Source organism: Falco punctatus (genome assembly GCF_963210335.1).
Source record: "Falco punctatus genome assembly, chromosome: 9".
NCBI lineage: Eukaryota > Metazoa > Chordata > Aves > Falconiformes > Falconidae > Falco > Falco punctatus.
Genome location: NC_137589.1, coordinates 5168682 through 5239140, shown reverse-complemented (window position 1 = coordinate 5239140; position 70459 = coordinate 5168682). Strand labels below are relative to the sequence as shown.

The 70459-nt window shown below is 46.1% G+C and overlaps 3 protein-coding genes across 5 annotated transcripts; all 3 read left to right on the top strand.

The window, feature by feature from the left end:
* Nucleotides 1-14104: 14104 nt before the first annotated feature.
* On the top strand, nucleotides 14105-17804 carry HMX3 (H6 family homeobox 3). 2 transcript variants are annotated; one of them, XR_013930559.1, is made up of 3 exons: nucleotides 14105-15543; nucleotides 15722-16386; nucleotides 16745-17804. XR_013930559.1 is itself a non-coding variant. In XM_080403136.1 (2 exons), the coding sequence occupies exons 1-2, from the start codon at nucleotides 15228-15230 to the stop codon at nucleotides 16327-16329; spliced, it is 924 nt and encodes a 307-aa protein (XP_080259262.1). In that variant the 5' UTR covers nucleotides 14105-15227; the 3' UTR covers nucleotides 16330-17804. The 2 variants fall into 2 exon arrangements, 1 of the variants encoding a protein (XP_080259262.1); XM_080403136.1 differs by having other exon boundaries at nucleotides 15722-17804.
* Nucleotides 17805-24858: 7054 nt separating this feature from the next.
* On the top strand, nucleotides 24859-26944 carry HMX2 (H6 family homeobox 2). Its single transcript, XM_080403166.1, has 2 exons — nucleotides 24859-25437; nucleotides 26131-26944. Exons 1-2 carry the CDS (start codon nucleotides 25161-25163, stop codon nucleotides 26676-26678), a joined length of 825 nt encoding a protein of 274 aa, XP_080259292.1. The 5' UTR covers nucleotides 24859-25160; the 3' UTR covers nucleotides 26679-26944.
* Nucleotides 26945-28169: 1225 nt separating this feature from the next.
* Nucleotides 28170-41686, top strand: BUB3 (BUB3 mitotic checkpoint protein; the record flags this gene model as incomplete). 2 transcript variants are annotated; one of them, XM_080403160.1, is made up of 9 exons in its annotated part: nucleotides 28170-28319; nucleotides 28682-28845; nucleotides 31034-31228; nucleotides 32391-32460; nucleotides 33823-33974; nucleotides 37026-37184; nucleotides 38590-38767; nucleotides 39122-39338; nucleotides 41343-41686. In XM_080403160.1, exons 2-9 carry the CDS (start codon nucleotides 28837-28839, stop codon nucleotides 41350-41352), a joined length of 990 nt encoding a protein of 329 aa, XP_080259286.1. In that variant the 5' UTR covers nucleotides 28170-28319; nucleotides 28682-28836. The 2 variants fall into 2 exon arrangements, with proteins under 2 accessions (XP_080259286.1, XP_080259287.1); XM_080403161.1 differs by lacking the exon at nucleotides 41343-41686 and having other exon boundaries at nucleotides 39122-39342.
* Between the last annotated feature and the right edge of the window lie 28773 nt (nucleotides 41687-70459).

Genomic DNA, 70459 nt, shown 5'->3' with positions numbered 1-70459 from the left:
GATTTACAGGCATGCACCCAAACGGTTGTTTTGGGCTGAGCCGTTGGGCTTGCATCCGGCCCCCTGCATCTGCCAGGGAGCATGGCCACTTGCACGAATCCGGCACTGCAGCTGTTCTGGGGCCAGGAACCTTCCCTGCAGCTGGCGGTGGGAGAGCACCTTCCACCCTGCTCCTGCTTTCTGGGTGTGATTTCACAGCATTCATTTTTGTCACAGGATACATAAGAAGAAAATAGAGTGATGCTTCTGCCACTGTGAAATTAAGTGCAGATCATCACCAGGCTTGCCAAAGGTTTCCCACCAGCATGCCCCAGCACAGCCCAGTTTATCTCCCTTAGGAGGAAGCATGAACTCCCCAGTGCTCTTGGCTCAGCCTCCCACTAATGAGCACCCTGAGTTTTACCTGGGAAATATGAAAAATTACAAAGGAAGGTCAGAGATTAGGTAAAAGAGTTGAGTTAAGGCAGCGTGAAACCACAGGCAGTAGCGAAAGATTTATTTTGCTGGATTTATATCAGCTCTTTAGGCCAGATTCCAGGTCTTGCAGCTACAATTCACGGTGGCAAACACTGCAGCTGGGCTCTTCATTTGAGCCGGCATGGGAGCTTTATCACCCTTGTCCAGTCGGATGCTGCTCCTTATTTGCCAGTCAAGCCAATAGTGATTAAATGGCATTTCTCAGCGTGCAGGTTGGAGCATTATTAGCTCTTATCTCTAATTGCCGTCATTTTGAAAGTGTTTCGAACAGATGGCTCTAAGAGAATAAGAGTGAAAAGAGAGCCTTTCATACCTGTGACAAAAAAAAAAGCTTGCTGAGCTTCCAGCTGTAGCTTGTGGGGTTAAATGTGGGGAAAATAGGCCAAATCCTGCTCTGGTTCCTTCAGAAAAGGGAACCAGGGACACCAGGACTGCCCTGGGACAGGTTCCTACTCACTCATGTCTATTTGCTTTTCCAGGGTGACCCAGTCCCTGCACTACTCTGCCCTGCCTGGTGGGAACACGCTGTCAGTGGCTCGCAGGGGAAATGAGCATTTCCCTGTGCTTTGGCCCAGGACTGGGCCAGGACGTGCAGCTCTGCAGGGTCAGTGGGGCTCCTCCAGGTGCCTGGCACCATGTGGGATGCTTTGGTGGGGTGTGTAATGCAATACACCCACACACACCCTGCCTGCCTGCCTGCCTGCCTGCATCCCACCACCACCATGTATGTACCAGCACTGCAGAGGAAGGATTCAATCCACTCCAGTGTGCTCCGGGTGCTCAATAGTTACCTGTATTAAATCATCGCCTTTAAAATAATCAAGTAGATTATGTGCTACAAGGTCTGGGTGCATAAACCCTTAGCACAAAAAATTCTCTTATTTTGCTAACTGCTTAAACGTAAAACTGCAACAGAAAGAAATTGTTCCCGTGACTCGTATTTTTCATCATTTGGTCATTAAATAGTGATGGATATAAACCTATAAAGTACCTAAACTGAACCTTTTAACAATCCATGAGCAATACTATCATTTCTTTAATAGAACTCGCTGACCGTGCCTTTCTCAGATGCCATTTGTCATTTTCAGCGTGCAATAATCAATAACTTGGCTTTGAAATAAATAATATAACAGTCACAATATATTATCTTTCAGGCTGGCCTTATACTAACCGTAAAACAAGACTTGGAAAGATGAAAACTTTAGGTAAATGCCAAAAATGAAATAACGGAGAATAGGAGCTAAATGAACAAGAGGCTTTACATAGTTTCCCTTCCAAATTAATTCATACTTCACTTCCTTTTAGGAATCTATATCTACTTCCAAAATGAAAACAAGAATTTGGGGTCATCTGATTTCAGGTTTGGGACAAATGCTGTCCCCTTGATTCTCCTGCTGTGGGGCTGATGCAGCATTGCTTTCCCACGCGCTGGGTCAGCAAGGCATGTAAGCACCCGCATCAGTCTGCTTAACGCTATACACCAGAGCAATTAAACACATGCTATGTTTTAAACATATAATTGTTACATTAAAATCAATAGGGCCCAAGAGCGCGCCTAAATTAAACATGTTTCTAAACCCAGCTGGAGTTTAGAAAAGCAGCTCCATGATGAGATGGCTAAATCCCGCTGAAGTGTTGGGGACCTTCCTCAGGCTGTGTGAGAGCAGGAGGTGGCGCAGGTCCTGCGAACAGAGCCACACATGGGCATGCTGGCTGTGCAGAGCACGGTGGCACGTGCCAGCTGTCCCTGCAAGTACCTGAGCCATCACCCAGGGAAAGCCCTGCGCCATGCAGCCTGCCGGTGCGGCGTGCTGGACTCCATCTCGTGGATGACTTGGACGGAGTCTGTTGCAAATTCTAGACATATCTGTAGACACCAACATAAATGCTGTCTGCTTCCTCTACCACCTTATAGGTCCATTCATGTAAGTAGGAAGGACAGGCTACAGGGTACATGTGGGATGCAAGAGCAAGCTTAACTCTGCATTTCCTCCTTTGACTGAGTCTTGTGCAAATCCTTAACTGTCCCACGTATTTATTTTCCTCGGCTGAATCTGATCCACAGCCAAAAAGCCTGCCAAAACCCCTGCTGAGCCTGGGCTGGTGGTTGATCACTCCTACAAAAGCAAGCCTGCAGTTTCAGTGTGAGAGGGGGAGAAGCCATACCTTTTTCAGGCTTAGGAGAACAGTCCTGAGAGCAGAAGACCCCCTAAGAGATCTGCTTTTTCTAGCTGTCTCTTCTTAGAACTGAAAGCTCAGGAAAGAGTTTTGCATCAGAGTGAAACTGAAACCCCCAGGTCCAAACCTTTGGCACAGCTGAAATACGCCGGCACTAGCACTGCTCCGAGTCCCTTGCCCACGTCCTTCACTCAAGAAGGGAGCTCTGTACATAGGAGCTGACAGAGAGGGACATACATGCGGCTGTGGGGGCTGGGCTGGGCAGCGGGGGCCACCACAAGCCCCATCTCTCTCCTTGGGGCTGGGTATTTTCTGATTAAGGAGAGAGGCACAGGCTCTTGCCTGGCAAACTCGCTTCTAAGTGTTGTTTCAGGACTCCCCACTGATCTTTTTAAAGGTTTGCCGAGTCTGAAAGAGTAAAGGAAAAAGGGAGGACTTTGTGTAAATGAATCCTGGCAGTTCGGCTCTGAGGCAACGTATTCTCAGCCGTCAGTGTAGCGGCTTCAGCTGTTCTTTCCAACCCACACCCCTTTTCGGGGCCATGGCAGTGCCCTACAGTAGGGCCATGTCCAGCCCTGGAGGAAGGCGCTCGCTGGCAGAGGGGCAGCCATCCAGGAGCTTCCCAGTGGATCGTCCCCTGTCGTCCCCAGCTGCTATTTAATTGCTGAGATTTAGATATAAACAGAAATTCCTGTCCTCAGGTCTGAGCAGCCCTTGTCACTCTTATGCTTTGAAATAATGGTAACAATTAAAACCACACAAGCTCCACGTTAAACCGCTTACATCCCCTGCCGCAGGTGTAATCGATACGGCCCCAGCACACGCCATCCAGACGAGCCACTTCGTCTTTACCACCTTTTGGAAGTCACTTAATCACCTTTCCTTTCCCTGCCCCATCCAGACTGCCAGGTCTCCAGGGCAGAAACGACCGGAGTAACAGTGGTTTAGTGCTTCAGACGATGAAGTCCCAGCCTCGGCTCGACTCCCCAGCTGCTCTTGTAAACACAAATAATTAATTTTACATTGTGTTTGTAAGAACAGGAGAGAAGGAGTTTGAAGGAAGTGATTTGATTTGACTTGCTCTTTTACTTTTGAGCAGAATTGAAGACTACAATTAGGGTGATGAACTGGGAGAGGACAGACAAGAGGGGAACTTTAAGACCTCTGAGGAAAGACAACTGGAGTCTGTAGAGCATTTATTATAAGTAACACCAGCACGTGAATCTAAAAATAGTGTCTCTGATGCTGTGTGTATATGACTGATATTAAAAATGACTGATTTAAAAGAAAGTGCTTCACCTCTGTTGCCAACCAGGAAGGTAGGTCTCTAGTATTCTCAGACTTAAATGCTGCCAGTATTTCACGTTAGGATAGTCATAAAGTTAAAGGTTAATAGGCTGTACAAATGACAGAGTTTAAAGGGAAAAATGAAGATGGGAAGATTTCTAGCACTTAGGGAACATTTTAAAAATGAAGCTCCTCTGCCTAATGTAATTTTTCCTATATTCTTTCTCATGCTGTTGATCATTATTGAAAATATTTCTATTTGCATAAGTGATTTCTCCTTCACTGCCCACCTCCGTTTGCTTTTTGGATCATCATTACTTCCCACAGTACATGATGAGTCATAATCCTGCCTCCTGCCATAACAGTCTGCTGCTGTGAGAATGTGATAGGGCAAAGTTAAAGCCGTAGCCTCGGAGGGAGGATGGGCAGGGAGACCCGGAGCACGAGGAAGGCCTTTATTTAATTGCGAGTCATTAGAATTGGCAGGTTGAGGAGAAAGGTGAGCATGTGCATTGCTGGAAATGGGATTTGGTTCTGGTGTTTCAGATTATCTCAACAGATGCGAGTGGCAAAAGCATATTGCTGTGTCAGCCTTGCTACCACGGATGGCACGCACTTTGTTCTCCAACAAATCAGAGTCTAATGGTGAGATTAACATGACTAAGATAAATACTTTTACACGGAGGCTGCTAGTTATCACATTTGCTTTTGCACTGATGAAGAAAAATTCTCCCTTGATCTCTGTTGAGGCCTTCCAGAGCAACTGGAAAAGGCCGTGCTCCGAGCATCACTTCTTGCAGCACTTCTGGGACTGAAATTGCAGTGAAACATGGCTCTGTAAAATGTACTATTTCTTGGGTGGCCCAAACGCTCTTCCCTCTGACTGATCCACTCCTGCTGATCACTGGAAGACACCAGGTGGAGGACATCTGCTCCAGCCCCTGAAACCAATGTGGTCTTCTTCATCTGGTCCCAAGTACAACTACTACATGCATTGTAAGGCTAAACTGCAATAAGCACTGGGAAATGAGTGAAAGCACCTTCCAGCCAACGTTTATTCTTTCTGCTTTCTCCATGCATGCGAGTGACTGTCTGTCTGCACTAGGTACCTCTGAAGTCTGGGTGTGCAGAGACTCTCCCTGGCTGTGCTGCCTGGGAGGCAAATAAAAAATCTGGGCTCTGCTTGGCTTTGATGTATCATGCCAGTGCCCCTGCTACAGCTTTTCTTCCTCTCTGTTCTTCAGCTGGTTTCTGCTTTTCTGCAGCCCGTCCTTAAAAAACACCTGGGCTTGAGAGGTGCTGAAGCAGTCAGATACTCCTGATTTACTGTAATCCGAGCAACAAATAGGTATGGAATAGATACAGCTGCTGAGCAAAAGCCTCCTCCACTCTGGAGCTAAAATGAAATAGAGAAAGGACCATGCCTTGGTGTTCCCTCTGGTAATTAATTTTATGCCTTTACCACAGGACCAGACCTTTGTATCTGCACAGAACATTCCTGAAGTTGTAGAAGATGATCCATGTAGAGCTGCTTTGAAAACCAGGGTGTCAGGCTTCACATTCCTTGTGCATAGGTCAAGGTAAAACCCAGGGAGCACCTATGGCAAGTGCTTTAAGGATTACTGTTGCTCTCAGTGTTGTGCAGCAGTGACTCAAGACTGCAGTGGAGCCGTTTCATGCTATGAAAAAATATGCATAGCATATTTTCACAAATTTCTATGAAATTTCCAGGAATATTGAGTGGTAAGATTTCATTTTCTTTCTTCTTTCTTCACTTGAGTTTCTATAGTCCAGTCCTCAGTTTTTGCTACACTATATATCTTCCTAGCACTATAACATTAATTCAGCAGAACACGATGGCATTGAAACTCTTGTTTAAAAGATGTGCAGGTATTGTATTTCTTTTGCATGTGACATCGCGTAAAACATGATAAAAAAACTTTTAAAAATGAAAGCAGAGCTAAACCCACCATAACCTACCTCCTTGTTCCTTCCTGCAGGAACTACAATGCTGAATAAAAGAAATAAAAGGACTGCAAGGAGTAAAATGCTTGCAATGCAAACTAATTTCTCAAGAATTTCTTTTACCATTGCTTGGATGAAAAACTTTTGCAAGATCTCCAGTAATTAATTTGCAGAGAAAAATTTGGATAATTTCCTTGATCTGAAACTATCACACGCGCTGCCTTTGGGAGAGGTTGCAGCTCCTCTTTCTGCACTCAGGACCCCTTGCTCTGCAACCAGCTTCTTGGCTCCAGGTAAGACCACTGCAGGAAGGAGGTGTTTTTCATGTTGAGCTGGGTTGGCTGGTGGAGCCCTTCATCCCTCTGCATCAGCAGTTACTTGCAGACCTAGGTCTATGGAGCTGGTGGAATTGCTTGTGTGAAGTAGTGCTCACCTAAAAGAAAAGGGTCCTTTCTATTTAGTCCTTTGCAGTTTCTGGTTCTTCATACATTTTTACAGACAGATAGAATGGTTATAATGTTCAAAAAATTTTATTTTCTTTTGAAAAAGAGGCCATGCCTAAAAGTTGAGTGTGGAAAATGCTGCCCATAGCTTTTTATTAGCTTCATTCCCTCTAACATATCTGCCTTATATGCCAAGAAAAGTATAAACAAATGGCAGGGTATTGGTTTTTCAATAACAAGGTTTAAACCAAGGATATAAAAAGCATATCCTATCTGATGCTATTTATGAAACAATTAATATTGTCAATGTCTTTTCCATCTCCTCCAAGTTACACATACTACATAAAGTTTGATATATCTCTAAGAAGTACAAAAAAAAACAATGGGAGAATAAACAGGGCAATGTGCCAACACTGTTGGAAAGGGAAACAATTTCCATGTCTTCTTATAAAATGCTTGGATATTAAAACAAACCAAGATGTAATTCTCTTGAATTTGCCTGTAACAAAAGGTTTTCTGATTTTAGCTGGAAACCTCAGGATTTATACACAGCTAATTATTCTGTTGTTTTGGAGCTTTTCCAGTTTTTTGCCCCTTGGATCACAGCAGTTCAGTGCCCTCTTCCGCACCCACAGGAGCACACAGGAGCTCTGGCCCTGCAGCCTGCTCACGGCACTGTCGGCCAGGGCTGCTCAGAGCACTGGGGGTGCAGAATGGGACCCACCACCCCTAGGCCCGCGGGAAGACGCTCCACACTCCGCTGTGTCCACGTGTCACCGTGTCCACGCACTGCACTGCGCACCCCCACGTCCACACACCGCCCCACGCACCTCCCTGCGCACCACCCCGCGCAGCCCCTGGCACCGCCCCGTGCACCTCTGTGTCCATGCACCGCCCCACGCACCTCCCTGTGCACCGCCCCATGCACCTCCGTGTCCGCGCACCGCCCCGCGCACCTCCGTGTCCGCGCACCGCACCGCGCACCGCCCCACGCACCTCCCCGCGCACCGCCGTGTCTGCGCACCGCCCCACGCACCGCCCCGCGCACCGCACCGCGCACCGCCGTGTCCGCGCACCGCCCCGCGCCTGCCGTCGCTGGCCGCGGTGCTGAACGGGCCGCGCCTCGGGCCGAGGGCGAGCGGCACCCGTGGGCCGGCACACGGCGGTGCAGCTACTCGTTGTATCGGTATTGCATCAGTACTATCAGTATAATAATAGTAGCAATAATTCTCCACAAACTAGGTGGAAATCTCTTCCCAGACAAAAACGCAAACACTTCCATAAGCACATCGCATGCAGCCCAAGTTTCCCAGGCAAAGGTTATCAGGGCAGCTTTGCGTTCCTGTTGTCATCGCCTCCCCTGCCCCGGCACCTGGAGATTTCAGAGCTGCTTATCAATAATCCTCTGCGTGCCATACTGCTGGGAAGCATTCTGATCGATACATTATCATTTCAGAGCTTGATTATGAAGGTGAAGGGCATTATCAAGGACATCTGGAAATTCTGACCAGTGTTCTGCAATCTCTGATCAGCTTCAGTGCTTTACAGGTACAGTCTCTGGAGCAGAATAAGATCAGAATCTCTAACTAGAGAGACAGTGCCTTATCTTCCCTCTCCTTCATACCAACACTCGCTGCCGATAAACCAACACACAAACCGAAAGCGGAGGCATCATCGGCACGTTTGCCCTCGAGCCTTTTAGCGTATCCTTTATTCTTCACTCCATTGCAGTTCTCAAGCACAGCCAATACTTAAGAAATTTCTCATGGCACCATGATGTGTACTGTATACTGTTCTCCCAACAGGAATATTTGAGGCAACAGTGCTCTAGAGAAAATGGAAATATATTAAAAGTTGTTTTTACTTTTTTATTATTTTTTTTTAATGACAGCATTACACAAGTAACTTAGATGTCATACTCTGGGAGTGACAGCACATGGTAAGAACACACATCAGGCTGCTGAGCAGTGTTTGCTTAATATGTTAGGATTATTATTTTGTGAATTCTATTGCTCTGTAGGTACTCAACAGTACTTTAATGTATTACATTTCATGTATATGCCAAGCTGAAATTGTTCTGCTTTTGTCATACATAATATTATTATTATTTGCCCTATCTACCACCTTGAACAAGGTGTTCAGTCATACACAGTCCCCTTTCCTTGTTTTTTTCTGATATTATTCATGGATCCATAACGACAAGCCAAAAATCTACTTAATGTAAAGTAAAGTGAAAAAGTCATCATTGGTTCCTTGTTAGTGCTTCATGGTTACTTCTCATATCTGTACATGAGGAATGAGTTCCAAGCCACTATTCCAGACTGCAAGAATTGAACTGGTCGGGTCCCTGTGGCTTAATGCCCAAGATAATCTCCTGTTATGCAGAAGACAGCAGTGTAGCTGTGATGGCAATGATGTTGATGAAGCTGAGTGTTGGAAGTTTTGCAGAACAGTGCATGTAGTCCTTCTACTACTTTCCACCAGCATTGCTTTAATTAAGTTTAGTAACAATGAATTTCTGATGCATATTGCTAATGGTTAACTAAAATACATTAAAAATATTTTCTGCATAATGCTTGCCTTTCTAATACATTCCAAATTTTTCAACCATATAAAAAAGAATCAATGCGTGCTACATAAATATAAAGCTGTGACTCAAAGAAGGATGATTTGGAATTTGGCTTTGGAGAAAGGAACTCTTACCCCAGTGCAGTCATTTCTTGGCCTCTGATGGTTTATCATTCTAATGTGGGGTTGAGCACTTATAGTAATATATATAGAGAGAGGAAATATGAAGCTTTGTTGTCTAGAGTAAGGTTTTCCCTGGGATGTACAGAAACTTTATGTGGAAAGAAGTTCAGGAACCTTTTTTCCTCTGTTCTGTTTTGCAGAGCTGGCAGAACAGCATCTGTGCACTGTGGGGGTGATGTGAGTACCTGAGCTGCCTGCATACCTGAAGACAAGGTAGTTGATGCCCCAGCCAAAAGAGGTAGAAGGAGCTTCCTGTGGTGTGCACATCACTTGGGCTTCTTGGGATTCCTGCAGCACTGAGCTCGCCTGAGGACTGGCCTTCCCTGGGGACTGGCAGGCGAGACAGAGTCATTAATAAGTGCACAGCACACTTAGGTCTTGACAAAGAAGCTCTTGTGGAAGCACAAAATGGCCCCATCATTCATTTATTTTGCAAAACCGCAAGCTATTTTGGGGATCTGCTGACTCAGAACAAGCTGGTTCGGACTGTCATGCCATTTATAACAAAAGTTCTTAGGGAAATTAGGGTGAGCTCAGGATCTTTAAATAAAATTCAAAATACAGCTCGTGTTTAGTATGTATGTTCGGCATGACTCTTGTACAATTGCCAAGGATCTCTGATATGAACACGAGTCTTTATAAGCAGCTGGTTTTTGAGTCAATGGGCTGTAACACTTTTGAAATCAATGATTATTTAAGAACTCCTAAACCTGCACATCGTCTAGCTGCTGTGCACAGAAACATTGGATCTACTGTGCTCTCTGTTGGCTCACTGCAAATGGGTAATTTGGATCTGAGGTCTGAAGGCTGACTGTGGATTACAACACCGCTTTTTCTAGCCAGGCCAGTAAAACATTCACCATACAGATTTTCAGGAATTTTTTATTTCATTAGGAGCTGAAAATATCCAGCACTTTTCAGGTGTGATTCCAGGACACTCGTGGATTTTCATAAATAAGCTATTTGTGGCCACAAAGAGATCTGCTTATTTAGGATTTCACCAGTGCTGATGTTTACACAGCTTATTTTGATATTATTATTTTTTTACATTCTACGTGATACCTCAGGGTTTACAACTTGGTATATAAGCACCAGCCATCAGATTTAGAAGCTGCGAAGCAACCATCTATTCATCATTCTTTGGGCATTTCTGTCCTGTCATATTTTGAACCAGGTAAGATGGGTTACAGTAAAGCTTACATTTGGATGAGATGTTAAAGAACAGAACATGTTCTGCCTTGAAATCCTCCAGTGATACTTTTCATAAGAGACTTCCTCCAGTATATTTAGCTGACCTCTGTTCTGTGAGCTCACTTATGAAAGTGATGAATTGTGCACACATGACTCATATCAACACAAAGGTGATTGTACTTTCTAGAAATTAGGCTGGTGGGCAGGTCACAATGACAAAAGGGAAGGATATGTTGTATGAGTTTGTGATGACTTCAGAGCATCATATCATGTTATATAGAGCACGTGTGTAGTGCTGTGTGAGATGAAGACTGTACTTAGATCACATCATTTGCCCATCAATTCTGTCCCCGTGGATTTATTCCAAATACATGGAATTCGCAACAGCACTTGTTTCACAAAAACATCACAGCCTAGAAATTTTTCCTTTTTCCTGTAAAAATGGTATTTTAGTAAGTCAGATGCAGGACTCTGATGAGCCTCAGAAATAAAAGTCTCATAAATTAAACAACCTGCTTTCTCACAGTGCTGTGAGGTTCTGATATTTGTCAGGAACGACTCTCAGCTTGCCAGGAACACACCAGAAAACAGAGACTTAACAAAGCCTTCCATTTAAAGGCACAAAAAAAAGGGAACAACTTCAACTGTTCCAAAATACCTCTGAACCCACACACATCACATACATCCCAGCACACTCAGCCAAGTGAAACATGAGATTGGCTACGAAGCATAACTCGCTTGTAGTTTTTCTAGCCTTGAATAAAACATCCTTGTCAAATACATCCTGCAAGAGGCATTCCTTTTGATGAGAAAGTAGCATCCCCTTTTCTGGGTAACCTCTGTTTGTTTCCAATCATGTGTTTCAGAAGAAGCAATTGAAATAATGACAGAGAAATGCAATGTTTCTGAATAACTCAGATTTTACAAAGGCCTGATAGTATTTAATGGTTTGCGGTAGGAAGGGGAGAGCCATTGACAGTGGCTCAAACTCTGCAGTAGTTAATCTTTGACATTCACAAAATTGTTTTTAGCTGCCTGGACATCGTAACAGCAGCTCTAAAATCTGGTGGTGGAAGAGCTCATTTCAATTGCCTGGGAAAGGAGTGTTTCTGTGTGGGACAAGCTGTTAAGTGTGTTCTCATCCCTTCTTTCCTCCTCCCTCTGAACATCTAAACCCTGACACAAGGAGGTACTTCAGCACTTCCCTGTGGAAGAAACTGTTTAAAGTTAGCCATGAAATCAAGTAGTGTTTTAATGGGTTACTTTTTCCCTGCGATTGCTGTAAGGCCAAATGCTGCAAACAGCTACAGGAGAGGAGGGGGCTGGTCTAGGGGGGGACTCCTGGCTGGCCAGTGCCACCTTCTGCAAAGTCATGGCAGGCTGTGCAGGAGCAGGTCCTGCCACTGTCCAAAACATCCCATCAGAGCAGGAGCAGATGCAAACCCCGCTGCTTCTGCTCTGCAGGTCCTGGTTGCAGTCCCCCCACCGCTGGGCTGCCAGACGTGCTCCCAGTTGGACCAACAAAGGAGCAAGGAAACTAAGCGCTGCACTTTCCTCAAGCCCCTCAGGATGGAAAAGAGGAAAGAGACCTCAAAGTGGCAGGTGTTTGTCACCTGTGGTTACAGTGGGGGATGCTCAGGGCGGACAGCTCTAAAGATGGCACAAGAATCTGTGTGAAATAGGGTGATGTGGGCTGCAGGGGGTGACTCCTGCCCGGTGAGCAGGGCTGCCAGCACGGTGTGCCGGGAGCTGGTACCATCAGCAGGCTGTGGGGCAGGGAGGGCATTCTGGAGCTGATCTAAGTGGGGCACCGCCGAATCACACAGTACAGGCTCACGCTTCAGCTTAGCAAGAGTGTAGCTCTTTAGAAAAATAATGAAAAAGAAGAGGCAGTGCTGAGACAGGATAAATAAGGAGATAAATCACTTTGCAATACAATGCAAGCCAAAACCTGAAAATAAACAATTACTTTAAATCATATCAAGCACCTATCACAAACATCACATTTATACAATTGATCCGTGTGTAAATTAGCCAATTAATTCTGAATTGGAACACTAATGAAATAATAATTATCTATTTACAATGGAATGGTACGAGCATGGGTCTAGAAACAGAAATAAAGAAAGACTGCAGCAAAATCCACCCAGCTCCATCACCACTGGGCATGGGGGATGGTCAATACCAGTCTTTAATGTCCAGATATTGCTGGGGGGGGGGCATAAATAAAATACATAAATATGTGAGAAACCTATGGGCCACAAATGATGGAGATGTAGAAACGCTCTTTTAGAACGTTGCTTGTTTGTTTGGGCTTTGGTGGTTTGTACAATTTTTGGTGAGTTGTTTTTTTTTTTTTTTTTTTTCAATAAAGAGTTGCAAAGTGGAAGTCTCTTTTAGCATCTTCAGAGGCTGGCTTGTTTTTTTGTCCCCTGCTTGGCTTTCTGCCATGAGTGATTGTTTACCCTGACAGACTCCAGAGGGATTAGGACCTCATAGTTACCAAAGCAGTGAAAGATGGATGGAAAAGGGTGGGAGTTTCAATACAGAATTTTTTGGTGACTCATATCTAAATGAAAATCTTCACTGAGATGGAGAAATGCGCTGGGGTCTTCTATAACAACCCTGGCTTTTCATATAAGAGCTGCAAATAAAATAGACCTTTAGCCCAGGTCTTCATATGATAGGCAAGAGCCCTACTTCAGCAACTGTCAGCTGTTTTCTGCATACAAGCTGTTTTCTGTCGTTCGTCTTTTCTGTACACTTTACCCCAGAGTTGAGGAGTATTTCAACCGAAATAGCATTTCTTAGAAAAATTCCTGATGAGCTTTACTTTGCCTGACGCCTTTAAGTGAAACAGTTATTAACAAAAGCGGAACATTGCTGTAAACTCCGATAAACTGCTGAGACCCCATTCCCAAGATGTGTTTTGCAGATTTTTCAGTTCTCCACCTCCCTGTTTATCTAAACTGCTCCTCACGATGACATAACAGTTTAGAAACGGTCACATAAGAGATGGTGCTCTGAAAAGTGTTATGTACACCAAAGGTATGTGAACTATCGTGCCAGTTGCAGCCAAAAATACTGTATGATTAGGTCTGTATAAATTTTCGCTAGATTTATAACCCCAGATGTTTTGGGGGAACCAGAACTCCTGGGAGTGTCTTGCAAACACTGAGAAGTTTCATTCAGATCAAAGACATTGTATGTCAAATTGCCAGGTGGGTGTTTTTAAAAGGGAATAGCAAGAGAAATCAGGGCATTCGAATGTTTCAGTGTAGAGCCTGTTGCCCCCTGTGCACCTGCACCTAGTTCCGAGCCTGTAGCTCCGCACACGCCAGAAGCAATGTGCGCAGGGCGAGCTCACACGTATTCCAAATGTGTAAAAGCACGGCAGAGCTGAGAGGCTGGTATACGCTATTCTCTCTCCCCTTCCCTCCCTCTTTTCCTTCTTTCTTCCTTTCTTTCCTTCTTTTCTCTTTTCCTTTCCCCTTCCTTTCTTCTCCTTTCCTCTACCCTTTCTCCTTTCTTTCCCTTTCCCATTCCCTTTCCCTTCCCCTTCCCCTTTCTCTTCCCTATTCCCTTTCCCTTACCTATTCCTTTCCCCTTCCCTATTCCCTTTTTCCCTTTCCTTTCCTTTTACCTTTCCTTTTACCTTTCCTTTTACCTTCCCCTTTCGGACGCTGCTCACGCTCCAGGCGCCCCCCACCCCCGGCCCAGCCGGGTGCCCGAGGGTAGCCAGGGACCACCGGAGGCGGCACAGCGGTACCGGCGAGGCGGGCACCCCCGGAGGTCGGGCCGGCCCCGCCGCCGCTTCCCGGGGCCCCGGGCCTCACCGCGCGGGGGGCCCTGCCCGGCCCGGGACGCTCGGCGAGGGGCGCTCCCGCGGGGGCGGCGCGGCCCGGCAGGGGGCGCCCTGTGCCGGGCGGCGCGGCCCGACCCCGGAGCGGCGGCGGGCCGGGCCCCGGGGAGACCCGCCGCAGCCGGGAGGTGGCTGCCCCCGCCCCGCCGCCCCTCCGCCGCAGGCTCGACGTGTCCCGCCGCTCGTCCGCGGCCCGAGGGGGAGGGGGACCGGCGGCGGGGGGCGGCGGGGCTCCGTGGGGAGGCCCGCGGCTGGGAGATAGCCCTCCCGCCGCCCCGCAGCCTCCCGCAAGGCCGCTTCTGCCCCGCGGCGGTGGCGAGGTGCCGCCGGCTCCCGGGCCCGCTAGCACGGCTCGGCGCGGCTCAGCGCGCCGCGTCCCCGACGCCGGCGGCTTTTGTTACCGGCGGCGCGGGGCGGGGGGGCAGGGGGGGCGGCGCGGCGGGGCGAGGGGAGGTTTTGTGGCAGGAGCGGCGCCGTCCGTGCCATTCGCCCGCCGCCGCTCCCGTGGTGCCTCAGCCGCGCCGGGATCCCTTTGTGCTAATAGCCCCGTCCTCATTTGCTGCCTAATTGGACTATATAAAGCCAATAACAGGCGGGCGCTCGTAGCCTCCAGCCGCGGCAGCGCGTCGCGGGGGGGCCGGGGCCGCGGGGCTGCGGGCAGGGGCTGCGCGGAGCCTTCTCCTCCCGGCCGCCGCCCCGCCCGATCCCATTTGCCACCGTGCGTGCCCAATCGCCGCGTGCTCCCCGCGTTTAACTTGGATGACATTTTGATTTCATCATTAGCATCCGGCGCCAGGTTGACGCAGCAGCAGCGGCGGCGGGAGGCGGCGGCGGCAGCGACGACCCCGGCTCTCCGCCTGCCCGCAGCAGCCCCCCGGTGCCGCGGGCTGCGCGGGTCCCCTCGGCCCCCCGCCCTGCCGCCCCCCCATGCGAGGGGCCCCCGGCCGGCCCCGCCGCCGCGCTCCCACGCCGCCCCGCCGCGCCTCTCCCCCGCGCCGCCGGGAGCCGCCACCTGCGCGCCGGGCGCGGGCTGCGGGGCCAGCGGCGGGCAGGAGCCGGGCGGGCACCGGAGGATGCCGGAGACCGGGCAGGAGCCACCCAGCGCCCCGCCGGCGCCCCCCAAGGAGTCCTTCTACATCAAGAACCTGCTCAACGGCGGCCCCCCCAAGGCCGCCCCCAAGCAGCCCCGGGCGCTGTTCGCCCCCTCGGGCAAGGCGGCGGTGGACGGCGCCGGTTTCGCCCTCTCGCAGGTGGGCGACCTCGCCTTCCCCCGCTTCGAGATCCCGGCGCCGCGCTTCGCCCTGAGCGCCCACTGCCTGGAGCGCGCCCAGACCTGGTGGTACCCGTACGCCCTGGCGCCGGCCGGAGCCCACCTGCCCCGCACGGAAGGTACCGGCGGGGACCGGGGGTGGGGGGTGGGGGGAGGCTGGCGGCGGGGCGGCGCGGGGGTCCGGCCGGCTCGTCCCGCTTTTCCCCCGGCGGGACGCGGGGGCCGGGCGGTGAAGGTGTCTCTTTGTGTCCCTTTCCCCTCCTCCCTCCACCCCACTCCCTCGTCCTTCCCCTCCAGCCGCGGAGAAATCCCTGCTGAGGGACTCGTCCCCCGCGTCGGGCACCGACCGCGACTCCCCGGAGCCGCTGCTGAAGGCGGAGGGGGAGCAGAAGGAGCTGGACTCCAAGAGCCCCGACGAGATCGTCCTGGAGGAGAGCGACTCGGAGGAGGCCAAGAAGGAGGGAGGCGCGGAGGACTGGAAGAAGCGGGAGGAGAGCCCGGAGAAGAAGCCTTGCCGCAAGAAGAAGACGCGCACGGTGTTCAGCCGCAGCCAGGTCTTCCAGCTGGAGTCCACCTTCGACATGAAGCGCTACCTGAGCAGCTCGGAGCGGGCCGGGCTGGCCGCCTCGCTGCACCTGACAGAGACCCAGGTGAAGATCTGGTTCCAGAACCGCCGCAACAAGTGGAAGCGGCAGCTGGCGGCCGAGCTGGAGGCGGCCAACCTCAGCCACGCCGCCGCGCAGCGCATCGTCCGCGTCCCCATCCTCTACCACGAGAACTCGGGCGCGGAGGGGGGCGCGGGGGGCGGCGGAGCCCCCGGCACCCAGCCCCTGCTCACCTTCCCGCACCCCGTCTACTACTCCCACCCCGTGGTCACCTCCGTGCCGCTCCTGCGGCCCGTCTGAGCCCGCCCGCCGCTGCGCGGAGGGGCGCGGAGAGGCGCGCAAGTCACCGGCCCGCCTGTAAGTACTCCAGCCACTCGTGCGATTCACCCGGCCGGCGTCTGCGGAGCGGGGCGGGGGGGGCGAGAGAGAGGGGTGCGGGGGGAGGGGGGGGGACCCCTCGGCGGGTGGTGCTAGGAGGAAAGTCACAAAAAATTAGGAAAAGAAAAAAAATGGGGGGAGGGAAAGGAAAATAAGGAAAATGAAAGCGGGAACTTGTAGAGAACCCTGGAGCTGTCACACCTTTTGTAAACGTGGACAAAAATCGCGATGGTCTCTGTGGCTTTAGTTTTATTTTTGTAAAAAAAAAAAAAAAAAAGGAAAAGAAAAAAAAAAGAAAAAAAAAAAAGGATAATAGTAAAAAAATGAATGATCCCAGGCTACTCCTCGAGATTTGCCAAATGCTAACGGGAAGCTGAATTTCTGTTCCCTCCGGACCTCTCCTGCCTCCAAATTGTTCAGGCTCCTGATCCTGTCGTGACTCAAACTTCATCGACCGCGGCTTTTCCTTTAAGCACGCCCCGGTACCAGTTTGCCTCTTTGCTTTCCCACGTTTTGTACCTTTCGGTTTCTCGTCAAGGGACTTTATAACGAGCAAGAAATACAGCCTCAAAGCGAACGGTTAATCACACCCGCACGCTCTGAGTGACCCTTATTTATTATCGTTTAGTTAGATATTTTTAATTCTTGTTTATAATTCTTGTTTTCCTAGCTGTTGGGTTGGTTTTGTTTTGTTGGTCTTTTTTTTTTTCCCTTGTAAAGTTTTCTCGGTATTCTTTTGGGGAAAAAAATCTGTACCTTTTTGCTTTCTTTTTGTAATTCTAATTATTCTAATAATTATTATTATTGTACTTTTGAACTGTGCAATATTGTACGACGATTCTTAAAGCACTGCTTTTATTTGAATGGTGAGGAAAGGGTTTTTAGCATTGTATAATTGCGTTCGTTCATGTTGTACAAAATAAAATAAAATAGAAAAAGAATTAAAAGCGAAGGAAAGTGAGAAGAGAGGAGCAGGGCATGGGAATAAACATCAGCCCGGCTTATGCGAATAAATAAGGGAGATTCGGTGAGCTGGGCGCTTTAAGTGAAGGACAATCAACTTTAGGGTAATTTTAATTTATTTGATATGATGTACAGTTTTCTTCTAAAGTCCATTGAGTATGTGGATTTTAATAGGCAGAAATCAAGGGAGGAGTGGGCACCTCTAGTCTCTCTCTGTCTTAGTGTCTGCTCACCTGTTGTCTGACAATTGTTTGCTGTCTTCCCATGGGTTTGGGTTGGTTTCTTTATTTTATTTAAAAAAAAAATCCCCTTTCGGTTGTATTCTCTGCCCTCTCGCTTTCTGTTAGGGATCGGTCATATTTTTAAAACAGCCTATATTGTTATAAACTTAATGTTGTGGTGGAAAAAAAATCAATAAAACCCGTTCCTTATCATTTTTTTAAGTGTGGCTTCGGAGAAAAAAGACACAAACAAACAGACAAACAACCCCCCAAACGAATAAACAAAACAAAAGCCGATGAGGCCAGCGCCGTGCGGGAGCGCTGCGGCCGCGCTCGGCCGGGGCCGCTGGCCGGGGCGGGGGGCGCGGGGCTCCCCCGGGAGCGGGTGGCCGCAGGCCCCCTCCGATGGGGAGCGGCTCGACGGGGCGGGGGGCGCTCTCCCAGCTCCGCCGCAGCCAGGGGTATCGCGGTCGGGCAACCCCAAGCGAGGGGTCCCAGGCCCGCAAGGACCCCCGGGCGCGGGGGCGGGCGGGGGGGTCTCTTCCTACGCGGGGCCGCCTCCCCGGGGAGCTTCCCCTGAACTTCTGGCCTTCCCTTCCTCCACCCCCCCTCCCCTCGCCCGACCCTTCCCCTTCTCCCCCGTCTCCGGGGGGCTGCCGCAGGGGGGCTTGTCCAAAGGCACCCGCGGGTGTCCCGTCCCCCTCCCGGGGCTGCGCCCTCTGCCCACGCCGGAGCCGCCACTCGTGGCAGTGCACCGGGCAGGGCCGCTCCGAGATAGGATCGCTCTCCGCTTCCCGCAGATCGGCCCGAACCGACGTGTTTATAGCGCCCAGGGCAGGACTTCGGGCCAAAAAATCAAAATAAAACTCAGCGTTGCGAAAAGATAATCCTGCGTTTTCTTTTCGTTTGGGATAAAAACCCTGGCAATGGGTCGTAAATGAAAAATAAACAGACTTTCGGAGTCAAAATACGCCGCTCGCTGTGTCGCCTACAAACAGAGTGATGCCTTTTCTGTTTGCAGTACTAACTTTGGGACAAGTCGCTTGCAGCTCATTAAAAATATTGTTGTAATAGCAAATACGTCTTTCCATTTTACAGCGCGGTAGCACGATGTTATCAAACGGCAAAGAAAAAATACTCATTTATTTGTGGTGGGTGCCCAGAAAACGATCCCGGCCGGCCCCGGCCCTTCCCCAACGAGGAGGGTGCAGCTGGGCAGCAGCGCGGCTGCCCCCCGTCTGCGCGACCCCTGCCCGCCGCCCGCCCCCCAGCGCGGCCCTTTCGCGGGTGCGGGCACCCTGGGCCCGGCGCGGGCAGCGGGTACCGGCCCGTCCTGCTCGTCCCGGCGCCGTCAGGGGCATTTCTCAGGGGAAGGTTGATTTTGGTGGGGTTGATGGGGCTCGGGTAGCAGCTGCTTTTTTTTTTTTTTTTTTTTTTTAATTAAGGTAAAAAAAAAAAAAAAAAAGAAGAAGAAGAAGAACAATCAAACCCAGAGTCCAGCTTTTCTGCTTCTCGCTGCTCTGGCACGCCGCGGACTCGACAGCAGACAACGGGCTGTGAAACCGCTCAAGAAAGTTGGGCGGTGGGCTGAGGAGTGGGAGCCCGATCCCCCGCGCCCCGGCCCTCCCCAGCCCGCAGGGAGCCCCCGGCGCTGGATGCTCCTTTCTGTCCGCACCCGCAGCCAGCTCAGCTTGGCGCTCAGGGTTTTTTTTTTCAAGCCCCCCAAAAGTCTCCCCAAATTCCATGCTATCCCTCAATGCTCCGGCGAAACGGGAAGCCAGGCGTGTAGTCTCTCCCTTCTCGGGAGCGGACGGCACTCTGCAGCGGATGCCCACCGAGCCTGGGCTCTGCAGCAGATCCAGCTTTCCCAGCCGCGCTGAGCCGCAAGGCAAAGGCAAAGTCAAGGCAACCCCCGCCCGCCCCAGACCCCTTCCCGCACCCCCAGCCCTGCCTAAAGTTTCTGGAGAGCCCGCATGAACTGCTGCGCTCGGATGGAGCGAAAGCAACCGCTTTGAGCCATGGGGGGGCGGAGGGGAAATCTCTGCAGAGAAAAAAAACCCAAACACTTTGGAAGGGAGGTTGGTGCGATTCAAAGAAAGTTGTTGCGTTCTTCTAAGCTGTTAGCAACTCCACGGCCACTTCTGTTTACTGCTGCGAGCCCGCTCGGCAAATCTCTGCCTTTGTTTGCAATTCAAGTGATAACACGGTTCTTCTCGGCCACTGTTTTGAGCTTGTCTGAACAGAACTAGCTGGCCTGTTTGTGGTCGAAACATACATGTATTTTTTTTATTTGGTAGTAAATAGAGGCTTGCTGTGTATAGCAAACAGCGGGGGCGAAGATATAAACTTCCCGGCCACCAGATTTGGGGATTCAGAAGAGTTTTGCCTCCCGGAGGGCTGCAGGAGGGACCGGGGTGCCGGAGGTTCGGCCGCTCCAGCGGCCGCAGGCTCCCGGTGAGCCATTTTGGGAGGTTGGTAAATTTTTGTTCTTTTTTTCTTTTTTTTTTTCATCCGAAGACTTGCAAATTTTCCGGTACAGGTTGGTGGGAAATGTTTGATTCTGCCGGTGGTGGCTGCGACGTGCAGGACGGGCGGCAGCGGTGGGGACCCACGGAGCCGCTCCCCGCTCCGAGGGCATAATCTTGCTTTAGAACAGTGGTGGAAATACATGGGGTTTTTTTTTGGTTGGTTTTGGCTTGTTTTTGGTTGTTTTTTTTTTTTTTTCAAATATGCTGCAAGTGTCTCTGTAATAATCACTTTACTCTATCGACTTGGTATAGTGTGCTAACGGAATGAGAAGACCATTAAGAGCATTAACAGATTGGTACAGCATAATGCTTCAGTTCATATTGATCGCGAAACGTCTGTAAAATATTGTTTCAAATGAATCTATTGTTCCTGCGCTCTTTCGGCGGTGTTGATGACCTTGATTTGTTCTCGCACATTCAAATTATCCCCCTCGTCGCTCCCGTAGGATTGGGATTGGGGCGGTGGGACCCGCCGCCGCCGTCCCGGCCGCTCCGGGCCTCCCCCGCGAACCGGCGCCCACCCGAAAGGGTAGTCCGAGGGGTCGGAACCACCTCAAAAATGAAAGGGGAGGGGGACACACACACACAAAGGGAAGGGCCCCGGTGTGCGTGTGCCCCTGCGTGCGGGGAGCGGCTCGGCCAAGCCTCCCGCCGCTCCGCGCCGTGAGCGGCGGCCGAGCTCCCGCCGCCCCGGGATCGCATCCCCGGGCGGAGCCCGTCAAGCGGCCCGACGGAGAGGTCTAAACCTGTCTAACATCAATACCGAGTCGAACGGGGGGGGGGAGCGGGGGGCAGATCCTACAGCCTTTCCCCAGTCAGCCCCCCACCCCGCGTCCCCCGAGGCCGGCCCGGGGAGAGGTGCCCGTGCCCGGGCCCTTCGGGACTCTCCCGAGCTGGTCGTGCCTATTTTCCAGCACAAATGAGCCAATCCCTCCCGATCGGCGCCGTGCCTCCGATCTGAAACTCCCTCGCCCCACTCCCTGCCACGCGGGAAGGGGCCGTGGGGCGCCCGTCCCCCCGCGGGGACACGCGTGTCGCCCGGCCAGCCTGCGGAGCGTCCCCGCGGCGCTCCCCGGGCGTGGAAAGCAGCAGCTCGACGCGAATAAAACCTTCGCTTCCCTCAGGTTTGGTCACCTGGTCTTGGCTCTCCTGAGCTCCGATATTTTAAATAAATATAAAGAATCTCTTGCTCTCCTCAGCTCTATTCGCCTTCATGATGGAGTGGAACCATCAGATTTTCATCAAAGTTCTATTAAGTGAAACATAGGTTGCAGGGCACCCTCTGATTGAAACAGTTTAAATTTTAATTGTGTTTTTAATTTGACATATAGTTGCAGAAAGGAATGACACTACAACGCCAAGGGGCGGTCGATTTTCTTAATTTCTCCCAGAGGAATTGATGAGTCTATCAGGCCACTAGATTGGAAACACATTAAAGCTCTCTGGTTAGGTTGTTAATTGGAACTTGATGGATAGGGGGCCTTGGATAGGCTATGCTGATCCAATCTTCATGACTTTCTGTTTTCCAATAAATTACACGATTCATTTTCCAGCCACAGATTACATAAATTGTACACCTCTAGGGCTCTCTTTTTCAAATAAGGAGCCCTTTTCCCCAAAAGCCTATTGCGAGATGTCATTTGCACCAAAAAACGAGCAGCAGAGGCTCTTGAATGAAAATCGAAACATAATCAACGTTTATACTTAGAAAATTTATTGAGATCATTTTCTCTGGTATTTCCTTATTTTAAAGTTTGGACGCGCCATATATCATAATCCACACGTGTAAAGGGGACTGTGTTTAATATTTATCGAAGCTTGATTCCAAGATCAAACTTGTTTATGACTTCATCTGTCATTTCAGAGGGAACCTTCTCCCAATATTACGGCCGCTCAACAAGCCTATTTTCCGAGTGCTGCAAAAGCCGCGGAGATCAATTTTTATTAGGCTCCCTTTGAAAGCTTGCTCAGGGCCACTTTAATATCGAGCATTGTAATAATCTGGAGATCTAAACTTTAAGCGTTCGCTCTGTCTTTCAAAGTTTATCTTTGCCGCGGCGTTTGATCATCTGTGCCCCGACGGGACGGGCTGCGGGGAGGCGGGGGGGGTGGGTGTGTGCAGCAGCCAGGCGCGGGTTGCCCCCACGCAAAACCCTTAACGTGGCCGCCAGCCCCTGCCCTGATGAATATTTGATCGGATGGTAATGAGAGCGTGGCTGGGCCGCTCCGGCCCGCCGGTTCTCCCCTCCCGCCGGCTCGCTCCCGGGCGAACATCCCGCAGAAGCCGCCTCGGTTTCCCTCCCTCCCGAGCGGAGCGACCGTTTTCCAAGTTTCGCCCGAAATATTAATTTCAGGGAAATTCGGTCGTTTTCTCTCCGTGGCCGGGCAGAGCTCATGTTTGCCCGCAGCGCTTGCGCATCCCGCCCCGGTCCGCATCCAGCTCCCCTCCCCGGGAGCGTCCCCTCGGCCCGGCCGCGGCCACCGGCGCGGCTCTCAGGGGCAGGACCCCCTCCGTGGGGGTGGGGAGCCGCCCCGGGGGCACACCGTTCTGCCGGTGGGCTTCGAGGGGAAGGAGCGCCGGCCCGGGCGGCAGCTGGAGGCCAGCAGTGCCACCGCGGGGTCACGTCGCGGGGCTGCCGGGGGAGCGGGGCTGCTCCCCGGTCGCTGTCCTTCCCTGCTCCGGGCCCGTCCCCGCCAAGGAGCCGACGGCTGGCAGCCCCCAGGGGCTCTCCTCAGCCCTGGCTGGTCCCCTCGACGGCTCTTCCCCGGAGCCCCCTTGCCCCACCGCCTGCCCGCGGGAGCGGTGCTGGGGCCTGGGTGCGGGGCCAGCCGGGCGGCAGAGCACGATGAAGGACGATTTCTTAAATTGTATTTCAGTGCGGGGTCTTTCCGGGTTAATGAGCTGACATCATGATTAAAGCTGACCATTTGTAATGTGTCGCGACCCTGTTGAAAAGCACTGAAAAGGTTAATGTGGTAAAACAGGACAGCACCTGCCCCTCACAGGGAGAGGAGGAGCTGGAACACTTTTCCTAATCAATTAGTCCATTAATGAGTCTATCAAGTAGTTAAGTAGTTAAAGATTATGCCGCTGGTCTGGGTAACAGTCGTCATCTCGCTATACCTAATTATATTATAAGTACTTTATTCAATATACCAGACATAATATGGTGACTCGGAGTTAATGAAAATGTCATTTTAAAACGTCTTGACATTTGTCTCTATTGATTTGTATATTTCCATCTCATTCTTTGCTTTTCCCGATTTTTTTTTTGGGGTGTGTGTGTGTGTACTTGTATTTCTGGAGAGGGGGAACGACCGCACCGGGTAGGGGGGGAATCAACAGCTGGAGCCGGGCGGCGGGCGCCGGTGGGACCCCTGCCCCACGCCGCGCGGGCAACCCGGGGTTAAACACCCGGTGCCAGACCCCTGGCAAGGCCAAGGGTACTGCACCTGGATACGAATGCGATGAAAAACATCGGGATTTCCGAGCTTGCCACTCGCTCCCCTCCGCGGGCTGCCTCTCCAGGCGTACCCAAGGGCTGCAGCCGCCCCCAGGTGCTGTTTTCCCGGAGCTGTTGTCCCCTGGCCCGTGGGCTGCGGGGCTACTGGCCCAACCAGCCGCACAACTCGCCCCGTCTTTACCCATCAACGATATTTCCAGGCGTGGCCGGGGCGCAGCCGCCGGCGCCCGGCGGGGGCTGGCAGCGGGCTGGGGGACAGCCCACGGGCACGGGCACGGGTGGCCCCACCGGGAGGAGGGCCGGGGTGGGGGTACATCCCCTTGGAGCCGCGGCAGCGGTGGGTGGGGGCAGGGGGAGCGGGGGGCACCCAGGGCAGCGGTGAGCGGGTGATGCCTCCCACACCGGCCCCGTTACCGGGGCTCCCTTCTGCGGCTTCCCGGGGAAGCGGGCGCCGGGAGAGGGCGGCCCCAGTCAACCGCCCCAAGCAGCCGTCGGGGCTCGGCCTCCGCCTCGCCTCTCCGGGGCAGGCCCAGGTGAAGGGGGCTCCAGGCCCCGGCCAAGGCGGGGCTGGGGTGTCCCTCGGGCCCAGCCGTGGCTCCGTGCGCTCCCGGCAAGGTGGAGGACCCCGGTGGGGTTCCTGCCCTTGGCCCCTTGCCCCCCAGGTCCCTTGGGGGCGGGTGTGACCCAGCGGCTGCTGCCGCAGCCCGGCCACCGGCTGCCGCCCGCGGGTCTCCCCTCCCAAGGGGGGGTGGCGGGGGAAGAGCCGCGATCGCTGAGATTTATTCCCCCCGAGGGGAAGAACCCCGACTCCCGACAAAGTTTATCGGGAAATGCGGCAGCACGTCCCGTCCGTGCCCGCTCCCCCGCGCCTTGCAGGCGCTGAAGGAAGCGCAGGAGGCGTTTCGCGAGACATTTGTTACCGGCTGCAGCGCAGCGCAAAGCCCCGTTTCTCGCAGGTTTTCCCAGTGAAACACCTAACAGTTGTTTTTCCCTCCTCTGATGAGCAGAGGGGGAAAGATCCCCGGATATGCACGAGCTGTTTATCCCAACACCCCCCACTACCCGGTCAGCATAAGGAATTCAGCTCACGTCCCTCTTCCCCCCGCCCCCCCCCCCCCCCCCCCCCCCCGTCGAGGCGGAGGGCGAGGCGGCACGGCGGCCGCTCAGCATCCCTCCCCCGGGGCCGCGGGGTCAGAGGAGCCCCTGGAACCGCGGGGAGCACCCTGTGGGGGTTCCTCCCGGCCCCGGTACCTGCCGGCCGCTGCGGCCCCCCCCCCCGTCCCCGGGACCCCCGCGGGTTTCCAAACTTTCCGTGGCCGCCGCCGCCGTGATTGGCGCGGCGGAGGCCACCTCCATGCAAATGAAGCCCCGCCGCCCGCCGCCCGCAGATCAATAGGGACGCGGGGGAAGGAGCATGCAGTCCGCCTGGGCAGGCGCGGGGAGAGCCGGCAGCGGCACGCCGAAAACACCCCCCAAAACAAACCCCCCGACGGCTCCCGGCCCCCCCCCGCACACCCCGGTCCCCCGAGCCCCTCTAAAGCGAGAGCTTCCCTCCTCTGCTTTCTTATGAACCCAGGATGAGCAGCAAAGAAGACCCGAGCAAGTGCTGTCCGGCGGCTGCTCCCATCTCCAGTTTCACCATCCAGTCCATCCTGGGCAGCGGCAGCGCCGAGCCCCCCCGGGAGGCCGGCGGCAGGGCGACCGCCTGGCCCGCCCGCGGCCGGACCCTCTCCCTCTCCTCGGAGGACGAGGAGCCGGAGGAGAGCTGGAAACACCGCGGCTGCTTCTGCCCCGAGGCGCAGGGCCCCGCCGAGACGTGCCACAAGCACCAGCCCCTCAGCTTCACCTGTCTCGGTGAGTACCGGCACCGGGCGGGATGGGATGGGGCGGACGGGGCCCGCCGGGAAGGGCCGCGAAGGGCTCGGCCCCGGCCCTGCCCCCACCGGGGGGGGGGGGGGCATGTCGCACCCTCCCTGCTGTTAGGGCAGCGCGTATTTGCGCCGTCCGTGGCTGAATCGGGGAGGAAGGAAATAGGGTGGCTGGCTTTTTTGTTTGTTTGTTTGTTTTTGTCCTCCCCACCCCACGAGGGGCTGATTCTCTCGAAGGGGCGCGATGCGATGGGAAACGCTCGTTTTCTTAGATACCGCTTATTTACAGCGCTCGGGCAAGGGGAAGGAAGATGTTTATTTTTTAGCATTAATTCTAACTAAACGGTCTGTGAAATGAAATGCTATAAAGTAAAATACTGCCGGCTCGTGTCGGATAGGAAGGCAGCCCCGGCCTGGTACTCGGGTGCCTTCACCGAGGCGTGCACACCCACCTGTCCGTCCGTCCGTCCGTCCATCCACCCGATGGAGGGACAGGGATAGCTCAGAAGCGGATGGCCTCCCCCGGCGTCGGTGATGTCTTCCACCGGGAACGGAGGCGAAGGGGGCCTGCCCGGGGGGCCTCGCCTCGGTGCTTCGCACAGCCGGGGCGGGGGGGCTCGGCCGTCGGGGGTGCCGGTGCCGGCCGCCGTGCGATCCCCGCGCTGTCGCTCTGTTGCAGGCAGCGCCAAGGGGAGCGGAGCGGCGGCGGCGGGCAGCGGGGAGCGGGGGCCCTTCCTCTCGCCCCCCCAGCAGGACTGTAAGGAGGAGAAGGAGAAGCCGCTGGGACCCGCTTCGCCCTCCTGCGGGGACCGCCAGCGCGACGGCGGGGACCGGCAGGCCGGCGCCGCCAAGAAGAAGACGCGCACGGTGTTCAGCCGCAGCCAGGTCTATCAGCTGGAGTCCACCTTCGACATGAAGCGCTACCTGAGCAGCTCGGAGCGGGCCTGCCTGGCCTCCAGCCTGCAGCTCACCGAGACCCAGGTGAAGACCTGGTTCCAGAACCGCAGGAACAAGTGGAAACGGCAGCTCTCGGCCGAGCTGGAGGCGGCCAACATGGCCCACGCCTCGGCGCAGACTCTGGTGGGGATGCCGCTGGTGTTCAGAGACAATTCCCTCCTCCGAGTGCCGGTGCCCCGGTCCATTGCCTTCCCCGCCCCTCTCTACTACCCCGGCAGCAACCTCTCGGCCTTACCGCTCTACAACCTCTACAACAAGATCGACTACTGAGCTGCCGCACTCCCCTCCCCGCGGCCGCCCCGTCGGGGCCGGGGCCGGCTCGGGGGCTCGGTGCGGGGGCTCGGCCCGCCTCCGCCGCGGGGAAGGAGGAACGAAACTGATGGGAGGGACGGGCAAACGGAGAGCCCGGGGCGCCGGGGGCACCCCCCACCCCCTCCTGCTATCCTGCCACTTGAAAAAAAAATAATTAAAAAAGCATTATTTCAGATCTGTAAATATTTTTAAAGAAAGAAAGAAAAAAAAATAAAACGTTTTAAGCCTCGTTTGTAAATTTGCCAGCTCGATCGCGTGTTCCCACCGGGATGCTCTGCCCTGCCCTGCCCTGCCCGGGGGGTACCCCGGGCCCGGGGGGTACCCGGCAGCCGGGCTGGGCCTGTCGGGGAGCCGGAGGGCCCGCGGCGCCCGGGATCGATGCAGGAGAGAGCGAAAACGACGTGTAACACCGAGGGTTCGCTTCGTTCTGCCTCCTGCTCCTTCTTTCGTTCCCTGCCGGGAATCCCGGGCGGGCCTGCCTGTAGCCCTGCCGGTGGCCCCGCGGGGCCGGCGTGAGCTCCGTCCCCCGCGCTCGGCTGGAGGATGAAGGGCCGTTCTCAAACGCTCAGAAGCGGTTTCGGAAACGGGGACGGTTTTTCTGATTTACGGAGTATTTTGCTAAAAGGCAGTGGGCTCGCAGCTCCCGGTGACCGGCCCCGGCGCCCAGCGGCTCCTCTCCTCGCCCCAGGGCGCCCACGGCTGCCTCCCCACGGAGGACGGAGTCAATCCTTCACAGGCACACACACACAAAATAATATTATTTTTTTTTTTACGGGCCGCTACCGCCCGTACCGAGCGCCGGGGGTGCTCCCAGCAGCAATAACGAGAGAGCGTTCACGTAGCAGTGAAAACGAAAATAAACCAAAGAGAAATAAAAGATCCGAAGGGACAAATAAGGTGATCCGCCACGCGTGGGAAGGGACAGCCCTCCCGGTGCCAACCGTGTGCCGCACGCCGCGCAGCCCCTTTGCAGCCGCGGCTGCCCTGGCCCAGCGGTAGCGCCAGGCCGGGGTGAGCCCAGCCCCGCTGCCCCGGGGAGCACCGGCCCCCGGCCGCCCGTGCCGCCGCTCCGCCTTCCGGGCTCCGCTTCAGCGGGAATAACCGGTGTTTCGGGTTTGCCCATGAACGTTATCGCAGCGCAGGGGTAGCTGGCCCTACCCCCGCGGCACGGGCCTGGAGCTACGGCCTGGCGGGGACCCGCCGGGGCCCGGGCCCACTGCCACCGCCCCCTGTGAGGGGCGAGTCGGACGGCGCCCCCACCGCGGCCCCGGGCAGCCTGGGGCGGGCGGGAGGCCCTCCCGCGGGACGCCGTGTGGCCCGCCGCCCAGGAACCGCCGTTAGCAGCCGCTGATGATAACGGGTGCGACGGTAAGAGGCGGCTGCCCGAGCCCCTCCCGCCGCGCCGGGACCGGCGGACTACACGTCCCGGCATGCCCCGCGGTGGGGCGCCGGGAGCGGCGGGCGCGCGGGGCACGCCGGGACGCACAGTTCCGCCTTTTCGAACCGGCCAATAGCGGGGCGAGCGGGAGGGCGCGTGCGCGAGGGCGGCGGCGGCGGGTGTCGGGCAGGCCGGAGGCGCGGGCAGGGCGGAGCGCTGAGGTGAGGCCGGGCTCCCCGCCGGACCGGGACGGGGACCGGGACCGGGACCGGGGTCAGGGCCCAGGGCCTTGTACGTGGGGCGGCGCGGCGCGGCGGCTTGTGTGGTGCGGCTGGGGCTGCGTCGCGGGGCAGCGCTGAGGCGAAGCGGGCTCCGCGGCCTGGGGACGGCCTCCTCTGGCCTGGGCTTGTGGCTGGTGCTTCACCTCCGCGCCCCGGACGCCGCGGCCTCTGCCGCCGCCCCGCCCTCCTCCGGGGCGCCCCGGCTTGGTGTCCGTGCCCCGGTGGGGCTGCGGGTGCCGGAGCCTCTCCGCCCTCCTTCGGCGTTCGGGCCCTTGTCTCACTCTCTTCCCTTCCTGCCGCAGCCAGCAGCATCTCCCGCATCCCGACGGGATTCTCCAGGACTGGGCTGCGAGAGCGACCGTGCCGCTGACGCCGCCGTGCCTCAGTAATCCGCTGCTGCTGCAGTAAGAAAGCTCTTCCTTGGCGTTGTGTGGGGCAGCAGAGGAACTCGTCCAATATGAAGACGGTACTTTTAATGTATTCTTACATTCTACATCTGACGCTTTCAGCAAAGCGGCTTGCTTTGTTTGGGTAACGCTTACTATATAGCTGAATGATAGAGCGTGCTGTGTTAAGAGGAACTATAAAAGCACTTATTTCTTATCTGCTCAGTAAAAAAGAGCTTTTGGGAATGATGGAATTATGGAAGTGTACCCTTTTAGTTAAGTCAGCATTGCAGTATCAGCACCGTGTGTCTCCCCTATAATGTCTTACTTATGAGTTAATCCCTTGTGCTGCTTGAACATTTTAATAGGATTTTGTTGTCTGTGGTGGGCACAACAATCGCTGTTGTTTGGCAATCCTGGTTGCATTTGTGAAAATGTGTAGAGAGAGCTCTTTGTGAGTTGTGTTTTTTTTTTTGTAACATATGTAAAAGGTAGGATATATTTGAATTCTGATACTTTATACATTTTTCTCCACAAAAAATACCTTTGGGAGATCCTTCAATATTTTTGATGTAACTAACTTTGTTGGAGTGCTGCTAGATGATTGCTTTTGGGCTGGTTAGTAAGTGTTGTACCACGTGCCTCAAATCCTTATTTTTGTTGTTTGAGGTTTTCTGCTGGAGGTAGACAAGGCAATTAAGATGTCCAGTGTAATTGTTGTAGTTGTTTGGAATTCTTTTAGATTTTGTATCTTTATATGTCCATCTGAAATACTTGCTGGGATACATGTCACTGTTTAAATTGTGATAAAGGTGTTGCTGAATTCTCTATAGTATTCATGTAGAAATATACATGGCAAATACTCAATCCTGCTTGTCTTTTGCCTGAGTATTCCCAGAGCAGAGCTGAAAGAAGGGGTTAAAAAAGAAGCTTTTATTTCCTATTCGGACAATTTTTTTCTCACTTCATGTTTAAAAGGCAGAAATAGCACTTTGTGTTTACAGTGTTTTTTTTATTTAAAACAACATCTTGCAGAACAGCTACCAAAGCTCCCACTTAAGAAATTTTTCTAGTGTAAGAATGTGTGGCACTCACATTGTACAGTTTGATGATTTAGTAACTGATAAGTGCTGAACTAGAATAATTGTGCACTAAGTTTGAACTTTGTCCTAGTTCATCTGCTCATTCTTTCTAGATTTATTCTCAGAGGTCTAAGCTTAACCTGTGGCGTTGTACATACAGATCTAGGAGTGGTAGTTTTACAGAAAATCTGAGCTAATTTACTTCTCTGTCTTTTTAGTGTAAAGGAAATGTGCTGTTAAACCTTCCTGAAGCCTTAAAGTTTTGGTGGTCTTGTTGGTGTACGTATAGTGAACAGTTTCTTCTTTCAGAGCAGAAAACAGGTCTGCACTGTTTTCTCAGTGGAAATTTGATGTTCATGCCCTCAGCTCTCCTTTGAATTCTTGTATATATATAGGTAACTAGTTCTGTGAAATGAGTACTGCTGTTACAGAGTCATTGATCTGTCGTTGAATCGTTTATATTTGTTTTTTCTAATCACATCACATTTACATGTTTGCTCTATGTCCCGATATCCCACAGGGCATAACTTTCTTTTTTCATCTGACCTTCTTTAGACTCTTAAGAGGGGGAGAAAAAAAATCTTAAAGCTGTTTCATTGGAAATGTTTTATAGCACTTACAGAAGCCTAAGGATAGGAAAGCTGCAGAGAGCCCAGAACTGCTTAAAAGATTTTCCAACGGCAATTCTTGGAAGTATGACAGTCATACCAAATCAGGAAGAAATCAACACTTTTTTTTTTTGAGTTTTCAAATTGGATTTCTTTCTGCCTGCATGTGTTTTTTAATTAACTTCTTGATGCTCATAGTAACTACAAATATTTAGATTCAAAAAATACATCCACACATTAGAGTTGGGGAAAATATATCTGTAAGTAATAATATCTATGTTTATAGATGACAATAAAACTTTTTGTACTGTGTATTCCATGTTATATTTGATACTTAAATTTAAAAGCTCTCTGTAGGGGGAGGAATTTGAGGTTTTGGCCAGGGATTACTATCTTGAAATCTAGAGAGTGTGTCAGAAATCTGGGTGTTCTGAACATCATCTGTGTCAAAGTTAGTAAACTTTTCAGGTTTGCTCTTAAGTTACTTTTAAGATGGATCAGTTAACTTAGCCAATTTGCTAGGCTTATGTTGTTGTTGTTACTAAAATTATACCTATGTGTTGCTGTCTTTTCTTCAGATGACGGGATCAAATGAATTCAAACTAAATCAAACTCCAGATGATGGTATTTCATCGGTAAAGTTTAGTCCAAATACATCTCAGTTTCTGCTTGTTTCATCTTGGGACACAACTGTCCGGCTCTATGATGTTCCTGCTAACACAATGAGACTCAAATATCAACATTCAGGAGCTGTCCTTGACTGTGCTTTTTATGTAAGTGTGAGGTGTTTTCTGTTTTTTTTATTATGTTATATAAGTATAGTGGCCAAGGTCCATGAGAAGTTGTCAGCCCCTGAATTAAAGGGATAGTGAAATGCTACTTGAAATCCAGGTTAAAAAAAAAAAAGCTTGCTTCTGCCAGTTCTTCTTCCGTTAATGACTGTTGTTCTAGTCCTAAATACAGGTATTTCCTGCAAAGGGTGCAGGCACACAAGTAATTTATTTCTACCAGAAATGGTAGGTAAAAGGAATTTGAGCTGGCTTGTGCTGTTTCTGCAATGGTATGGTAAATAGTGTGTGTGTTTGTTACAAATAGTTGTACTGGTAGTATATGGTTAGATATCATATTCACAATAAATGCCCATAGCCAATTAATCTTCTCATGTTGGGTTGTTTTGGAAATATGGCATTGTTCCAAGTGAGCCATTTACCAGATACTTGATTTCTGTGTTTTTAGTGCATTAGATTTGAAAAATGCTTCTGAATGGTTTAAGTTTATTGGTTGGTTGGTTTATTTAATTATTTATTAAGTTTGGGGTTTTTTTGTTTTGTTTTTTTTTTGCTATAAATCTATGAAGTAGAGGGTTTCATTTAGCATCATTTTCTTTTTTTTGTTTTCATTGTATTCTCACATGTCCTCCAGTGACTTGATGTGTTACTGAATGCTTTAAGGAAGCATTTAAATTTTGTGCTGCTTTTTTTTGTCACTGAACATTTTGGCACATAGCTAGTATCATACTGTGGATAAACACACAGGTTCTCAAATGGTATCTAGCTTCTACAGTAGTTTTAGAAGGATTACACTTCAGTTAGATGGAACTGGCTTAGGTTGGCAGTCATTTGAAAAACAGTATTATGTCCTTTGTTAGGGAAATGGGAATGATTTGGTATAGCCTCTAACTGCTTTTTAAAAAATATTTTTTTAGTTTTACTTCTAAATTAAAAAAAATCCTACAGCTCAAAGTGCTTTACTTAATGTGTTGAAGCTTCTGCCAATTGCCTGTTTAATCTGGGCCAGATCTTAACTCCTGTCTCTTAATTCTCATCTTCCCAAAACTCTTGAAAGCAAGTCTGTTGTTGTGAGCCTAGGAGATTAAATGTATAGCAGCCAGGGAAACTTAATGCATGTCATAAGGTGAAATTTTTTGCTTTATAGGATCCTACCCATGCCTGGAGTGGGGGATTAGATCAGCAATTGAAAATGCATGATTTAAACACAGACCAAGGTAAGCAGATTGAATTGTGTAAGTGGACTCAACAACTGGCCTAAGCTTCAGATTTCTATACTTACATGAACAGAGTAGGTTTTAAGTTTTTTAGGTGGGGGATATTTACTTGAAGTAGTAGCTGTTTGTAGATGCTAATTATAAACCTCTATTGATTTAAGTTGTCAGTGTTGGTGTTCAGCAGTCTCCTTTGCTGTGAAGCCCTTTCTGATCACTGAGATGCAGAACGAGGCAGTATACCTTGCTGTGTAACTGAAGATTGTGCTGTAACGCCATTAACAGAAGGGCTGAATCTATTCCTGCCAATCTGAGGATTTAAATGTTTTCTGTGATGAGTAGTCATTGACGTATTTTAATTGTGTATTTCTTTTTTATTTACTTATTTTGACATGAAAATGGAAGGAAAGGAAATGGCTATATATTCACACACTGACTGAGGTTCACATCATATGTGCTTTATCTAGCAGAATAACTGGTGGCCCTAGTAAGTGCCACCTAAAAGCATGGAAATGTTTGGCAGTTTGTCAGAAAGTTTGGTGGGTGCTTGTTGTAGGATGCCTTGATTTGGATTTCTGATAATACTGCCCTGCCATAGGTTACTGTGTCTCAGGTAGGGGGAATTAGCTAAGCTGAACTAAAACTGAGCTTGCTGTTTTTCAAAGATTTGTGGTTTAGACATATTTAAAATGATCCTTCACACATATGGCAGAATGTATATAAAACTTCTAGTTTGTCAGTCATCATGGCCACATTGGTGCAAAATATGGATCTAGCTTGTCTTAACTTTTTTTTGTGTGTTTGTTAAAGAGAAAAGCAGATCTCAGCCTGAGATAAATGTGGTCCCCAGAACCAGTCAATAGCCAGGACTTGACAAACTTGTGTGCGCAGTAATAGTATGAAAAAGGTCAAATAATTCTGTTGTAGATGACTTTCTAGAAGTGTTTATATGAGTATTTTTAAGAACATGTAATACAAATTCCTTTCTTCTGTGGTAATGTTAATACAGACAAGCCTAAGTGGCTTTCTGTATTAGTGTCTGCAGCAAAGGTGGTGATACCACTGGATACTGAACACTTTCTGTACCTCTGAAGATATCTCTATGGCTGCCTGAAATTCTTAACTTCCTTTCATAATCTCAGGAGGCATAAGTTTAAATTTAACAATTCTGATTTTAGAAAAAGTTACGCTTCTGAAGACTGAACTGTCCTTAATGGGACTCCAAGCATATCAATACACATGTGGGAATGTCAGAAAATAGTGTGTTCATACTGCAGTAGTGTGTCCTTCTTTTTATTCTTTATTCTACACATCCTGACTGTTTGTAGAGCCAGTAAAGTTACAATATATTGTACTTTCTTACAGAAAACCTTGTTGGTGCCCATGATGCTCCTATCAGGTGTGTTGAGTATTGCCCAGAAGTGAATGTCATGGTGACTGGAAGTTGGGATCAAACAGTTAAACTGTGGGATCCCAGAACTCCTTGTAATGCAGGAACCTTCTCTCAACCTGAAAAGGTATGTATTGGATGCTGTAATCCAGGTGATGTGTTAAATAATACATCCAGTGACTGGTTAAACATGACCATATAGGACACTGTCTTAAACTGAATTGAATTTAGAAAGTTATGTTTAATAGTTTTTAAGCTGTGAAAATGTTGTTTTAATATATTGGTACTCAAATACATTGTGATTTTTAGGTTAAGGCTTCAAGCTTTCATCCATAGGAGAACATAATTTAATTCTTAGTGCTTGTGGTGGACCAAAATCTTATAATTTAAAACAAACTGGAGGAAGGAAAACCTAACAAAACCAGCATGTGAAATTGATGAAGTTGCTAAAAATAATTGGTTTAAGGAAATTGATAGTGCATATTACAATTAAGTTTCTTAGAGGTATCGGATCCTGGCAGGTTTTTTTTTCAAATCAACAAAGGTCTGGTTGTCTTGAAATGTGTGTGGAGATACAGTAGGAGGGCATTTGTGTTGCCTGAAATAGTATTTTTTCACTTGTATGAAAAGATTGAACAGAATTGCTTGTGTTGTAATTCACCTGTTGTTGCACTAATGGCTAGTAAACTCGAACATTCTCCTAATACTAAAATCCTTTGTGCTAAGGAGAAACCAAGAGAAATAAAGATGTTATGTCTTAAGCTTTTTCTAATGGTTATATGGTGTGTTAATCTTTATACTGCTTACAGTGGTGTCACTGAAAGAATTACAGAACTGTAACTTCTGTTTTTTTTCATAGACTCCTAAACCCAGGCTGGGTTGCTGGATAATTTTGCATATGAATATTTTTTTGCCTATACCTTTTTCTAAATTTAGTTTTATCTCTGTCACATCATATTGTAAAGTCTTAATTATGAGCCATTATTACATTTCCTATTACATCTAAATAGCTACCATTTTTGTTCCAACATAGCTGAATGTACTTCTGGTAAGCCCTTTGTTCAGAATAAAGTAATTGCGTTATTTCTAGTTTTGATTTATAGGTGTACGTAGCATGTAAAGAACTGTGATAAATTGCTGACAAAATATCATATAATGGACAGCCACAGTGAATCAAGCTGCTTATTGGTTCAGCAAGGTTCATTATGTCATTTTTTAATACTGCCTTTGATAAACGTGTACATCTACTCAACTGCATGACAATGGTTTCATTTGATTTATGATTGTATGGTGTAGAAAGAATACTTACTTCACAGGTGTGACATCAGTTTGTAAAGAAGATTTAAGATACTTAATGTTTCTTTTGCCTTTGTTTCCATACATGTACACAAACACATTTTATATAATGTTAATATTTTTGGATAGTTTGTTACATCTGTAACAAAGGGAGATTTTAAAAAATGTCTTGCTAAAATGTGTAACTGCTGTTGGATTAAAGTTTTCTTGTTATACGTAAGTGGAATTTGGCAATTGGGGTCATCAGGAATTTTGGGTAACTCCTGTGTGAACATTTAAGAGGTTTCCCATCTGAAGAGGGAAGTTAATAATCACGTTTTAGCGCAAGAATGTATGCTGAGTGAATTTGGATTGGTTAAAGGCAGGTTTTTTTCTATATGTACACATATACCCAGACACATACACACCTGTTCGCTTAGATTTTTTTATTAGAAGTAAACTTTTTTAAAACATAATTTCTTCAGAAACGTTTATAGCAAATAAAGAGAAAGTTTTGTCTGCTATTTCAGTGCAGTCTTAGCAGAACCAAAGAGCTTTACTGCACTTTATCAGAGAACCAGAAAGTGAAACTAGGTGCTCGAGTGAAATTGTACAAGCATGTGCCAAAAGTAAATTGAATTCTTCTGGCAAGATACCAGACCTCTTACACTTCTGATTCTTGATCTGAGGTGTATTCAGTCAATATGTTTCCTATGTATTTAGTTGCATTAGATCACTTTTTGAAAGCTCACTCTTATAGTCTGTTGTTGTTTGCAGCTCAGTGACAGCACAGCTATAGGTAGCTGGATTCCATCTTGCTTGTGTATCATCAACTCTTAATTAATTTGCTAGCATGGAGTTTTTGACTAAACCTCTTTTTCTTTTTCTTTTTCTTTTTTAAAAACGTATTTCCAGATTAACTGAATCCCAACTAATAGCTGGAAACAGAATGATTTATATGCTGAATATTTTCATGAGGAATTTGTCAAAAATTAGAACCTCTGAGCCAATTTTTGGAGTAGAGTTGAAATTCTAAGCCATAGTCTTTTTTTTTTTATTGATGTCAAGCATATTGTTTCCTTCAATTTCACTTGTTTTTATTAAAGTATATGAAGTACTGTTTTTGGTTTTTTTTTAATGATTTCTTGGCAGTTTATTTCACTGTATTAACATGAAGCTCAACTTGAAGTATTCTGTTTAAAAACAAAAACATGGTTACCAGATGGAGGAAAACTGAGAATGTGTGATGCCGTATCGTAGGACTAAACTGCAGAATTAGGATTTGATAGTGTGGAATGCAAACTGTGCATACCAAGCAAAGGTGAATTCTAATATCCGTGCCCTTCCCGCCCTGCCCTATTACTTTGTATCTATTTTCCTCTTGCCTTGAAATATCAAATGCATTTAATGCTTGGAATAATTTGAGGAAAACTTGAATAATACTGATTTCCCTTTTGAATTACAGAGTACTTCTGTACATGTGTAGCATTTCAAACATGGGTAATACAAACAAAAGGAAGAAATCTCACATGTGGAAGATTATTTAGATATCACTGAGATCTGGAGACTAGTAACTGAACAAATGTACTTCAAATTTAGAATTGCACAAGTGCATATGCATATTAACCACTTTAGGAAAAAGTTTATAAACAGCATGGGACTGCATTAGGCTTGATTTCCGCCCCCCCTTGCTATGTGCTAGGGTACAGAATTAAGGGTGAGCTTTTGAAATGGTGTGTCAGTGTCTTATCACTAACCAGCTGCACGCAACTGCTTAGACTTTATTGTAGTTGTCACCAGTTTTTTTCTTGCATATTGCTGAATATTTCTTGCATATTTTATTTTCTACAAAGAACAGCAGATATTCAGGCTAATAAGTGTTATAATATTTAACTATTTTAAGGTGTACACGCTTTCTGTGTCTGGAGATAGACTAATCGTGGGGACGGCAGGTCGGAGAGTGTTGGTGTGGGATTTGCGGAATATGGGTTATGTTCAGCAACGAAGAGAATCAAGTCTGAAATACCAAACCCGCTGTATCAGAGCATTTCCAAATAAACAGGTATGGGAGCAATATCTGTAATTATATTTCTGCTGAATGTTCTTCAGGAAAAATGATGGCTTATTTTTCAAATTTTCTGCATCTTTAATTTTTAAAAAAATTCTTATCTTCGAAGTCTTGTAATCAGACTCTGGGAGAGGGGAAAAAATGGTGTTGAGGCTTCGTGTTCCAGGTTAACTCTTTCAATAGTGCAGCTCAGGAATGTTTCCCACTGACTTACTAGCATATTATGTTTTCACTTTTTTCTCACTTTTGTCTCTTTTTTTTTTAAATTTACATGTCAGCATTATGATGCACTAATTAAAAAACAAAACAAAAGAACCCCCTCCAAGTTGCAGTAGAAAAGAGGAAGGCAGGTTCAGGCTCAGCAGCCTTTATGCATTGCAGCTCTAGATTCTTCAACAGACCGTGAACAGGGGCAGGATTAAAACTATATGAATGTCATTTATATATTTTTCTTTCTTTTTTTCTTTTAAACTCTGTGTCAAGCACTCAAGAACCTATGATACATTACCTAGCAGGAATTGTACAATTTGGATGATCATATAGCTGTTCTGTGTAGGTTAACGTAGTATATCTGTGGTATTTCTCTTTCTGAAGTAAAGCAAGAAGATTAGCTTTTTCTGACAAACTAATTTGGAAGGGAATTTTCCCATGTACGTAGTGATAGTACAGGAATTGTGAGAGCTAGTTACTTTTTCTTGAACAGGCATGAACGCTTTGTCCATTTTCAGTTCTAGTTATAGTAAAACAAGCTGATATTCCAGATTGTATTGTATTATGGATTTTAAAGAACCTTGCTATAGCTAGATATCATTACAATCCTATTTCTGAAAAGATCTATTATGGACTTAACTCAAAAGTTATAACAAAAGCATCTCAGGTTGCTCTAAGTCGGGACTGTAATTAACTGGGTAAGTGAACACCATGTATAATCAAGTTTCACTGAAAATACTATTTCAGCTTGAGTGTTTAGTTGCTACTATAAAGCTCTGAACTAATTTTCCTGCAATTCTGAAACGAAATAGTTATGTGAGTATCTCTAATATTTCAGACATTTAGGTCCTGGGGGATAGGTAGGCCTGTAACAAGGGTTTTTAACTCAGCACTTTTTTCCCCAAATCAACTTGTGTTTGGACCTGCAGGGGTAATGAAGAGTCTCACAGTCGGCTTAAAATCATGGTGCAATGAGATCTCTCTGAAAGCTATTTTCTGCATTACTTCTTAGAAGTAGATTTTATTGATGCTGCCACAGATCTGTGATAACAAATGATTTCTGGTTGTATGCAGTTTGACTGTTTACATTTAATTTATTTGACTTCAGAGAGGTGTAAGATAAATTGTATTGCAATCTCTTCTCCAGTTGTAAACTTCTAAAATCTGTAATGCAAACCTTTCTTGGTAGGGTTATGTTTTAAGTTCTATTGAAGGTCGTGTTGCAGTAGAGTATTTGGATCCCAGTCCAGAAATCCAGAAGAAGAAATACGCATTCAAATGTCACCGTTTGAAGGAAAACAACATTGAGCAGATTTATCCAGTTAATGCTATTTCTTTCCATAATGTCCACAACACATTTGCTACAGGTAGAGTAGATCCTCAATTTTTTGTTAATGGTTGCATCAGTTCCTTTAATTTTTATTTAAACAGGTCAGCCTTTACTTTGTATGCCCTTTTTAAGCATTTTAATCTTATTTATTATGGTGAGCAAGATTTTTAAAATTATTTGATGCAGAGAGTTAATTGCTTTAACAAGATTTTGGGAAATACTGTGTTCTTTACTGAATTATGCAACTCTCTATACCCCTGTGTTTTTACTGACAAAGTAATTCCAGGTAATTTTCTCTTTTGCTTCTTTTTTTTTCCTTTGCTGTGTCTTTTCAGTTCTTACTGTTCTCCCAATCATAACTTACAAACAGTTTTTAAAAATTAATTTTCAGGAGGTTCCGATGGATTTGTGAATATTTGGGATCCATTTAATAAAAAGCGGCTCTGTCAGTTCCACCGTTATCCCACAAGCATAGCATCACTTGCCTTCAGCAATGATGGAACTACCCTTGCAATAGCTTCTTCATATATGTATGAAATGGATGACATTGAACATCCTGAAGATGGTATCTATATTCGCCAAGTGACAGATGCAGAAACAAAACCTAAGTGAGTATGCTTCACCTGTATTTGAGACTTTCTGAGCATTCATCCTGAGATTTATTAATTTTCCTAAATTCATGAATAGCATTATTGATGCCAGTAGATAGTGCAGCTTGACAGAGGGTTGGTTTTGATTTTATCTTGTTCACCCAAGCTTTCAATATCCGTAGCTTGATAGACGTCTGATGGATAAAATTGTGCTTAGTTGTTTAGTAGGAGAAGAATGTCAAACTCTTATCCTGTTTGAATAGGTGCTATTATATGAAGGTGTGGAGTTATTGCTAGCTCATTGCTTCAGGAATTAAGTGAAGAATTCAGGAGTGATTCATTTTAGTAAATGTTACTGTATTTGGATATTTAAAACTTAGAATTAATGAAATCTTTACACACTGAGTGTGCACCCAGCTGTCATGGTCAGAAGTGAATCTAGATACTGTTCTAAGAATGTTCTGTAAAATCAAGGAAAAGCTTTCCTGGTTCCTGTGTATTGGAGTTTGCTGCAGCCCTCTGATAACACGCTTTTCTATCATCGTTGCTGTCTAAATGGGGCAAACAGATTGATGAAGGTAAAAGGGTTCTGTTAAGCTCACTTTGGCACAAATGTTACATAGAAAAATTGCTGTCACGGTGCAGAATTGCACTACTCTTAATTACGGTAGCACAGGAGCTGCTGTTCTTATTTTCAGATTCCTGTGGTTTGTCATTGCTATTTTTTTCTTCTAGTACTCAAACTGTCTTACACTTTATCTGGTTGCCTCCCTTGTCCAGTATCTAAGTGGCTATGTAGATAGACACTCATGAGTGATCAAAGTTCTTGAGTTTAAAACCTCAAGACCTTCCCCCCTCAAGTGACTTGTGTACGGCTTCAGAGCAGCTGTTTTATCGCTGTGGCGATGTGAGGTGGGAGTTACAGAAGAATAAGTACACCATCTCTTATCTGAAGATGTTTGTTTTAAAATAATTTTGATAGTCATGGAAAAATAAAACCAGAACTATTTCTGGGGCTTCCTCAAGTGAAAAAAAAAATTCCAAAGATGATGATTCAAATTTATTTTTAAAATCAGGTTGTACTTGTTAAATACATTTGGGAGGGTTTAAAAAGAAAAAAGGTGATAAAAGAATACTTGCTGCTATTGGTCTTGTAGTAGTAAGAGCTGCTTTCAGTAATTTTTGTTCATTGCTAGTTATGGTTGCTAATTCTGTAGATGCTTCATTCTGCCGTATGAGGAGGTTAATCTACAATTAAGCAATATTTCCTCTTGGCCCTCCATTATTTTCTGAAACAGATGGTTCATCATTTCCTGGGCTGTTAAACACAGCAAGGTTAAGGTTAGACTCTTGGGAATCAGCTAGTTTTGAATCTTATTAGGCTGTAGAAGGAAAACTAATAAGAATACTCCTTAATATCATTTTGTGACTGTAAACAATTATTTATTAGCAAACAATTGATCCCAGAAGGGCAAATTGAGTCAGTAATGAGCTGAGAAAAGACAGACTGTATCTGTGTATTTGGAAAATAATTGTAACGTAATTGCAATGCATTTAGACAGGCATCTTTTTGGACATGTTTCTATCTTTAAATGAATTTCTGAAAACATTAACAAGGTTTATATGCTCTTCTGACATTTACAAGTTGCTTGTGCCAACCTTAGGGCACTAAGAATGATGTGTATGTTTTAATGTTACGGTAGTGCAAGTCATCTCTGGTTTATTCTAAAAATAAGTTACTTAAGACAGAAGACTAATAGTTGTTTCATAGTGGTTTTTTGCATATTAATTTGAATCGGCATTTCTGCAGAATGCATTCTTAAATGCATGAAAATGGTGCCGTATTATATAAAGGAAACTTGGCAAGATCAGCTTTTTGATCGCTAGATAATTATATGTTGTATCTTGATACAAGTGAAAGCAATCTTTCTACACATTTCTGCTTTTATAGGATGTTGAATGTTTTATGTGCTTATGATTACTGTAAATATTGCTTGCTGAGATACCGTTTATTTATTACAGGTCTACTTAGACTCTCGGTGATACTTTTTTTCTCTACAAGAGGTGCCCACCTGCTCCTAACAAGACTAGATGAAATAGAAGTGAGAAGAACAATCTTTGAACTGATGTTTTTTTCCACTAAGAAATATTTGTTTGTATATTGTAGTATGTAATGCCTTAATCTGTCATTACTTTCCTGCTTATAGTGTTAGTGAAACTGTATCTGCTGTCTTAGCTGCATTAGTTCAGTCCTGTAGTCCTTTATAAAAACTTACCATATTTTGTAGTATCCAATTATGAAAACTTCCAGTGGTGGTCTCATTCTTCAATAAATATCCATAGGTTTTTTGAAAAAAAAACAAAACCCACTTTGTGTAACAGCCTTTTCTGTTTGTGAAGCAAATTGTGAAGACCAAACCTTGAAGCTGCAAGAACTCAAATTCTAGATCTTCCTGATGGAATACTTCTGAAGCTTCATTTTCCAGTGAGATGAACTGGTAGTTTTTTTATTACCCAGGGATGTTGGCTCTACAGACAATGTTTTCACAGGACTGTGAAAACCTAAAGTTGTATTAGGTGGGTTTGTTTATCTCGGTGACTTGATTGTTACTGGAGAATCCTTGTTTCTGGAGGAAAGAACTTGGAACATGTGGCACATTGTGTGGGTTTTTTTTTGCGCATACTGCATAAAAGTCTAAAATTAATGATACGTGGGAAGAACTGAGGATAGAGAGGAGCAAATCTAGTGTTTCAGCCTGTGGCTGAGTGGTCTGTCCCAAGGCTGCAGATCTGCCCTGGTAGCTCAGAGTTGGAGTAACACAAGTAGAAAAGGAGTTTTCCCCAGAGGGAAGTGTCATTCTGGCCACAAAATCCCATGGAAGTACACTGTTTCTTGAACATCTTGTTTGCCATATTGCCAACTGGTGAGAAGTCTAATCAAATTCTATGCCAGCCTCTTGAGGATTTTGGAGTGGGGGGTGGGTGTGAGAAGATGCTTGAAGTTGGACAAATTAAAAATGTCTTGGGAAAGTAGTATTAGAAAAACAACGTAGACACGGTGTGTTTGTTCTAAACAGGAGTGTCGATCTATTTGAGAGACTAAACCTGCAAATCCATTTTCTGCTAAAAAGAACATATTCAATGTTGCACATTCCTGACTGGTTTGTGGAAATAAAGATAAATGCTTTCTGATTAGTACCGCCAATAAAAGCTCTCTCATCCAGCTCTGTTTGCAGAACAGAGTGTCAGGCTGCTCTCTTAATAGTAGCTTGTATCAAGTGTTTGGGGAGTGCTTAAGTATTAGGTATTCACTTTGTAGTTAATAGTAAGGAGGGGCAGAACAAAACTCCTGTGAGGCTTATCAAAGATGATTTTGTGGTGTGGGTATTTTGGAGTGGTGAATGGATTCATACTTTACTTCCAACTTCTTTTCTTCTGAGTTATCAGTGCCTGTGTAGCCGGTGGGAGTACTTTATTACCTTTAAGGAAACAAACTTGCTGACAACCAAAATAGTAACCGATCATTCCAAAGAAGGTGGTGATGGAGAGGAAGCTGGATTCTGTGTGTGCGGAAAGCTAATGATCTTGAGCTGTTACCAGACATAGTAAATGAGTTGTATGTGGAATATTTTATAGTTTGTCAGGAGCTAGTTATAGATTCTTTGATAATATTAACAGTTTTCGATGGGTTTGGAAAAAATAAAGATCTTCCCAACTTAAAATATGAACAATGCCCTCTCTGCAGTAGCATTGAGCCTCTGTTCTGATAGACATGCATCATCCCTACTCCTTCCAATTTTAGTTTGCTTTTTTGCATCGGGGGTACATGACTGATGTTGGGCAAAGGTTCAGTTTTTGATGTCAGCTTAGGAAGTGATTGCACATTGGTGGATGGGTATTTCAATGTTTTTGTTTGAGGAATGCATTGATACATAAACTCTGGGGCCTAACCATGGGAACCGAAGGTTTCTGTGAGAATGATTAGCAAAGAAATAGTAAGATAAATCCCTAGTCCGGGGGATAACTGTAGGCTGAAACAGCAGACTTTGTGTTAAGAACACTGTCAAGCTTTCCAGGATCCCATACCACAACGTGTGTGTTTGGGCAGGTGTAAATATGTATGTATTTGCAGAGCAAACCTACACTATATCTGTTGTTTCTTCATCTCTTCTCAGCTGAGAGCGTATAATATTACAAAATACAGGATTGAGCCCGTAAATAAATTGTTACCTGAAAGCACAACAGTGACCCTGCTTGTGGAGAAGAGACCTGAAGTGAGGATGGGTCCAAATAAATTATGTGTGAAGGCAGAAATAGGGTGGAACTAATAAAAAAGGTGACTTAGTGCTGATGTGGAGAAAGGAGCATGTGAAATGGGGAGAAGATGCTTTATGGGGGTAAACTGTGGGGAACAAAATAAAATAAGAGCTAGAGAACTTAGAGGAAAACAAAGAAAGAATTAAGGGCATTCCAAAGCTTGCTTAATAAGGTAGGCATGTAGCCTGGAAATGATGCAGGTATCAGTGGGCAGGTATCGGGGAAAACCAACCCTATTAACGCTTGATGCACGGAGATTGGCACGCTTCAGTGGAAAAGGTCCACAAAGCCCAAGATGCGTAGGAGGAAACGGATTGGACTTACTGTTTTTAAGCCAAAAGAGAACTAGTAGGAAAACTCCTTGTGATGCATCAGTGTTTTATGTAAATGCTTGAAACAAGAGTCCATAGAAGATGGTGAGACAACTGGGCATAACAGTAGAAGAAAAATGTTAGTTGGACACAGCCGTAGCCCTGACCATATGTTAAGTATGGATATATGCAGTTGGAGTAGGGATATTTCTTTTACAAGATTATTCTTCCTTTTATTAGTGCTCTTTCAGAAATGCAGGTCAAGGCAGAGGTTCGTAAGATGGAGAAATCACAAAACAAGCCTTTTCTGACCTGTATAACAAGCAGCTGAACAAAGACAATATACCGACTCTTGATCAGAGGAATTGAGATCTAAAAAAGCTCCTTAAAGTCACTGAGTTTTGGACGGTGTTCAGGGCCATGCAGAAAACATGGAGTCATAGCTGTCATTCTAATAGAGTCATCAATCACTGTTGACTGCTCACAGGGAAAAATGTCGTGGGTTGTCTCTCACAAGAGCCTCATAACACCGTGGTATTAAAAGCCAAGTGGCATCTGTGCCCTGAATGTTACAAAAGCCTGCTGGTAAGTGTATTTTTTTTTTTTTTTTTTGTGTTGGCCAGTACTTCAAGATAATCAGTGTATGGTTACTGCATACAGGTCTGGAGCTCTGCTGCATCTCGGATGTGATGTTTTGTGCTGCTGCTGCAATTATAATAAATGTGTGTTAAAAAAGACGTGTCCTTTAGGCGTTTTCCGGAGCAAAACTGGTCCCTGCTCCGAGCACTGCACAGAGACTGAAGCGATGTCGTCGAGAATGACCTTTACAAAGCTGTGTAGGTATTGCTAGCTCTATCTTCCTTAACAGCCTCACGCTTTTCTAAGTGTCCGGTAGTTCTTACTGCCTTGAAAATTAAGGATATTCTGTAGTTGGAGTCATGTAGGCGCTAAATTTAGCAGTAATTCAGCTGGTGCAGCTGTTAAGGATGGATGCCCACGCTGGGTGTTTCTACCATGGGATACTCTTGCAAATGTTGGCCTAAATGACACGTCCACTGTCCGTGATTGGTATTAGCGGTCTGGAGCAGAACCTATTTCTTTTGACTAGCAGACATCTGTTCTGGTGATTACACCATTAGCTGCTTTTATGTTGTTTAGTATAATCATAACCACAACGCTAGTAATTTCTTAGTCAATATGCAACTGATACAACTTCTAGTCCTCCAGCAATGTGACAATTTGCTCTGAAATGTGTCAGGCTTCTTTGTTCAAAATAGTATTTAAGTGATACTTTGTAATACGTTTAGATAGGTAGAATTTAGCAAGGAAAAGTCAAATAGAGGACTCGCCCAGATTTTCTTATAACTAATATGCTAAAGGCATTTTCTGTGAAATAAGTCTTATTTCATAAGGCTGTATGTGCAGCGGTTTTTGACCGTACCATACATTTTCCTATAGCATGAAAGCACATACGAATGTGCTAACGTATGATAGCGACATGGGGGATGTAATAGGTCTTCAGAGTCTCCTGTGATTACCTGCAAAGTGGAAGGGAATAAACTGTTCTCCATGTCCACTGGGGCTGGGACGAGGTGTGATGAGCTTAAATTGCAGCAGAGATTAGTGTAGACATTAGGAAAAACTTTCTAAGTGTAGGGATGGTTAAGCCCAGGAATGAGTGGCCTGGGGAAACTACAGCATCTCCATCTGTGGAATTTCTCAAGCACAGGTTAGACAGGCATCTGCCGGGAGCGGTGTGGGTTTAACCGGCTCCGTCGTTGGGCAGGGAAGGTGAGTCGGTGCTGATGGTACTTGCGGTGCTTACGCAGCTAAACTGGTCTCTGAGCATCCATTCACACAGCGTTGCTCCTCTTGCAGCAAACCAGTATTCTTTGTAAGTGAGGTAGGGAATCCTTTTAATATAAAACTTTTAAATTCTTACACAGGCTTTTATTGTGCTCCATGACCCACACTACCATGGACAGACAAACTTGTTTCAGCTTTGACTCTGCCCGTGCCCACCAGCTCGCCCTGTCCGTGTGACCTGGCACACTGGAGCCTCTGGGTGCTGGGGAGCTCCAGCTGGGAGAAAGCTCTTCAGAGCTGTCCTCTTAAACCAGACCGCCATACCTCCTAAATGCAGTGTATGTAGTCATTCCATAGGCATTTCTGAATTTGTATAAGGCTAATAAAGCAGAGTACCCAGTTCTTACTGGCTATATAAATATTTTGTGTATATCAGTCTTAGTGTAATAGCTGGAGTTTAAGCTTGCAGCTTCACCATCAGCTGGCACTAAACAACTCTTGTGTGCCAGGGTAGCATGTAATTGTGTATTTGAATCAATTCCCCACTTACAGAAACCCACTGTATTTTGGTGAAAACTGAGCAAGGTAGCATCAAGTAAAAATGAAACAATAATTTAATCGCTTATGCCAAAGAGTTCCTAATAATTACATTAAACTAAGAAAGGGTTGCTTTTTCTCTGCTTGTATTTTCTGCAAACCACTGCTGTTCTGCAGTGACAACAATGCAACAAAGACAACAATTGCCTTGTTCTCAGCGCTGCACAGATGCGTTGTAAGAAATGATTCTGGCTTGAGAATTTGTTCCCTAAATAGATAAGACAGCCAAAGGTTGAGAGAGAAGAAATACTCTCATTCTGCAGATGTCAACAAAGGCACAGAATAAGGAAGCAAATTTCCTTGTCACAGAGCAAAGGCAGGACTTGAACAGATTTCTTGATTCCTAGCTCACATAATTGGTTTAATTTTTTCCCTCTGCTGTAGACTTACTGTGGGGAGTTATTTGAGTGAATCTTTTTTTTATTCCTCTGATGTAATTTTTTCGTCAACTGAACGAACAGTGCTTCTGTGTAAAGGTAAATGAGAGCAAATTGTTAAAGGAGGGTTAAGATCCTTGGATCCGTCTGCTTAAATGCAAGTTTTTCTTATACAGTGATACAGTATATGCTGTTGGGTTGATACGTAGTACTGCTAAATAGCATAAAGAGATTCCAACAGAATACAAAGATTGATTTTATTTACTATGTTAGTGAAGGATAGCTGTAACAGGATGGAAGTAGAAAGTGCAAGCATTTTTAGAAGCTGTGCTTTTAAAAATAGTAATAAAATGTGCCATCGTGTTTCTACATAGTATTATCTAGGCAGAAAAAAGTAAAATTCTGCAAATCAAAGACTATTAAGAAGTATTAAGCAGAGAATTTGTAATGTGCTTCATCAAGCTCAAAAAAAAATAAATTGCACAGCTGTACCTTCTGCAGCAGGTAAGAGTGGAGACATCAAGAATATATGTATATTTTTTTTTACCATATTCCACACCCTCAGATTCTGATGTCTCTTTATTGATGAATCGATTTTCTTGTCCCACACAGATGTTTCCCGTTCTGCTGGGGAGCTGATGGCTGCAGCTGCTGCAGCGCTGCGCGTGCAGCTTTGTGCCTTGTAGGGTGCTCATCTTTCGCTGCAAAGCTGCTGAGAAGCTGCAGGTATATTTTTTCTGGAGGCAAACACTTGGGGTATTTGCAAGTGACTGAGGCCTCCTTGTTCCCAGTCCCATGACAGCACGTAGCCTATTCTTTGACATTTGCTTTAACATAGAAAGGCACTTTTTAATTTGTTACTTGCTGGTGATAATCCATACCATCCTCTGCATCACTTAAAGGTGTCAGCTGGTGACACAGACTGTATTAAGACAGTATAAATATCTCTTGTATTTGTAAGTTACACGTTTTGGGAACGTGACTTTGCCTTTTTCTCTTCCATCTATATTTTTTACGTTGAGTTTGTTTGATTCTTCATACGAAGCCTTTATGTAGTGTCCTACAAGCACACGATCGCTGGAAGGTGATGCTGCCTGAGCGGTAAGAGAAGTGCCCTGGTTCTGTCAGCGTACATTAATTTCTGCTAATGAGATTTTGGAGGGAAACATTGTGAGAAATATTTGTAGACAAACTTTTCAAATGAAACATCTGGCTTTTTGTGCAAAAACCTTGGTCCTATACCATAAACTAAATGGCAGGAATATATCTGGGGAAATGTATCTATCCATTCCTGTTTAAAATCTTTGGGTTTTAAGACCATAGTGCTTGGTTTGAAAAATAAAAGAAGTGCTTAAATCCTTGAATTTTCCCCTTGGTTATAATGGAGTCACTGTTCTTTCCCTGTCATCTGCAATCCTCAAATCCTTTTAATCAAATCCTCAGGATTTAAATTATTAAACATCTTTTTGGGATTACATTTTTTATTCCTAATTATACGCAAAAGATATATATCATGAAATATGCAGCATGTAATTGCGATTAAAGCGTACAGTCTCCCGAAAGATGGGTCTAACAGTTTTATACATCCAAAATTTAATTAGGCAGATAATGGGGTTAGAAGTGAGATATTTAAGGATGGGGTGGGGAAGGAAATTTTTGGAATTACATCTTTTTTTGGTGGAGGTGGAAATTGATATGGAGGTCGCAATTGCAAATCAAAGTCATATTTCTTTCCTGATCTCCACTGTGTCTTCTTTCTTCTTGTATTGGCATCGAGATCGTCCGTAGAAAAACTGAATTGATGTAGAGAGCGAATAAGTAATTCGGCGAGTCGCAGAACAAAGTCTGATTTTCTGCATAGTTGGGCGGTGTGGTTGTTCCTTCTCAGACACCTGAGAAATCAAGTTCAGACTTAAACTCTTCCATAATCGGGAGGAAACTTCTCCCAGGTCTATTTCCTGGCCCAGCCCTCCTGGGCATGTTATTAAAGGCTGTCTCCTCTGCTTGACTGCCTGCTTTCAGGAGGGATACAGGAATCTGATCTCTTCGAGACCTCCTTCCTCCGTCCAACTCAGTTGTAATTGGTCAATCAGTTCCAAAGTTATTAGCGGGATGAGAGGAGAAGGGGACGGGGCAGACAGACAGAGACAATTTCATTGCACAAATCTCATTTCCTTAGGGAACTGGAATTAAAAAAAAAAATAATCAATTAAGGTTAAGACCCTCCAGCAGCCTTCTTCAATTACTTTGTAAGGACAATGCCTTTTGCTGAGGTATCCATGATATACAATATCTTGGTCAGTTCAGCATAGGATGAAACTTTAGCCGTTATTTGCAAGTGTCCAAATACAGGATAAAACCTGGCTTTTCTCTAAGCAGTAGCGGAGGTTGCAGAGCCTTTAGCAGTGTCAGGACTCGCCCGCTGCAGGTCGCAGTTTGGTCACGTAGGTTCAAGAGGATGCAACCCACCTTCTTTATTCCCTTTGGTAAGCCTAATGCTGGTGTTCCACACCGCCCTGGTGCGCTTCAGGGCTACCTTTGCCATCGCTTTGTTCTTGATGGCAATTAAATTGCAACTGAAATTTCAGATGCTGCAGTTTTAGGATGCACCTGAAAAGCTGTCTCCCCCAGAGAGACACCACCGCATCACCGCGGCATCTCTTGGGGCAGAAGGTAACGGTGCGCACCCTGAGCACGCAGCAGCTTTACACAGGGGCTTACGCCCGCTGGGCTGCCAGGGAGCACGAGGGTGCTGGTTAGTGCATCTCATCATGTGCCTCTTCCAGCATCGGGAGTTCCCTACACGCTGGGCTACTCCCAAGGCACGCGGTCCCACCCGTGCTTTTGTTCCAGCTTCAGATGACCTTGGTCATCTAACGCTGCGCATTAGCCAGTCCCTTCTCCCTTGGCATCCGTGGTTATCTTGCTTCTTTCACATTCTGGAAATTTCACTGGTTTCCAAATAATTCTGTTTACCCTCCCTCCCCATGTCACTGACAATTTTTTGTTTAAATATTTAACATTTCATTCAGCCTCTATTCCTACAATCGGAAATAATTCAAATATAACTTCTAAGTGGCAGGCATATTGAGACATTGAGTAAAACCTTCATGTTTTCACAAGCTGTTTTCTGGACTGTCTTCTAAATCACCATCAAAATCCCAAACTAGAACAAAAAAAAAACCCCAAAGATTTTTTTTTTTGCTGTTCTGATTGCAAACCAAGCCTGTGCAAGCAGCCTGAAATGTTTATGATCTCAAAGGCAGCAGCAGTCATCAATTTTCTGCTGTCCTGCTTTACTCAGTGGAGATGTCCAGATCCAACACTTTGGGGCTAGAGTTCCTTTTTCTTCCTCTGTTTCAGTATTTGTTTTGCTAACATCTTGTTCTGCTGTGGAACTGTTTACAGTAGAAAAAAAGGCACCCTTATTTCCCTAGAATCTCTATGGTGTGGGATTTTTTTTTTTTAATTTTTTTTTTTTTGGAGAGAAGGAAATGAAGGATGAAAATTTTAATAGAGGAAGCATACATGTTTCAGATGATGTATGATATGTATCCTCTTATTCTTGTTTTACTTCTCTGCATTTTTCATTTCTCTAGGGATGTTTTATTAAAAAGAAAGTGATGCTTTTCCTGTGCATCAACTTGAAGACATTTTGGTGGGACTTATGTTATAACACCACTTCAGTTATTTAGCTCCTTAGAGAGTGATGTGGAACCAGGAATCATACCCTGACCAAAACTTTTTGAACTTGAGGGAGATCTTTTCAATTTAGTGACTTGCTTTAAGGCTTGGAGACAATGCCTCTGGCTAAAATCAGTGAGGAAAACCTTGTTTCTCTTGGCACAGGATCAACCCCTGTGTCAAAATGGTGGCAAACAGGATTTTCCAGATTTTTTGTTACTGCAGCATCAGAATCACCTTTACAGGCGGATACGGTATTCCTAAAATAGAGGTTGTGGTTTATGTAATTTGCATGTAATGCATTATCGTGGCCATTATTAATTCCCCTAGTAACTCTTTACCATTAGAAAAGAATTGCATTGCAGGACAGCAAGTATCTATCAGCAGATAGGCTTGGGTTTCTTTTGAGCTGGCTTCTAATGCAGCAACCTTTCATCCCTCTATGTAAGATTTACCTTTAACCTAGAATATTTCACCCGTTATCTATAATGTATAATTATAAATACATTGTAGTCTTGAGTAAGTACAATTAAAAAGGGTAATTCGTTTCCCTCCCTCTCTCCCATCCTCCCACCCAAGTCCTTAGGTTTAATTTTCATGATTATGTTAGATTATGAGTCATTTTAAATCATGGTATCCAGTAGAGACTACTCCTACTATGCAGCTCTTTTCAACAGTTGTTTATGGTAGTTTCAGCCTCTTTCTGCCTCTCTGAGGCTCTTTATTTTTAAAGCAAGGCAGACAAGGCCTAAAATTATTCCATTAAAGAGGTGCAATTTTTGTAATGGGACTTAGAGTGCTCTGCAGAAGTGCAGGCAAGTTTCTTCAATATCCTGAGCATTATTCGCTCATTTAGTTAAATGATGTTTCTAATTCCCTGGTAATTACATGTAATGAGGCACTCTTTCTCTTCTTGATGAGACTTTAGCTTAATATGAGATGTCGTTTTTTTTTTTTTTTTTTTTTTTTTAGGAATAATTACCCTTCCCAGGAAAAGCAGCGGGTTTGTTGTGCAGAATATATAGCAAATTATTTTATTTCCTGCCATCTTGACTGCCAGTAAATTATAAAATTAAGTTTCAGTGGAGCATTAGCACCATTTTAGAAAGGCTTGAGATTTTTTTTTTTTTCTTATTCATGTATTGATGTCCTTTGGGACTGTTGAGCTATTATTCATAGAATAGATGTTTTTCTGCCAGTTCCTAGTATTAGATGGTATTGAAGCAGAAACATAGGTTTAATTTTTTTTTCTGGATAGTATCCGATGCAGAATGGTCTTGTCACTTGCTTTTTATATCAGGTAATTATCTTTATAAAGTTTTAGTAACACTTCCCTCCTCCCCCCCCCCCCCCCCCCCCCCCCCCCCTTGGTGACTAATTAAATTTGTTTTTAGGCATGTTCTGATATTAAATGCTGTGGGGATTTTTGTTTTCAGTTCTGGATGGCTTTTCTTTCTTAAATTTCTTGCATTTGAATAACATTTAGGGTATTGGAATGAATGAAAAGCTGTAGGATGCATGAAGTGAACAACAATAATGCAACATTTCACTTCAGTAAAAATAGAATCAACAGTAATTTTAATTACTCTGAATTTCCTGTCTTTTGTTGGTCTCATTTTCTTCCTGTTATTCTGATAAGGTGATTGTTGTCTGCTTTTTTGTTTTTGAATTCCAAATGCTGTAAAAATTATGAATGGAATAGCATCTGAGGATAAAATTGTTTTTTATCTCTGCGTTAGGAGTTGAATTGCCATTTAAAAAAAACCCATTTAGTTGTCTAATTCTTTTAGAAAATCTAGGGATGGATTTATCACACCTACCTTTAGCTATCTAAACGCAAGTTTTTTAGTCTAAATAAGGAAGCCGCCTAGGCTTCTGTTCTAATTCTATACATCTAATTCTGTTCTAAAAACTATGGCTGGTTTTTGAAGTATTGTAACATAAAAACCTGTTTGTGCAAGAAACTTATATGAAGGGTATTGGTCACAGCATTCCTGCTAATTCTTTTTCGTCTTGGGTTCCCCCCCCCCGCCCCGCCCCCCCTCGCCTTCTGCTGCGGCTTGAGATAAGCCGTATAGCTTTTGATGCCTGGTAATGAGCGATACCTGGGTTCTGGGTGTCTCTGGTTTGCCGGTGGACTTCGGGCAAGTCACTTTACCTTCTCCACATCAGTCTCCATCAATAATGGCGTTAATGACAGCCATTTCCTCCGCAAAGCCCTGTGAAAGCTGCAGGCTGAAATTAATATATAGTGGCCAGGCTCAGCACTGTTGTAAGTTTTGAACGCCTTCGCAAGAAACGTTACTCCTGGCCTTATGTGCAAGGTGCAGCTCCTCTCTGCACTCACCTTGCAGAAGGAAATAAAATAAGATAAAAATCTGGTTGTACAGGGGAAAACCATGTTGTCTAGCAGGCATGGCTGTGGCGGGAACGTGAGAAAGGACGGTGATGTTTGTCACCAAAGTGTGACCGAAGTTGCTCGCTTGCTCTCTTTGGAAGAGATTTTTATTTTGCAATCAGTTGGGAAGACTTGCCCTGCTCGTCGTGGCAACTGCACAGAAGCATTGGTAAGAGGAGGCCATGGGAGAACTTCTATTGATATGAAGACCTATATTCCTGTATGTGACTGCATGGCATGTGTGTCCTTTGAAGTCAACGAGCCACCAACGTGCTTTCAGATATGTTCATTTGAGAGTTTTGTAGGGTCAGCATCAGAATCTGTAGTGATGGAAGGATTGTCTCAAAAACGTGGGCTCCCACATCAGAAGTGTACTTTTTCTGTCTAAGAAACCATGGTGCTGGGAAGTTCTAAATATAAAGGCCCATCTTCATGATAAAACCAAGATTTTGAGAGGCTAAAGTGCAATCAGCGGTAGAAAATAAATGTCATAAATAACTTTTTGATCCCAAATACTGTGACCCCAATTCTGTAGAAGGAAGCTGGAAAAATATGACTGCATCTCACTCTTTATTTCATCTTAAGCAATTTGACATCAATCAAGTGACTATAGAGGCAAAGCCATGAACGTTTATTTCCCAGCCCACAGGATTGCTGTCAAATTGCAATTTTCAAAATTGAAAGAGTCGTTAAGCTAGATTTTCTCCATTTTCTTCCTAGTTCTTTCCCTCAAACTTTCAGAAATGTGCCTCTCAATTTTGCAGTGTACTATTCTACAATGTGCGGGGAAATTAAAGAAGCTCCTGAAAAAATTCTTTACCATGCAGCGGTAAAATCTCCTATTCCTGCCTGCACCACCGTATATAAATATAGAGGAAGGCTACCTCAAAGAACAGGGAATGAATAAATGAAACCTGAACATTAAGACATTGCCCTAGTGAGGTTGATGGGTAAAAGAAACAAGTTGGGTACCTTTGTGTTACGTGATTTCAAGCTGTCTGGCTATGACCGGTTACCTCCATCTGCTGCAGCTCTGAGTAGAGACTCGGACCTGCTGGGAAGGGGAACCTGCTGCCTGGTGGTTATACTTCATGGGTGTCAACTTTGAGTAAAAACGTTCCCTCAATAGCATCAGGAAGGCAGGACACGCATTCATTAAAAGCTTATTGCGTTTCAACAAATGAGGCAACCACATCCTTATAATACCGAGGTTCAATGAGATAAATTTCAAAATACAAAGTCCGATTTACAGGTGTTGTCCATCAGCTGTTGCTTTTGCAACAACAGTTTGGGAAGTCCTGGTGGAGATCTGTGCTCCATGTCAAGAGAACTACAAAACCCCACCAAGGCAGCACCCAAACAGAGGAATTTACACTCAGACCAGATGATACTGGTGATGGGAATTATTCTTACCAGTCAGTCTCAGAAGTAACGCTCTGAGAAAGTGCCTTCTCTTACTAGTGCACTTGTGTTAAGCGGTATTTATGAGGAATGTAAACACCCTCTCAACTGCTGCAATACTTTGGGAGGTACCTAAATCTGATGGTGCTTTACTTTCTCTTAAGTTTCTCAAAGTTTCTGAAAGCCAAAGCACTTTGATAGACCTGAGCAGGTCAACACCTGCCTCGTCTTTAAAACAAACTCTAATGTTCTGCTCATGTCTTCCAGTTGTCACGGTCTGGTAGTAACTTCAAAGCCTGCCTAATATATGCAATTTTCTCTTAAAACAACAACAACAAAAAGCTTCTAGTGGAGAAGCTTCTACCCGTCTCGGCTGTGGTGACCCACATTCAGCTGTGAACTCTGCTGGAAGGACTTGATGCTGCCACAACTGTTGATGTGCAGAGCTTTATCAAGGTAGCAGGTATGATATGGGAGGTAATGATCAGCACCACAACTGATTCGCTTTCACATTTAAAAATAATCAGGCTTATTTTGCTGCCGTTTCACACTGTTGCAAATCTGCAAGCACTCCTTATGTTGCCTGGTGTGTGTCGAGCTGCTGACCCCAGAACAGGAGTATCTGCCAGTTTTTCCCAGGCTCCAGAAGATCTCCTGAGCACGTCACCTGCTCATTCCCACTGGAAGCTTTCCTAGGTGGCCATAGTCCGCTTCGATATTCTTGGACTGTCGCTGATGAAGGAGCTGGTACCCAAACAGAGCTGAGCCAGGCGCGTCCCTACGCCACAAGAGATGAGTCCGGAGTCCCAGGCATTTGGGTGCATCGATCATTTTCTGGGAACAGAGAGTTCCCAAGTGGGTGGGATCTGGCTGGTGCCCGCCTGCCCCCCGCTGCAGGAGGGCCGGAGGCAGGCTGGCTGCCTGGTGCCCCCAGGGAGCAGGGTGCTGAGCTGTGCTGCTTTCTGCACCTCTTCAGGCACAGGGGGGGAAAGATGATCCTGAGACACTGGGCTTTCCTGTCCAAGCAGTAATTATCCCTTCCCCTTCTGAATTACTGCAGGATTTGGTCAGAATAAATGATGAGCAGTCGAGGGGAGGGCAGAACCAAAGGATATGGTTTTGGCAGAGGCTCCCACGAAGCTCTAGAGACTCAGGGGATGAGGCCAGGTTTGCCATGGGAATGCTGGCATTGCAAATATCCCTGTGCCAGAAGCTAAATTCAGGAAAATTTGGAAGTTCTGCTGTCCTCTTTGCGGTTTTCTCTGTGTAGTGTTTCCTACCAGTAGAAGTCTGAGGGATGGTAGCACAGGGATTACAACAGCTTCATCATGTAGCTGGCTGGGGATGGAAGCATCAATCACAGTAACCACGCAGCAGCGCGGTGTAGGGGGTGTGTGCAACCGCTGAGATGCACCTGGGGAGCAGAAAGGGAACAAAGTCAGTTAGACTGATAGAGGGGGCTGGGCTTACCAGTACGTGTTTTGCTATTTTTCAAGTACTATTTTTTCCTGAGGTACAGTGTTTGGATTTTCCATTTTGGTCTCCATCTTAGTTTTCCTTTTTGTTTTGCTCTAGGAATCTGATGAAGGAAAAAAGTAAAAGAGGATGGGAACCCAATCTATACCAATTGCTCATATTGTCCTTTTCAGATAAAACCATATTGGAAGGCTTCAGTATAAAAACATGAAAAATGACAGTGATTTATGGTTTACTCTATGGTTTAAATGTTCATGGGTGTCACCAAGTTGAGCTTGTCTTGCTTGCCAGCATTTGGGCAAGCTGATATGTACAACGAGCAGTCCTGAACAGTATAGTGCCGGAGACTTACTTTTGTGAACTTTACTTTATTCTTGTGTGGAAACAGCGATCAACAGACCCAAACTTCCTGTTTGTGCTGGGGGGCTCTATGCCGCGGCTGAGCCAGCTGCCAGGACGGTTGCTCTCCGTGCCTGCCAGATGTGCCAGGCCAGGAGCAGCTGTTTGTGGAAGGGTCCACCCGCCGGGGCAGCGTGAAGAAGCAGCAGCGTTGCTTGAGGGTGAGCCTTGCAGCCTGGCCTCAGCCTGGGGAATCGCAGGTTGCATGCAGGCTTGGTGAAAGCCTGATAGTCATCTGCAAGGCAGGAGGAAGGTGGACTTTGGTTCGGATGCTACCAGTTGTGGTAGCGTCAGTCAGTACGTGGCAACCCGTCCTGGTTTCAGCTGGGATGGAGTTAACATTCGTCTTAGTAGCCAGTACAGTGCTGTGTTTTGGCTCTGATGTGAGAACAATGGTGATAAATCGCTGATGTTTTTAGCTGTTGCTGGGTGATGTTTATACTAAATCAAGGACTTTTTGGTTTCTTGGGCCCTGCCAGCCAGAGGGCTGGGGGGCACAAGAGACTGGGAAGGGACACAGCCAGGACAGGTGACCCCAACTGGCCAAAGGCACATTCCATACCATATGGCGTCATGCTGAGTGTATAAACTGGGGGAAGAAGAAGGAAGGGGGGACATTTGGCATTGTGGCGTTTGTCTTCCCGAGTAGCCATTACGTGTGGTGGAGCCCGGCTGCCCTGGGGATGGCCGGACACCTGCCTGCCCATGGGAAGCAGCGAATGAATTCCTTGCTTTGCTTTGCTTGCTGCGTGGCTTTTGCTTTACCCATTAAATTGTTCTTATCTCAACCCTTGAGTTTTACATTCCTTTCCGATTGTTCTCCCCATCCCTCTGGGTGAGGGGCAGTAAGCAAGCGGCTGCCTGGGGCTGGGTTGCTGGCTGGGGTTAAACCACGACAACCCCTTTAACAAGGGCTCGTTAGGAGCCATCAGATGAAATTCCCTGTTACTTTCTCAGAGTAGCTCCAAGCCAAGGCCTATAGGCAGACCCCCCATTAGTAAATCAGAAATAACCATTTGTTGACATTTCTGTCTGTTAGCCCCAGCCACCAGCCGTACCCTGATGGCAGTGTGGCGCTCTGTCATGTGCACTTACACCACTGCGGATTAGTATACTCGGTTCAGATTGTTACAAATGCCTTTATCCATTCCCATTGACATTTTAAACAAACGGTGATATATTTAGTACAATAATTACAGTTATTTGATTACCTTTCTTTTAGCCTGAAGTAGAAGGCAACTGACAGATGTGAATACCTCCGAGACCAATACTCTGTAATAAACTAACATTATTTATTACAAGATGCATTTTATTAATAGGAATTGGCAGTAATTAATTCACTAAAGTTGATGTTACTAATAATTACATGTAATTCATGAAATATTTATGAAAGAAAACTGTGTGTATAAATGACGCAAAGGTCATTTAGCTAATTAGTTAATAAATATCACCAACATTTCTAGTGAGTCTCTCTAATTCTGAAGAGTTTCAGATTTTTCTTAGTGGCATAATTTTTGAAACATTTTTTTCTCCATACATGACATCTTGACGTGGAAGCTAACATTTCTGGTTATTGTTTTGAGCCAATGTATGTGCTGCTTCCTTTGGTAATTCACTTTGTCCTCTTCCCTTGTTCATAGGGAAAGATCCTAATTAGAGATAGCACTAGCTCAATCTAATTTAGGTTATCAGTGAGTTGTGGTGTCTCCCGGTTTAAGGATATATGAATATATCTCTGTCTTTTTAACTTGATTCCACTGACTTTCTTTGGAATCAAATAACCATCATCCAAATTAATAGCTGACATCTGAACTGGAAACATCTTAGTGTCATTTCTGCTCACATTGAATCCAACGACAAAAGCGTGCGTTGGCCTTGTGAGATGCAGGATCAGACCCTGGACTCTTCCACGTTCATGCCTTGAACAGTGATATTGCACCAATTTGTGGCAGCCTTTGCCATAGGATGTGCTGGTAATGTTTGTAGGATAAGGTGCAGAATGAGGTTATCTTCTTGATTAGGTCATCCTGTGTAAAACAGGCTACGGAGAACTTCAGCCTGTTTTGAATTAAGGCAAATGACTTGTGTTTGGTTAGCGCTAGTCTTTGGGAGATGATCAGACATGGTTGGAAATGCAAAGAGCCAGGCAATCCGCCACACCTTTCTGTCATAAGCTCCAGCAGCCAGCCGGGCTCTTCCTTCAAACGTGGATGGATCTGGCTTCAGCTTCTTGCTGCAAGGCTTTGTCAAAGACAAATTATTAGGTTCAATATATTCTGTACAAAATTCTGTGTTGTCTTCTGAAAAAGGGTGGACTTGGTGATCTAATAATGTTCCTTTCCATGAGTCTATGCGAGCCACTTTTGCACTTCCCTCATTCTGGCATTGCTCTGTGCTTGGTCATAAGAGAAACCTTCAGCACTCAGCTTTTTGGCAGGGGAGGGAAATGCTTAAGGACTTCAGGGATGAAGAGGTGAAGAAAGCATCGTGCTCGCTGCCTTAAATCCAGGCGTGAGGAGTGGTGACCAAGGGCTGATGTCACTTCTACACGCTCTCTGAGGGTGGATTAAGGGCTCCGGTGCAGCCCCGAGCAGGGAGATGGACACAGGGCTGCCCTAAATCAGGGAGGCGCTGGCCCCTATTTGCAGGCTTTCTTGAATAGTTGTCCTCTGGCTCGGTGTGGCTGTACTGACCAGGAACTTAGACAACCGTCGCTGTGAGGTCCTTAAAAGCAAACCCGTGTGTGGAACTACAGTTCCTCTTGTTTTGCTGAACAGGAGACTGCTGACCAGTGAGGAGACCTTGCTCTTTGGTATCGAGACCTTGTTTCTCCTGTGTGCCGTTCACAGCCACAGAATCCACCTAGGACTCCCCCTTTATGAAGAACATGTCGGTGTGGGGCAGCGTGTACGATAATGTTTTCATGGCTGTCTCTCCACTGATATTCCAAACATGCACAGATCAAACCCATAACTGATGTCTACGATCTACACACAAACTGAGTTACAGGTCTGTAACTGGTCTGAATCTGAATGGCCTCACCAGTGTCTCATGCCTTATTCAGTTTTAGTGGACTAACTTTATAAAATTAATCTTCTTTAAAGAACAATTTTATTGAATGGTAAGATCTGATACAGAAAATTTTATTACATTAGACAATAAAATATATTTGGGTAGGCCATATAGTCTTGAATGGCTAATAAGCATCAATAGAAATTACTTCGGTTGATAAACATTAGTCTTTTACTTAATAGCTGTTATCCTTTCTAGGCACAAATCGTGCTCCATTGAAGTTGAAGATGCTCAGCCTTAGTTCAACAGGACAGCACAGATCTTTGCATTTTCTGCCAATGGGGTTAGCTAGCCTGTAACGTAACACGCTCTGCAGAAGTCATTAATTTCTGGACAAATACATTTCATGAGGCAGCAGAGGTGGTGTCGCACCTGGTGGTCTGTGTTTATGTGGATGAAATGCCCTTGCAGGGGTTTTCCTTGAACTGGTTAGCTTTGAGAAGTACATTTTCTGGAGGAAGAGCTGGTCCACAAGAGCATTTTTTTTATTTTTCTGTGAGTCGGTGTGGAAACCCCTGTGATCGCAGCAGGGCGGGAGCGTGCTGGCAGCATCCCGGCTGGTTCGGTGCCCTGCCAGGGACACGGGTGAGGGAGCCGCAGTGGGGCTGGCTGGGGGTCCCGCAGCGCAGCCCCTGGTTTATCTCCATGAGCAAACACTCTGGCAAACACCTGCTGCCTGCGTTACCTTGCTCCTCCGTCAGTTCATGTTCCCTTTAATGCGCAGATGCAAAATGGGTCTTGAAAGAAGTCTCTATCCAGTCCTCGCTCAGCAGAGGCACGTTGCCTTCAGATGGCCAAGACAGGTGGCAGAACAGTGCTGGTGGCATTTGGGATCTGGGTGTTGTGGTCTACTAAGAACTTAGTGGAGGAGCTCAGATGTAAAGACCTGCAGATGGAAAAGACCTCTGCTAATATAAGGGATTAATTACTTTGGCTTTGCTCTTTCCAACTCTACTTTTAACAAAATAATGATTTTTTTTTTTTTGTAAGCCCCCCCCCCCCCCAAGCTTCGAGGTGATGTTCCACTGAAAGGGAACTGGACAGAGAAAACAGCAACAGGAAACGAACAAGGAAAGGTTGGAGGGTGCAAGGCCATTCCCGACTTTTGGCTTCACCTCTTTTCTTTGGCCAGTTCCTGATGGGAAGAAAGCTCCTCAGGCTCTGCTGGCTGGCATTACCCACAGCTCTCCTTCAGCTGCTGAGACGTGCCCCAGAGAGTCAGAGGACTGGGCTGGCCGGGCAGGGTGCTGCCAAATGCCATTGCTTCTTATAGGATAATACACTGAGTGTCTCCGGTCTACTTTCTTTAACACGAACAAGCCCAGGTGTATAAATAATATCAAAACAATAAAATGACCATCGTAAGGTACGGGTTAGGAGGGAATGATTGCATTTAGTAATGAGTGCCCTCATCCTTGGCTGATGGCGGTCCCTATGCCAAGCACATGCTGCTCTGTGTGGCGCTGAAGAGGATGAGCTAGAGCCATATCAGTCTCTTAGTCTTCCCCTAGTAAATCCATCTCAGCTCATTAGTAAATGACGAGATTTGGTCTTGCATTATTATATAGCCTAACTGAATAGGGAAACAATTTTCTGAGATTATTTGAATTGCCTGCCTTGGAAAATAAAAATGAAGCAGCTCCTGTTATATTCAGCTAATAAACAGGCTCTCAGGAAGGAAAAACTTCAGCAGTAAACAGAAGAAACAATAAAACAAGATAAGGGAAATATGCACACGAGGGTCTGTTGTACAGAATATGTACAAATCCACGGTACCTATTCCTGCTATGTAAACCATTTTAGCTTTTACTTGAGTTACAAACAGTCTTCTTGATGGGCAACCGCCTTATAAAAAAACCTGAACAATTTTGAATTGCCTCAAATAAGCTTCCTAACAGGCAACTGGTTCTGATAGAACAATTTTAAACTCTCTGTCTCCTTATCTTCTGTCGACATCATTTTTCAGAAGGGGCAACAGGACCAAATTAAATCGTTCTGCTGCAGACAGACTGTCTGATTGCATTGCGACTGTTGCCCATTTTGAAGATTTTCTCTAGCAGTTTAAAACTAAGACAAGAGGAAAGTTCATGTGTACCCTTGCACACAGATGCACACAAACCTGTGCCTCCCTCCCCTTATGCTTACTCAATTATGAGGTACATTTACAGCAGAAGAAATTCAGAGTCCGGTGCTACCCCATGGCCGGCTCTGTCTGGTTGAAAGTGTCAGAACCACATCCCTGCACCCCCCTCCCCCCGCTTTTTTCCCCCCCAAAGCCAGACTAAGAGCTTGAAAGAAAATAATAAGATGTGTATGAGTTAGTTTAATACAAATATTACTTGTGGGAAGAAGCGTAGGGAAGCGTGAGAGGCAGCGCTTGGATCTGATTTATCATGTTGACGCTAAGGCAGGAGCAAAAGGCTTGGTTGCCTTTTGTCTTTGATATTTCTTATGCCGCCTTCTCATCTCTGAAGCCTAGCTTCTCGGCAGAAAGTTTGATTTTTGGCTGAGGTGCAGCTGTTAGGACTGAATATAATCAGTGAGCGTGGTGGAAGAGAAAGAAACGGGGAAATGAGATGCACTGCAGCCAGCAAATGGATTTGGAGAACCTGATTGCTGTATAACAAAAGAAGCCTCTGGGATATATTTTACTTACTGGTGGGAAGGAGAGAGCTGTGGTCTTGGGACATGTTTCTAAGGCCTGCAATGCATAATCATCACCTTTGGATTGTGTCCAAGTGCTGCTCAGAATCCTGATGGCTCTTAGGCCGCATTAAATCAAGATGGATGTCACTTTACATCTCATTGCGAATGCACTACCTGGAGCACGGGTTTGCACGGTGCATTCCTTTTCAAGCAGAGACTTCTGCCTCAAGGGGAGGTTCGGTCTAGCGAGGAAGAAAGGAGGAAAACCTTTTCTCATGCCCTAATCGGCTCATTGCTTGGTGTATAACCAAGTATGACTCGTCAAACCCTCTTCCTCCTGTTGTGTTCAGGGGATCTAAGCCAAGGCTCCTTCTCATGCCTCTGTGCTGAGGACAGAAGCCAGGAGAGCAGATGAGTTGTGCCCTCAGGCTGGGGGGCTGGGGTGGTTCCAGCGCTGGTGAGCCAGCGTTACCTGTTGGCTCCTATTTCACATCACCAGCTCCTGTAACGGCTCCATCTCCACTGACTACAGGGTGATGCTCTCTATGCGTTCCTGCTGAAGACTTGCTTCTTTATTTCTTAATGTCTTAGAAAGTCACAAACTACTGGGTGAAATCCTTCCAACTAACTTTACAGGGACGATATAAACACCTGGGGGGAGGGAATATTTTGTAATTTCTATGTTGAGACCTAACTTTGTAGTTGACCTAGTATTAATTCTTATCTTCATAGAAACCAGAGGTGTTATCGGTGAAGAAACAAGCATGAATGACCCCACCCCCCGACTTAGCCCCCCCCCCCCCTTAATTCATAAAGTGTTTCTTTAACAGAAAATTAACATATATAGAATGTATTGTTAGTATGTTATTAAATATGCAGATAAGCAATGTATTTTTCGAAAAGAATTTGTGAAAGGAAAGACAACACATTATTAAGGGAAGGTCTTCATCATCTACTCCCTGGTGCAGAGAGGTGCCTTAACCTCAACCAAGACAGCTTTAAAAAGAAGTGGGAACCTTATCAGACCTACTCAGGAGGTAAACGTGAGGCAAGAGCTAGGTGGAAGTGCGTAACAGCAGGAATTTCAGTTGCCAGGGGCCCAGGCAGGTGCTAAATTCCAGGCATACGTTGTGTATTGGTGGTCTTTGCATTGAGTAAGCATGAAGGAAAGGTTGTCACCCATTCCTGATGTTGTGTTTGTATCGAATCACAGAACGATTTTGTTTAGAAGATCGCGTGCTCCAGACCTCGCTGAAAGCCGAGGTGCGTCCTTAGGTGGGCTCCGCTCTCACTGAAATGCTCTGGATCAGCATGAAGCCACTTGGACAGAGCCAGACGTCTCATCTGAGCCAATATTGGGAAATTTCTTCATTTGGAAAAGGAAGCCAACGTTATTATTGCTGGGAATTTAAAGAAAACTAGGGGTACTGCACATATTTTTGGGTCTGGATTCTGACTTATTTTACTTTTGGCATCAAGTGAAAAGAAGTAAACTACTGTGCTCTGTCATTACAGACTGTCTCTGCTTATGCCCATATTTGTGGCATGTGAAAGTGTCCGATTTTAAGTAGACGGCTATCCAATAGGGTGAAAGCCTTGTGGGGTTGAGTTAGTGGGTGCTGGTCGTTGCAACGTGGGTCTATGAAAAGTAGCTGCTGTCCCAGCACAGACACGCTCTGTGACAGACAAAATCAAGATGGTTTTTGGAAGCTGGTGGAGCCGCTGCACAGCAGCGCCCTTCCTTCCCATTCCTGCTCGTGGCAGGAGTAGCTGGAGGCTGGAAGGAGAAGCCTGACCCCAGTGCCAGCCTCGGCCACCTCCACCTGGCACGTCAGGCAGCGAGCTGGGGCATGGGGGCATGGTCCCGGCCCCCTCGTCCCGCTGGACTCTTGCACAGCTCTCTCCTTGGCTGGGCTTTGTGGCAGCCCAGGCACAATCTCCCTCTCGGTGAGGATGCAGCCCCCTGTTCCTGTGGGTGGGATTTATTGTCTCGGGTCTGCCCAGCTGCGCTCACAACACTGAGCAGTCACAGCAGAGAAGGCATGGTGAAATTAGAGAGAGACTGAAGGAAGCAGTCAGCCAGGAAAACAAAACCATGCCTTTCTCTCGGAGCGCTTGGTAGAAACCCTAGAAGGTGTTAAATTGATTTAATCCTTGCCTTGTTTTATTTGGCCACCACTTGCGAAACGCTGCTGTTGATTTTGGCATAAGAAATGAACTGTGCTATTTGAGCCAGCGTTTCTAATGTAGTCTTGAACAGGGGTATTTGTAGAGATGATTAAAAAAAAAGCTGCTTTAAAAAGACAAAAGCTCTCCCATACAGTAGAATAGAAGCTTTTCTAAAGCCCTTTCCCCCCCTCCTTCATCTTGAAAACACATTTGTAACCATTAGTTGGGTGTCATGTTTTGTGATGGGGGTACTTTGGCCCTTCGCATCCCACCCTGGCAAGGTGGGGGCTGCCGGAGGAGGGATGGTGCCTCTCCAGCCCTGCTGGTCATGAATCATGTCAGTCTGAAGGGGAACCCAAGCTGCTCCCCAGCTCAGCACCGGCTCCAGACTTTGCAACTCCCTTTTCCCTGAAAATTTTCTGGGAAGAGGTTTTTAGGCTAAGGAAGCATCCTTCCATTAATGGCACCATTACATTAGAAACTAATTAGAAGTACTTAGAACTAGAGGTCTTCTGTCGTATTTCAGTCAAAAAGCCATTTCTCTTGTCAGTGTTCAGATGCCAGAGGGTAATAAGGAACAGTCCGAAATCTGTTGTAAAAGCAGAAGCCCAAACAAACCAAGCAGCTGTAGCAGATTAAATACTTTCTATTAATATGTCCTGTCAATACAAGTTCAATGTAAGTTATGAAACTGCAAACTTTATTAATTCCCTTCTAAATGTGTAAATTCTGTCTATAGTAAGCTTCCTATTTAAGGATGCTTAATGAAAAATGATAAAATTTGAAATAAACACAAATATTTTCCCCAGAAAACAATTTCCTGTTGGTATTGCTACATTTGATAGAGAAACATTCAGTCTCACAGAACTCTATAAATAAAAGCTGGAAAATGTTTAGTTAGATGTTAGACGAAACAACAAGATCTGAAAGGCAACGAGTTGTGGACACTGTCTTTTCTGTAGTGGCCGATCAAGAGTTCACAGACGTTTTTCTTTTTTGACTCTTATTTCCTTTCTACAAGCCTGATTCTGCCCACGGTTACGTGCCCGTGTGTGATGCCACATGTGCTAGAAACTATTTGTTTGCATAAGGTTAGATGGCAGGAACATCTGCTTTTGTAGTAGACCTCCTTTTTGCTGCTGTTTTGCATCTAGAATAGTAAAGTAAAAATAAGATTTCCTACGAAAATATGGTTGGCTATACAGGGATGTGATGTGCTACGTTTCCAGAGCACTGGGATCCTACCTGTTTCTAACCAGTAAGGTAAATGTTTATATTTTCCTTACTGCTTGTTTACATATTTAATTACAATTATTATGCAAACTTACTGAATAGGAAAACAATTTAATGAGATTATATGAATTGTCTGCCTGGGCACCTCCAGCTTAAAAACTACAAAATGCTAAAATGTTTTGGTTAACGAAAGCTCTCTTGTAGTTGTTAAAGATTTTGTTGCTAAACTATTTGATGTTAATTAGTTTTACTTGGTCTTTGAGTGAATACAGGCTTCGTTTTGAGCAGTTAGGATGGACGTTCGTTGTGCTGTTCTTCCCCAAAATTGCCTGCGCAACTTTTTAATGATAATCACTTGCACACACCAATAATCCAATTCCATGTTCACGTTAAAAACAAACGAAGCCTTCGCTGTTTCTGTTCCTTCAGAGGCATGTGGCTCAGCAAAGAAGAGCGGTACAGCCAGCAGTGGCCCTTGGAAAATGGCAAAATAGAGGTTATTTTTTAGCCCCAACTTGCACGAGGATCTTGAAGAACACAGAGTCAATGGTCTAAACCAAAAGGTTTTAGCACCACTGTTGATTGTGTACTGCATAGTGGTTTTGTTTTTTTTTTTTTAAACACAGGTAATTTAGTATAAGGTGTGTGTTTACAGACAATTCTCCGTATGAATTCAAATGGCTTTTCCTGTGCCTTGCATTCATCAATATTGGCTGTCACCGCTGTCACGTAGTCAATTTATCTGCTTACTAGGTCTCTCTGATATTTCTTTGAACTTGATCAGTGCAAATGACTTTCTGATCCACAGCAATATGTTACTTCTCACCTTTCACTGCCTTTTATAACAACCTCTTCTGAGTGGCTTTGAGAAAAGTTTATCAGAAGCCTTAAGCTGAGTTTCTGTCTTGCTTGCTTTCTTCAAGATCTTAATATTACATAGAAATAGCAATTATAAACACCCTCTGTGAAGTGACATTTTTGGCTAATGCTCCATGTTTTATTTTTTTTTGTAATTCCTTTTTGATGTGAGAATACCTTCTACTGATGCCAGTATCACTCCTGGCCAGCTAATGCATGTTTGGGTTTTGTTGTGTTTTGCCTTTTTGCTTCCCATTCCCCCTCCCCGAAGAAGCATCTTATCTGTCGGTATGAAGTCAGATTACACTTGGGAGGAGAGGAATTGGGGTGTGTGTGTATTTTAACTAGTATTCTGGCCAGTCTGACAACTAACCACTCAGAGCAGCACGCATCTCAAAGACAGCACTGGGCACACAGTCGGGCTGTGTGATGTCTGCGTGCGTCACCAAACGAAGCCAATTTGCTTTCGGGTGCAAACCTGCTGCTCATGTAAAACTGCAAAGGTTCGCAAAATTATGTTTCTAAAGCAAAGAATGTTTCAACAAACTCCTAAATGAAAAAACCTTCAGATTATACGTATTATTGGGTTGAGGAAAGACATAATAGGGTTTGTGATGAAACCAAACTTCAGAATTCCTGATGGCACCCACATACGAAAGATTTTTAGGTAAATTGCTATAGCTTTTTGTACCATATATGATTTCTGTGTTGTTTGACTTGTTTTCACTTGACATCAGATTAGCCGACAGGTTAAATATTGTGGTTTCAAAGTGTTAATTTAGCACATTTGCAAATTAGAATTTTAACATATTTGGGATTTTGATGACACTAAAGCCAAATTGAAATGTTTAAAGCAGATGATTTTAGGTGCAGTTCAGCAATTAAATTAATTTCTAGCTTTCTGATGCTGAGAAGGACACTCAATGCCGATAATAGCTTATTTTCTGGGATGCAGATTGGGGAGCTGACTGCAAACTTCCAAACGAACATGTGTGCTTGATTTGTCTATTTGTATTCAAGTTTACCTTTTTTGGTTGTCAGTAACACTACCCCACCTGCCCTATACAGCTTGTAGTGCTTAAATCTATTTGGAAAATCATGTGAATAGGGATTTGCATCATTACAATTTCCTTTCCATTTAGGAAGCATCTGCTATATCTTTAAAAATAACAGGTTTGAAGAGGCCACAGGCTGTGAAACAGACCAAACCATTATTAAAATGAAACAAAAACTTAAAAAAAAAAAAAAAAAGCTAGCTGGACCTAATTCAACAGCAGTTTCAGCATTTTTTTTTCCCTCTCTTTTTACCTTGAAAAGGTTAAAAGCATTTGGGTCCTTGTGGAAAATGTAATTGCATTTCAGCCTTGTTTATGTGTGAATCTAAAGAATACTGATAATCTGCCATATGAAAAAGTTCTGTTCTTCTGCTAACAGGCAATTCTTCTTGTTCCTAACAGGTCTTTCTATTAAGTAAACAGTTAAGGCCTAATTGGAGCTTTTATCTGTACCATGTCACACTAACTGATCAACCATTGCTAGCAGTCATATAAATGTCATTTTAAGTAGTTCAATTGTACAGATCCAAGTACTACAAGGAACGGGGAAAAACCTCAGCTGCAATTTTTCTTAATAACAAATAAAAAGCAAAGTTCTATGAAGATGTGTTTGAGCAGGTTAAGTTAACAATATTATCCCGCTAACCTTCATGCATATCATTTCCACAGGCAGCTGGACGTTTTGTCAGGGGAATCGACTTTATCCCAGGATGTTTCTCTCTCTAATTAGGTTTTCCGTTCTTTTGATGGTGGGCAGCGTCGTCACGGTGTGCTTCCCAGTTTGCTGTTTATCTCATAGGAAAGCTCTAGCACAAAATATTTCTGCCAGGCTTGGTCTGTTAATCTGCCTACGTGATCACCAGGAGCCTTACACAATAAAAACTACTGACTTGCATGGTTTTCCTGGGGTGGGATACACACTCTGTTCCCCAGCTTCCCCCATCCTCTCTGTTTCTCTGCCCAAGCACCAGCTTTGCAGGAAAAGAAAACAAAACCCCTTTTAGTATTGTTTTAGACGAGCAGGATATTTGGTTTGTTTATGTGTTTGTTTGCTTCACTTCCTAGTCATTGCGTGAAAGTCTGGCTTTGGCTTCTCCCAAGTCCCATTGCAGACATCCCAAATGGAAAGAAAAAATATAGCTGCACTTTCCAAAAGCACTCAGCATGGGTTTGTTCTTGCTTTCAGTGGGAGCAGGGTTTAGCCAGGGCACAGCGAATTCCATCCCAATCTATGTTAGAAAATAAGGTCCAGAGAACACTTGCATTGCTTTTGAAAAATTACAGGCTGGCTTTCCAGGCACAGTTCCCCTGATTTTTTTCCGCATCCTCTGATCCAGAAATAGAAGCTTCCTTTTTTTTTTTTCCTGATAGTATTGCCGTTCTGTGTTGGTTGGCAGGCATCACACGGCTGCTACCAGTAGTATTATTATTAAACTCATTAGAAAATTGTGGAAGTGTTTCAGGTGTTTCCAATGTGCTTTTGAGTCCTGCAGTTCTGAACACTGGACAGAAGAATCTGAAACAATGAGAGCAACTCCCTCTAGGAACATCAAACCTTTTAAAACTGTCCTCTCATCTGGCACTGTCAAATTAATGGAGCTCTAGAAAATAGGTCATTGAGCTCATTCCTTGTCTCAAGGCAGAACTGAGTCATTTGTAAGAAAGAAAGATGAATGCTGTCTTCCTAAGGTCCACTGAGCCCAACATCCCCACCGTCAGCAGCAGCTCGTAGGGTGTAGCGTACACTGGTGCAAGGACACAGCCACCCCCCGTCCCCAGTACTCTTCCACCACCTCACAGTCCAGAGATTTTGTGATCTGGAGCTGGTGTCCTCAGATCTGAAAGCTGCCTTGTCTTCCTCCCCTCGCCCCAGCCTCAGAGCCTGGACTGCCCGTGTTATCGCAGGGTGCTGATGTGACATCTGTCCTGCCCTGCCTGCATGACGTGCAGAGCCCCTAACGAGCGGGTGGGATTGATATGGTGACATCTATTGGCTTCAAGGTGTGTAATGCAGCTGCCAGCCACATCATCTTGCAAGTTGAAAGGGAGAGTATTTTCGCCTGAGTTACCAAGCAAAGAACATCCATTTCTGCCCTTGGTGCAGAAAGCCTCTTAAAAATGCACTTGGAGACCAGGTACTAACCACGGGTGTCTCACCTGCCATTACAGGGACATCATAAACCAGACCAGCTTTGCCATGGGTTGGTCTTGGAGGCAAACCTATGGTAAACCAAGCAAACAGGACCTGGTGGCCATCCCTGTAGGTCACTGCATTGCTCGTTCTGTTTGCTGGGCTACAGGCTGAGAGAACAGTTTTAGTTCACTGGCTCCTGATTTTTCTAGGTTTGCTTTACCTCTGGCTCACATATTTATTGCGAAAATTTCATGTCAATCTCCTTTTTCCACCTGGGTTGGAGTATCATCCCGTCTCCCCACAGCTGGCATTCGGCTGAAGTGTTTCAGTTCAGATGCTGCTAACAGGTGGCCATCCCCACCAGGGCTCCTAGGCTTTATCCTGGAGAAGGGGTCTCTGAAGGTCCCAAAGCAAGTGATGCACCTCCTTCCCTTTGACTGAGGCGAACAAGCTGTCTGGAAAAAGCTTGACCTTAGGCTAGCTGAAGTTAGCAGATCTGGTAGTCCAGGTTTGGTGAGCTCTGGGCCAGAGGAGCAGGCAGGACCGTAGGAGCGCTTGGGGCAGATCTTGTATCCACAGATCTGGTCCTATTTACCAAACGTTGGGTGCGATGGGGTTGTAGCTTTGGTGTTTTGTTTGGCCTGGTGATGGTTGTTAGTCGTGTTTCCTTGGCAGCGATGCTGACTTGTGACTCAGTTTCCTTCATGCACACGTACAAATCCAGACTTGGCTGCTGTGGCCAAAGCTCTGCTCAGCGCCAGCACTGCCTTCTGCGGTGGAGGTACCCCTGCGTACGACCTTCCCAATGAAGAAGAAATCAGTGGGATGTGGTGGAGGGACCGCTGAGCTTTTGATAATCCCACAGGAATAGCTGCAGTGGCTCGTCTCTCCCATCAGCAGAGGAACTAGGATGCTCAGCTGGACGGGGGCCAGCTGTGTTTCGCGTGGTCAGACGGAGTAACAGAAGTGCTGCCTGCGGTGCGGGGATAGACACGTGCAAAGGGATGGATACGCACACGTGAAAACCCTCGTTATTCATCCTATCTTTTCCAAGGCTAGTTTGATAAGATTTCTTCTGACCCTCCAGAGTTTTGTGAAGGTCTGGGAGGTGTCCCCTTTCGGGGAGGCTGTTCTAGGCGGCCGAGCAGCCCTGCTCCATTGTTCCCAGCAGCACCATGAAACTTTTGTGTCCCTCGGTTGAGCTCA

Bases quoted from the DNA above. Each gene is read 5' to 3' on its own strand.
- HMX3 (XM_080403136.1), top strand. From the start codon at position 15,228: ATGCCGGAGACCGGGCAGGAGCCACCCAGCGCCCCGCCGGCGCCCCCC. The intron at 15,544-15,721 runs GTACCGGCGGGG...CTTCCCCTCCAG, and splicing joins CCACCTGCCCCGCACGGAAG to CCGCGGAGAAATCCCTGCTG.
- HMX2 (XM_080403166.1), top strand. From the start codon at position 25,161: ATGAGCAGCAAAGAAGACCCGAGCAAGTGCTGTCCGGCGGCTGCTCCC. The intron at 25,438-26,130 runs GTGAGTACCGGC...GCTCTGTTGCAG, and splicing joins CCTCAGCTTCACCTGTCTCG to GCAGCGCCAAGGGGAGCGGA.